This window comes from Urocampus carinirostris, chromosome 14, assembly GCF_059441175.1.
Source record: "Urocampus carinirostris isolate Australia breed hairy pipefish chromosome 14, RoL_Ucar_1.0, whole genome shotgun sequence".
Classification (NCBI taxonomy): Eukaryota; Metazoa; Chordata; class Actinopteri; order Syngnathiformes; family Syngnathidae; genus Urocampus; species Urocampus carinirostris.
Genome location: NC_142362.1, coordinates 15,952,969 through 16,006,574, shown reverse-complemented (window position 1 = coordinate 16,006,574; position 53,606 = coordinate 15,952,969). Strand labels below are relative to the sequence as shown.

Here is a 53,606-nt window from a genome sequence, read left to right as displayed (position 1 = left end):
CCATCTCGCCTCTTTAAATCGTAGTTTGTAGTCTTCCTTGTGCTTTTAGCACTCTTTTTCGGCTTCTCCATCGTGAGATAATTTCTGCTCATTTCAAGTCATATTTTTTGTCATCGTTCATAGTTTTTCTTTTCTTTCCCATTTTCTTTTTTCCCCCTTTGCTTTTTTTTCATAACCCCGTCCTCCTTTTCTTTTTCTTGTTTTAATTTTCCTTTCTATTGTTTTTTCTACTTTACTCTTTTTCTCATTTTCTTTTTCTTTCTTTGGAAAAAGAGTCTAGAATTAATGTGTTTCGGTCACTTGAAATCTCTGTAGTTTGTAACCTTCATCGTGCTTTTAGCACTCTTTTTCAGCTACACAATACACAGTGTTCAAATATTACACACTGTACTCCATTGGAATGTTGTGGAAAACAAATGTGGCCCAATCCCACTCAGACCCGACAACCCCCCGAGTAAATTAAGTTTGAGACCCTTGCTTTAAATGAAGTAATTTGTAAAATGATCTAAATTCTCATTGACTGAATTGACTTATCCGATATTGCCACCAGGGGACGCCAGACACGAACAAACGACTTTCAAACATGACGTCATGAAGACAAAAATGACATTTATTTCCAAACCATGTAAAAACGAAACGATTTGAACATTTCATAAAATTCAAAAAGAATGGGCGGGTAAAGAAACGTCAGGCACATGAAGCGTTTACAACTCACAATTGGCATTTTTAAAAAATGGGCAATTTCAAAATACTGAAGCCATTTACTTAATACTGACATACCACAATAAATACACAATATTTCATTCATGTTGAAATATAAAAAAGAGAATCCTTCACTGAACGCAACATCTCGAATCGCCCTTACACTGTACTATACTTTGGCAAATATTTCAGTATTCTAAGGGCTTTAGTGATTTCCCTCCCATGACACCCACAAGATCCAAACTTAACCACGAAAAATAGAAATAAAAAGATGCCGCATTAGCAGCTGAGTACTCACTCTGTGATTTTATTTGAAGTGCTCATTTAGCAATTTTGCTGCCGAGTCATTTTCAATGACGAAATGATCATCTAACATCAAGCTATGATTGTCATCCATTTTTAATGTTAGTCATGGCAATTAGAAGATGAAGAAAACAGAAACACAGTAGTTCATTATTGCACGCAACCTTATTTGAAAAAAGTAGATTATTTTGGTAAATATTAGAGATGCACCGAAATGAAAATGTTGGGCTGAAACTGTAAAACGCTTGGCTGAAATACCAAAATGTGATATTTTTTGTAGCGTAAAGCAGTGTCTGAAACTCATGACAAAAAGTTCCCTGACACTCTGAAAAGTTGCCTGCCTAGCCCATAAAGTTGCCTGCCTTATTTTTCACAACTTGAAACACAATAAGATGACTCATTGCAAAAAAAAAAACATTGTTGCAAAGTATTAAGGATATTTAATCAGTATTTTTAACAGAACAACACTTTAAAATCAAGTTTATTATAAATCTACTAAGTTTACGTTTTGTAGCGTCATACATTTTGTTAGCTTCTTTTGAATATTGCTTCTGGGGCTGAGGTTTTGGCTTGATTCCTAACCACTTTTCCATTTTTCTTGTGTTCTCTGTGCGTCTACTTTGGAAAATGATATGCAAATGCATGTTCTCCCCGTGCTTGCGCGGGTTTCCTCCCACATTGCAAAAACATGCATGTCAGGTGGATTGGCCGGTCCGATTTGTCCCTAGGTGTGAACGAGCGAGCGGATTGTCTGTCCCTGTGTGCCCTGCGACTGGCTGGCAACCAGTTCAAGGTGTCCCCTGCCTACTGCCTGAAGATAGCTGGGATAGGCTTCAGCAGCCCCGTGACCCTACTGAGGATAAGCGGTGCAAATAATGGATGGATGGATGAATGGATGGATGGGTCCGTGGGCTACTCAAGTGATCTTAAGGGGATACCCAGCCACCACGTTAGTGACCCCTGGACTACAATATTATTAGCACCAGATATAAAGTACCATTATACAATTCTCATAAAACAAACCAAAACAAATATTTAGGTACTTAAATTATACTGTCTGACAAAGTGCAACAGTCAAACTGCTCAGAGATCTGAAATTCACATAATACAAGATCATATTACTTTAGTACCTTGAGTAAAGTGACTGTTAATGTTGAAAACATTTGTAAGTCGTTGCTACCGTTTATCATAAATACATATTTTACGGGAATTGTATTTCTTTAACTGACAGTAGAGTGAATAGTGACGGGAGTAAGACGAAATCGATGCCGGTGCGCTCGTCAGCGCAGTCGAATGCTAAAATCAAGTCACAGTTCGCAGTCAACAGAAGGCCTTCTTGTCACTACATAGCAATCACTGGAATGACTGTTGCCAGAAGATTGATTCTGGCAGCGTGGAAGTCACCCATTTCTCCTTCATTTCAGAGGTGGGTGGCTGACAAGCTGTCGGTCATTCGGATGGAAAGACAGATTTCTGAGGACCGGCTCAGCCAGGCAATTTCAGACTATCTGGGAGCCATTTCTCACCTACATGGACAAAGCTAAGGTGGGCTATACAAATGAATGTATACCCCATCTTCCGCTCATAGAGGATCTGTTGTAGCCTATATGACATTTCATGTGAGTACTGTAGTATGGAGCAGCTGTTATTTCAGATTTTTATTTGCATGTCTGAGCCTGTTTGCTCTAAAATGCAAAATATAAATAAAAACATTAAAAAAAAGTCACATTTGCATATTTTCCAAAGGTAAATAATAATAGTGGATTAAACGGTCTTTGCACATAGCTTAGCAGAAGCTAATCAACTACTAATGTCACACTCAAAGTGTAGACAATTTGAAAATGCTCAACTGCAGTAAGTTTGCTTTGTAGTGTTAGCAAGTAAACATTAGCCAAGCAGAGAAAAACGTGAACCTTTGAGAAAATGTCTCGTTTGTCAGAGTTTGACAAAACTTTAATTTATTCCCCCATCTTCTTCCTTCTCATGTGCAAAATGAAAAATAAGCAGCTTCGTGCGCCGACTCGCCCCCTAGTGAAAGCCAGCTTCGAACGGTTCGCCTCACTTTAGTCGCGTTGACATCACAAACTCGTTCGGAAGCTTTTCACTCCATTTTAGTTTTTCAGTGCTGAGAATTCGGTGCATCCCTAGTAAATATTTAATGGCTACTTTGCTAAGTATGAATTTAAATCCCATTTCAAAGTGCTCTTGAATGAATCCCTGTATTAATTAAACACTTCCATATGCGACTTCCCTTTTTTCACCGTTCAAGTATCAGTTCAAAAGGTAATAACGGACCACTAACACGTTTTACGACCTCAACGGAGAACAGAGAAGTTCTTTCTCCAAGTTTTTAACCGTCGTTGAAAAAAAGCACTTTTTTTTTCCAGTAAAAATCTGACGTCCATATCCGTCAGCGGCAGCGAATGAGAAAACACCTTTCCAAACACTGCTGCGATTCCCAACAGAGCATGCGTATTATCAAAACTTTTACAATATATGCTGTACGTGTACATCCTAAACGATAAATAAACTTGACGGTAATCCGTTTTTTTTTTGCACACATTTCGACACGCACGATAGACATAGAAAAGGTCCATCTACAGGACAATATTTGCTCCAAACTAGAATTTTTACATCTGAAATGGCGAGGCAACGGAATTCGGTTTCGATGCCGCGATATCGTCACAGAGTGCGAGGGGTTTTTGGAAATATTCTTGTGATGAAAACGTGCCACGGCGCTGTGATCTTTTGGAATTGAAAATTCGGACACTGCCAAAAGGCCATGAATGCAACGCAAAAAAAATGTTTAATCGAGATTATGGTCATTCTCGAAGATTAAAATGAGGCAATTTTGGTTTTACTCTTCGACTAAAGGGCTTTAAATTCACATTTTAACCAGTAGAAAATATTGGTAAATCGTTTGGAATAGCAACAAATAGTCTATCAATTATTTTTTTGATTAATTGTTAATGAGAAAAGATTATCTACAATCGAAAAAACGAAATATTCATTAACATTTACATGGTTAAAAAAAAATCGAATTTAGCTACTGGTTTAGCTCATAAGTGTTTCAAAAGGCATTATTTTTGACTGCTATTTTATAAACAAATATATTTTATAAATAAATGAATTAAAAAAAACTTGGCAAAGACAACATTCTGATTTTGACTGATATATAGGAAGACAATTTATTTATCATTTTTCAGATTTGTCGAGGAAAATTTAATCCATGGTTATATTTATCATTATGATTTTATGGATAATGGAAATCAAAGTAGAAAATTAGACAATTTGTAAAAATAAATCTCAATTGATTCGTGATGCTTTACATTAATTATCGTTATTCTCGTATTTACTCTGGTTTCAGCCCCCCTTTCTAATACAGCAACATCTAGTGGTCAAATCATACAGTTCCTATGATTTAAGTTATCGATTGATTGCTGATGCTTTACATTTATTCTAACGGAGGAAAAATAAATGAGTGGGCACCTAGTGGCCTTTAGAACAGGTTGGACTTTATCTGAAGGGTTCTCTCCTCTCCTCCTTGCAAGTTCAAAATCTATTGATGTCTTCTCTCCTTTTTTAAATGTTCACTAAACTTTTGAAACTTAGAAGTTGTCTTTCTTGTACTATTGAGCACTCGTTTTGAGGCGCCCTTCCCAATACAGCAACATCTAGAGGTCAAATCATACAGTACGTATGATTTAAGTTATCGATTGATTGCTGACGCTTTACAATTATTCTAAACGGGGAAAAATAAATGAGTGTGCACCTAGTGGCCTTTAGAACAGGTTGGACTTTATCTGAAGGGTTCTCTCCTCTCCTCCTTGCAAGTTCAAAATCCATTGATGTCTTCGCTCCTTTTTTAAATGTTCACTAAACTTTAGAAACTTAGAAGTTGTCTTCCTTGTGCTTTTTAGCACTCGTTTTTAGCCAACCTTCCCAATACAGCAACATCTGATGGTCGAATCATACAGTTCGTGTGATTAAGGTGATAGATTGTTTTGCACCTGTAATGAGGACCACCCAGAAACGTCAAACCCTTTAGTATCGAAGCTAAAACGGTAATCGTTAACGTCCGATTGCCTCAATTCAATTTTCGCAAGAAAGTACGCTAGCTCAACACCTACACGGCTGGTAACGACAGATTCTTGGTACTGTTTGCAAGTAAATTCAAGTCGGCGTGTCCGTTAACGTTCGGTGGCGGCGGCGGAGGTTCTGCAAAGGCGTTGTTATTGTTCAGGTAGTTGTGGAACTGGTTCTCGGGCATATCTGCAAAGTCCGTTTTGCACGCCAGCTGCTTGTCAGCGTTGAAGTGGCCCAGAGCGGCTACCGGGGGACTCAAGTTGTAATTCGAGTATGGTCCCGTCGCCTGATCGGGGAAAGCGGCTTGGGTTTGGTTGGCGTTGATCGGCTCTTGGAATGTTAAAGCATCCCCGTAGGGCTCGCCCGATTGGCCGTCGGGCCCGGAACTCCCGAGTTGGTAGTACTCTGCCGAAGGGGGATTTATCAAATAAGCGTTCCCGTTCACATGGTTATCGTCATAACACAGCACAGATGTCAAGGGGACAACCTCGCCGTGATGCAAATTCTCCGACCCGTCTTCGTCTTCTTCTTCTTCTTCCTCATCATCCTCTTCCTCTGAGTCACTGTTAGCTAAACTCTGAGTGCTGGAGTCCGAAAGGCCGCTGAAGATGCTGCTGCTGTCCTCCTCATCTTCGTTGTCCTCGTCCTCTTCTTCGTCTTCCTCGTCCTCCAGTGGTTCGTCCGTCTCGCCGGCCGCCTGGGGGTGCGCGCCGGCTTGCGAAATGGCGTCGGGCAGAGCGTAATCCAAGCGGTGCTGAGGCTGAAGCAGGGGGTTGGGTCCGACGACGGCCTGGTTGCCGTGGTAACCGTTAGCGGAGGGAGCTTGCTCCTGCTCGCGACTCTTTTCTAGCTCCAGCTTCATGATGGTGTGCAGGAAATGCGTCCGCACGCGGATGGGGTTGAATTCGACTCGGCCGCTGGAATTGCTGCAGCCTTCTTTTGTGCAGCCGCATGGAAATGACATGCGGTCCACCTGGATGAAACAAAGAATTTTCTGTTATGAGCTGCACCACTCCATTTCTTTACTGTTGAAACAGTTAAAAAGCCCGTCAAAAATACATTAACGTGTTTCTATTTCACCCTCAATTTAAAATAATAAATAAATAAAACTTTTTTTACATCAATTGAATTATCATTGCTCTAGTTCCGCCATTGGCCACCTGAGGGCAGTATAAGACAGGCACCTACAATACAGCTTTACCGTTTAAGTCCATTCCTAATAGTGAAAATAGACGACATAAGATTAAGTGTTTTTTATTTAAAAAAAAACGTCTAAAAATTTTGTTAAACTGTTCAATTTCCATTGTAAGTTGCATTAAGTGTAAGTTTTAGTTTTTAGAACTGCTTTGAATTGTGTTAGCATTAGCTTTGGCTTAAGCCTAGTTGACAAATGTCAACGTTATTATAGTGGTTTTCAAATACACAATGAGTCATTTTTTAAGTTGCATACATATTTAAAGTAACCTGAAATCTCACTGAACGTGTTGTAGTTTATTTTTAGATATTAAGAATTATTATTGTTAAAGGTAGAGATAGGGATTTAAAGACTTAAGGCTGCATTCAAGACTTTAAGCCAGGAGACGGCGGCAGAGAGTAACACATGATTAAATGCCAATTGTTCATGAATGAATCATTTCTCAGACACGCTCGAATAGACCATTATTTTTTCACCTTTTTTGAATGGTTTGGATTGGCCTCTGGACTACTAAAAACGGGCTTTTCACCATTTTTGATCTCCCCTGAGGAATAAAAATTCAAAAAAGGAAACTTGCAGGGCAGGGGTGGATACAGATTCATTTTAGTACGGGGAACAAGGGGATACAACAGATGTTTTTTTGTTGTTGTTTTTTGTTGTTGTTGAAGATGAGGGGGTCACCTCAAAGTTATTCAAAAAAATGAAAGCTGAGGCCAACAGACTGGTCTGGTCCTATGCAGTCTCAATGATGAGTATGAAACGAATAAGGTCATCCGTGGTTGAAACGAATAAGGTCATCCGTGGTAGGCTCATCTGTGGTAAGTTAGCTCTGTAGTTTTAACATATAAACATTAGTCGAGTCAAGTCCCAATTACTTGTAAGCCCTTAATCATAAAATGTCTCAAAGAGCTGCACAGGTAACAATGACACCATCCCCTGATCTTAAACCAACATGCAGGCAAGGAAAAGCTCAAAACCTCAGCACGAGGAAAATAAGAAACCTTGAGAAGGGGCCTCACAAGTGGTAATCCCTCTTCTAGGATGACCATGGTGCAATACATTTAGCATTGGGTAACAGTACACCAAACATAGTTAACACTCGCTAAAGTCCAGGTAGTGGCTTACAAATACTTGGAGTAAAAGGGATACACAATGTTTTATGAGAATGTCTTCCAGGTAAAAGCTTGACAGGGCCGAATCCCACTATATTTTTGTTAATATTGCAATTGTTGTGGCAAGCGCCCTCTTCTATGCGGCAGCATGTTGGGGAGACAGCGCTAATAAGAAGGATGCCTCTCGTCTTAATAAACTGGTGAGGAAAGCGGGCTCTGTTGTGGGCACAGAGCTGGACAGCCTGACAACTGTAGCTGAGAGACGAACACTGAAAAAGCTGTGGTCAATCATGGACAATTCATCACATCCACTACACAGCATCATATCCAAACAGAAGAGCAGCTTCAGCGACAGACTGCTGTCACAGTCTTGTTCCACGGACAGACTGAGGAGATCATTTCTTCCTCATGCCATGAGGCTCTTAAACTCCACCAGGGGGAGTAAAGGCCCACATTAAACAACACCCCCTACATTGCATATTACCGTACTTTTATTGCAGTGTGTATTTTACGTAGCACTATTTAAATACTCTATATCAACACGTTATATTGGGTATTTCTGTATTCTATTTATTTTGTTTTATTATTTTATTTTTCAACACAAGGATACTGCTGGAAATGTGAATTTCCCTATGGGGATGAATAAAGTATCTATCTATCTATCCATCTATCTAATTGTTAATGGCAAATAATCTAGTCTTATTTCTAGTGTTGAATAGTCATTGTTGAATGCATTATGGTCAACTTTGGTTCAGTAAGTTGAACGGCCAAAATAAATAAATACATTCAAAATACAATCAAGTCTGCCGTCTGAGGTGTTCCTCATTTTGTTTTCAGAGATTTAGCAAACCAAATCAGTACCAGGAGTCAGAAAAAAACTTTAACAAACAAAATCTTAACTAGTGTGAATTATCATAACCATCATGTTTTAATGAAATATAAATATCGTCATGACTCACCTGGCACTTGATTCCGGCATTGCTGCAGGCGCAAGTCTCCGGCTCGCAGAAGACTCTGCAGTCGCAGCCGCAGTCTTCTCTGGACATGCGAATGGCTCGGAGCTCGTGCTTCTCATCCACGTCGATCTTCTTGACCCCGGAGGTTCGGAGTAGTGCCCGCCGCTTTTTGGTAGTAAGCGGCTGCAGAAAGAAGTACTCGTCCACCTCCGTGTTCTCCAGGTCGATGTCTTCGTCAGAAATGTCCTCCGCGGTGAGAGCGTTTGCTTGCTCTGACTCGACGGTTCCGTTCTTGGTAAGCTGTGAGGCAGGAGGGGATTGTGGTTATTACGTGACCTTCAACCTTACAGTGAAAGAGTCCAGAGCTGAATTAGAACGGAGGTGATTGAGTTCAGCTTTATGTCCTGTTAACACGGCTTAGTCAGCAGGTTTTTTTTTTAATGGATCATGGGTATTTGTATATTGTACTCCTTTTGCTTTATTGTTGTATTGTTCTCAGCGAAGGGATGCTGCTGGAAATGTAAATTTCCCTGCGGGGATGAATAAAGTATCTATCTATCTATCTATCTATCTCTATCTATCACTCACTCTTTGATTTTGTGAATAATGAAAAGCTTCTTGTGTAGTCTAAATTAAATAGAGGAGACCCCTGAGTTACAGTGTCCCTGGTTTACAATTTTTTCATGTTACGATGTGAAAAATACTTTTTTTCTGCCCCCCATTACAGCATTTGATCCCAAGAGCCAAGAAGAGCTCTGCAGGTTCGAGAGTGTTCTCCATTTGGGCCCCTCTGCTTATGGCTTATGAATGACCTATATTGCATGTTGACACTGTGAATCGTTTGTTAATGCTACATCCATTGCAACCTGGTCATCCTTTTTATTTTATTTTTTTATTTTATATTATACTTTAAATATTTTATATATTGCTTTTATTCTTCTGCAACATCAATTGAAGCCTGGTCATCGCAGAAGGGGGATTACCCCATGTGCGGCCACTTCTCGAGGTTTCTTCATTTACTCTGAAGTTTTTGAGTTTTTCCTTGCCCTCATGTAGGTTTTAGATCATGGGATGGTGTAATAATAGTCTTTAGTTTGCAATTGTCTGTGGTTTGTGCGGCCCTGAGACTCATTGTGATTAGGGCCATACAAATAAACACGAGTTGACTTGACAATATCCCTCCATAGTACAATTAAAAAAAAATGTGCCCCAAAAATTTAAAAATCAAACCTATTTTGTGTTATGCTTAGACTGTGCCTCATACATCTCTAAGATGCCTGCCTGCTATTGGTCGAAGGCATATAAGCTGCTCGTCTGCTATCAGTTTGCGTCACAGCTTCATAAAGGTGCCAACTTGGTATTAGATGAACTCCTTTCCACAATGCTCTCTTGCTCTCTTCGTTCAGCTCAAAATCTTTTGTAACAAATTCATTTGTTTAGCTACGGATCAGCTATCTGTCCCGAAACTTGCTGTGATGCTAAAGGGAGAAGCAAAAAACGTGCTAACTATGTAAACAAAATGTGAGATTGAAATAATAAGGCACATACATGGTTACCCTCTCTAAAGAGTAAACCTTTAACAAATAGACCATCACGACAACTATTAAGAATACGTTTTAATTTGAATCTACTGTCTCCAACCCCCTCTGCATCCACCCACTAACTCTACTGTACTTCCAAATATTTACATGTATATTCATTCATACTGTTATGTTACCAGATACACTTAGTACTTATCCAATTTTGTTTCTAATGCATAAAAACATTCCTGACTAAATACCCTCAGGGAATGTTTTTATAACAATTTGAAAATCTGATTTTAAAGATGTAGTTTCAGGGAATATATCTTGAAATTCATTTCAAAGTAAACCATGCAAGGCCAATAGAGGAATCCATTTATTTTACCTTGAGTTTAATGGAGTTGAGTTTCTCCTCCTTGAGATGGTCCCTCAGCATGTCCCGGTGGAGCCTTTCCTGCTCCGTAGCAAACTCCCCGAGTGAGTACTGCCTGACCCAACTGTGTCTGTTGGACATGCCCAGCGTGCTTCCTCCTTGGCTGGGCACGCTGGTGAAGCCCTGCCTCCTGCCGAAGTAGTACACCGTCACCTTCTCAAAGTGCACTCTCCTCGTGCACAAACGCTTCTCCCGTTTCAGGATGGGGCCGGCTGCTGGGAAGGAAACGCCAGGTTACAATCAGTGTATGTTGAAGTACATTTTGTCAAAGTCAGCTTTATCGTCAGTTCTGCAGCATAGACGGAGAAATTGCGTTTTTCACAATAACAAAACAAAAACACTATGCTAAGACACACATGTAAACAGTCATGAAGTCTATAGTGGTAGCTTGTAAACAAAAAGTTCTGAGTTGTGCAAAAAGTTCTGAGTCTTAAAGCAAATGTACATGATTGTGCAATGAGCAAGCTTAGCTTATTTTGGTCCTTAAGTGTTAAATTGTTAAAAGTTATGTAGTTTCCTGAAGGCAGTGGGTGCATGGACTCAGGATGCAGTGTTTTGTGAAGAATTGTTTTGTCTGTTATGTCGAAGAAATGCCGTTGCCGAGAATTGTTTCCCCGCAGAGGATTCCCCCCCCTAGCAGGAGCGTGCAAGGGGTTTATTCAAGAAGAATACAATTTTTTCATGTGTTTGATGATGCCAAGAAATCAGAAGCGTCCGTCTCCTGTTTTATCCGTTGATAATTTGACAGTTCATTTCAGTCTGATAAGCTTGATCGTAGAGCAGACAACATTTTCAATACCAGTGATATCGGGAAGAAAAGTCAAGTCAAGTCATGTTTATTTGTATAGCCCTTAATCACAAATCGTCTCAAAGGGCTACACAGTCTATTGCAAACTACAGACTATTATTACAACATCCCCTGATCTATATTTGCTGATATTATTCAATAAGAATTTGCAGTTATCGGAAAAGTATTTTTTACCATCAACCAGTTGTGCCCACTAAGTACAACTATGTAGCCTGCAGACTCATTCTGGAAAATTTCATTTATAACTTGCATGGTGGTTAAGTCATTGACCCTATTTCATCTTATTGCAACCCGCAAAAACATAATAACTCAGTGAAAAAATAGTCATGAATTCATATTTTAGAAACGCATATCAATCTTGGAAGCCCCTTGCGCTAATCAGTAACAAAAAAGTAGCTCTAACCTTCAAAAGGGTTGGTGACCCCTAACCTTACATGTCCATTGCTTCACTTCAGTCATAAGAAAGCCCAAACTACCAGAAACAATTTTGAATTTCCTCAAGTATTCAGTTTGGTAGAGGTTTACAATTTTTTTAGCTATTTGTGGGGGGGGGGACAAAATGAATAATTTTCATTTGTCCCCCAAATATACCCAACATAATAACACTCAAAGGGATTTGTAAATTGTTTAAAAAACATTCAGCGATTAAACATTAAGCTAATTAGCCTTGTTATTAGTTTCAATGCAGGGGGTTTGTAGGGCTCCGTCAAGGCAAAATAAACATGCTACTTGCTCAAATGTGCATGTGATCATACTTGATTTTTTTTAATTAACATATTCATTTACAAATAATAGTAAAACATGTGTAAAATTAGAACCTTTTTCTAATTTTTGTTTTATGTACTACAAAAAAGTAAACTACTTAAAATGAGCAAAATTATCAGGATTTTTAAGTACCGTACTGTAATTTTGACCCATAAAATTACAAAAATACTTAAACTTATAAAAATCAAAATGAATAATTCTGATGAGTATTGTCTTTTTACATGTTTTTTGTAAAATAATCATACTTGATTTTTTTAACACGTTCATTTATAAATAATAGTAAAAACATATGTAAAATTAGAACCTTTTTTTTATAATTTTTGTTTTATGTACTGCAAAAAAATGTAAACTACTTAAAATGAGGAAAATTTGCAGAATTTTTAGTTTAAATATTGACAAAAAAAATGTAACTGTAAAAAAACTAATCAACATTATCAAAAAAGTGGAAGCTCACAAAATTATTTAACAAAAATCACTTTATATATTTCAAATAAGTAGACTTTTGCAGTGTAAATGTGTTGTGTTTAAAAAAATAAAAAATAAAAATCTATTAGGCCAGTCAGTGCGACTATACAAAACTGGAGAAATAATCTTGTCCTAAAATGTTGAGTACTCTTTCACAACACTCATAAATATTCTCAGGGATAAAAACCATTGTTGGGAACGTTACCTTAAAAAAAGTATTAGTTATAGTCACTCACTACTTAATCTAAAAAGTAATTAAGTTAGTAACAAAATTACTCTATAGTAAAAGTAACTAGTTACCAGGAAAAGTAACTATTTCCATTACTACATTTCGAAGAATTTTCGGAACAGTATTTGAGTCAGTTGAATTGATGAGAACTTAGAACTTATCGCACCTCACAAGCAAACAAATACTGTATCAATCAGCAGTAAACAATATAAAGTGAGTTTAGAAATTAAATGGAACAAAAATGAAAAAAAAGAAACAAGAAAAAGATAAAATAACAAAAGGAAAAAAAGAAAAAAGAATAAACTTTAGATTTATATTATCAGTAAAAAACACAGGAAATATTATTAAAATATTTATAAATCTACCAAAATAAACATAAAATACGAAACAATATCGACCTTTTTTATGCTCAAAAAATTTAAAGACAACAACACAGAATCCCAAAATATGAATATTGACCAATCATAAGAAAAAATGTGTCTCGGAGGTAACCAGCTGTTGATTGGTCGGAAGCCGGCTACATTCGTTCACTTCCAAGACCCGGTCTCATAGAGCCGTTTGTGACTCAGCCCTCATTTGCCTTTTCTTGCACCACATTAGTAAATACTATATTTCTAATCGCTATTTAACTATATGTCAGTCGCTATTATGAATGGTGCAAAATCCGAAAAGACGTGACGTAAACAAGTCCGAGGAGAGCGTAAAACCGTGCCGCTGAAAACGGCCAAAGGGGACACGCAAGCTATTGGCATTTAGCTACCCGTCAGTAATAGTAACAGTGAAATAAATAATTAGTTCGATTACCCCTTTACTGAAAATATAACGCCGTTACGTAACCCCATTATTTATAACAGCGTCATTTCCAACACTGATAACAACACACTACTTTTCTCTACAAGACGCTTCACGTCACCAGGAAAACAAATGCTAGCAAGCTTATGAGCAGATGTTACAGAGTTGTAAGTGTGCATGAAGGTCTGCGTGTGACTCATCGGATCTCCCCTTCATCGTATGTCGCCGCACACGCGTGACAAGCAACAGAAGGTCAGTGTTGGCAAGCCCCCGTCTGCCGGCAGCTGCCCTTGACAGAAGCCACTCTCAGACCTCGGGGGCAAGCCATTTTTTTAACAGTATGTTAGCTCTCACCCTCACTTACCGCAACTTTAGCGACACGTGATCTTATATTTTATTGAATCTGCTCTAACACAATGAGACGTTTGCAAAGATTTCATGTAGTCATATGTTCTCCAGAGTTATTTGTTAACATTAAGAGAACCCTCGGGCTTTAGTGTAAGCTGCAATATAGCATCAGTTAGTCTCCACTGAGGATAAAGACTATATGACATTGCTTATCAGAGTTCTGTTGGGACTATGAAAACAGTCAACGATCACATTTTTATTCAGCGATTTGCAATTCATAGAAATGATTACAGTTTACAGTGGGACCTCGCTACTTCGCGGTTCGACGTTCGCGGCTTCAGAGCTTCGCGGTCTGTAATGGTTAAAAAAATAAATATATATATATATATATATATATATATATATATATATATATATATATATAATTTTATTTTATTCGCAGATTTTCACTTTTTGCGTTTTTTTTCGGCGGAACTTCAGCAGACGCAGAATAAGGCGGCTGGCTGGATGGGACGGGGGAGTGGGGGGTTGGAGTCGGCGGAGGTCACTCCCGGGCTGCGCGACGGAACGAGTTCGGCGGACGCGGCGTCACCCTAATAAGAATAAGCGGTGCAGATAATGAGATGAGAATTTTTTTATTTTTTTTTGAAGGGGCGTCGCTACTTCAAAGATTTTCACATTTAGCGGGTGGTGTTGGTCCCCATTAAACGGGTCTAAAAATTAATAATTAAAAAAATAATAATAATAATAATGTTTTGTTTATTTTATTTTATTTTTGAAAGGTCGTCGCTACTTCGCAGATTTTCACTTTTAGCGGGTGGTTTTGGTCCCCATTAACAGGTCTAAAAATTAATAATAAAAAAAAACATATACATATATATATATATATGTATTTTTTATTTTATTTTTATCTTTGAAGGGTCGTCGCTACTTTGCAGATTTTCACTTTTTGCGGGTGGTTTTGTTCCCCATTAACCGGGTCTAAAAAATAATAATAAAAAAAAAAAAAAATTGGGGGGAAGGTGCGCCGCTACTTCGCGGATTTTCACTTATCGCGGGTGGTTTTGGTCCCCATTAACCGCAATAACCGAGGTCTTACTGTATTATAAACCTTGCAACGAGCATTTTGTGAGATGATCTACTCAGGTACCTTTCCTCACATATGCCTTGCCATAATTGTATCGATTTTATCATTTCATTTGTATTATTGTGTATTTGTTTTTTATTTAATTTTAACCAATGTGTGTGTCTATGTATTTCTTGTTCCGGGTTGTTGAGTTGGGAAAAAGGGGATTTTATTTCTGATGGTACTCTGAACTTTAATTGGTTATTCATTGGCTGAAAAATGCTTTTCAAATTAATTTTGAGTGATTTATAAATAGTATTTCAGGAATCTGTCCTTAAGGTTGGAGCAGTTTTTTTTTTTTCAAACAGTCAGACCTTGTCGAGCGTCCCTTAGGAGATTGCCCATTTTTATCTCGGCAGAAAACCGTGCCATCAGTTTCTTTGCTTCCATCCAGCTGAGAAACTTACATTCATCCTTGTCAGTAGGTGGCAGCAGATCACAATTTATTTTTATTTTCATATAGTAATTACCCGCTTGTGAAAAAATATTGAATAACTAATATTCTCTTAAACTGTTTAAGAAAAAAACGTTATACCGTCAGTTCAGGCAAAAGCAGAATTGGAACTTTAAAGATAAATATGAAACTGGTGCCGGATAGTAATTTGGAACGTTTTTAACAAACTGTACGCCTATAGATTTATCTATTTTTTTATGAGAAAAAAAAAGTGTGCCTCGGTTTAAAATAGATTGAGAAAAACTAGGTTAGAGCAGTGTGAACTGGTGGGGCAGGACCCAAAACTGGGTCGCTGAATTGTTTTCATGGCTTATGGGCCTTTGCCCTGGCAAAATAATGCTAAGGAGACTAAAATAATGGAGGATAAATTACACAGTAGATGGCGATAATGCCCTGCTTGATGTATTCTTGCTGTGCCGTCCCACATCTCATTTTAATGTTATTTTGTTTGTTTTATTTCCTTTATCTGCTCATAATGATGGGTCTCAGGGAAGGTAGTGATAAGGGGAAGGAAAATGGGAAAACGGTGACAACAATGATCGAGTTGAAGAAGGAAATTATTGCGAGATACAAAATATTGTACCAGTGTCTGCCATTGAAGCACTGCTTGAAGATACTACTAAGTAAATGGTTTAAAAATGTTATATTTTAAGCTTTTTTACAAGTATATTGAGCTTTATTAGCTACATTATTATGTAATTATCTTTGTTTAGATTCACACGTTTTTAATATTTTGGGTTCACCAATCCCTTAATCGCATGGGTCGTGAGGGCGCAACTCTGGACAGACTTCTCCACTGTTGATGTTCGCAGGCTAGTTCTTGAGTAGTGGCAAAGTTGCCACCAGTCCATTCCTTAATGTTGTCAGTCCAGTTCGTTTTCGGTCTTCCTTTCGTCCTGCCTCCTTAGACTGTGCCCTTGAAAACTATCTTGGTCAGTCCTGACTATCTTGTGATGTGACATACCACTAAAGTTTTCGTCTGTGCACAGTTGACAACAGTTCTTCATAGGGTCCAATGTGCCCTCTGTTGGTGTTGCGCACTTTTTCGTTTGTCACATGGGCTAAGCAACTGATGACTGGAAGTTTCCTGTAGCATTGTATCTCCATTGCCTGGATTTTATTTTCCAGTTTTGCCGTGAGAGTCCATGTCTATCAAGCCAAGAGGAAGATGGAAGTAACCAGCGCTTGCATGAGTCTGATCTTTGATTTTACTGCTATGTTCTTGACTCTCCAGATGAGTTTAAGTCTGGCAAGTGCTGCTGTGGTTTGAGCTATCCTGACCATGACTTCTGGTTCTGACCCCACTTCTGATATGACAGCTCCAAGATATTTAAATCTTCTTTTTTTCTGTGCTGATTTCCATCCCATACTGGGTTAAGGCTTGGTCCAGGCCAATATTTTGGTACGAACTTCTTTGAGAATGTGGCTATTTTAAAGCATTTTTAGGGGGTGCGCTTATTTGCGGTGTAGGCTTAAATACAACCATATACGGAACTTGAAGTTGTTTTGCTTTTGCTAATCTTTTTTTAAAAGGTGAATATGTTCTCTCTTAGCTTTACATTGCACATTTGATGATTTTAAGAAGCCGATTTTTTTTTAAATTTGGGTTGTATCTTGGCGTTAGAGTGGAATGGTGGGTCCTCAAGTCAGACTACCGTAAAATCCGGACTATAGAGCGCACCTGATTATAAGCCGCACCCACCACATTTTTAAGAGGATAACTGCTTTTATACTTACACAAGCCGCACCTGCACATGTAAGTCGCATGTGCCTACATTAAAACATGTAACACAATCACAAAATAATCCCAAAACCCGACTTTCTTTTTGCAATTTGCATGATGAGAATATGTCTACGCTAATTTAATTTGTGCACAAGCTAAGAAGTTGCAGTCTTCCTCGGCGCATATATTCCACCGGTCTAAATCTTACCTTTTGTACTCGAGCGCCGCTGGCGGCTGTTAGAATAATTACATAAATCGGCCGCATCACTGAATAAGCCGCAGGGTTGAATGTTTCGGAAAAAAGTAGCGGCTTATAGTCTGGAATTTACGGTAGTTGAGAAGATCTGAGTTAGAGGGTACATGCACAGCACAGTTTGAGTTCTTATCTCGTTCATCTATTTGCCGATGCTATTCCTAATAAGGGCGGCTGCCTGAGCAAGCGGGCCATCTATTACGCCAGCCGTCTCTCAGCATCACTTAGCCAGTCCTCGGCTCGGCTATGACCGTGCATTCATATCACAAAGACCGGCGCCGGCACGCGGCATCCGAATGATAACATTAGTTCCGTCTCCATTGATATTACCTCCTTTGTTCCGCCCTCCCTAATTAAACCGCGCTGATTATTTTCTCGCGACCGGGTGAAAGACACTCACGGGCAAAAGGGCCAGAGGCGGACGGGTTGATGCTGTCGCTGCTATCCCCGCTCTCGCTGCAGGATACCTCATCATCAGACTCCCTCAAGGAAGAAGACGGGGAGGAGGAGGCTTCCACCTCCTCGAATTTCCTCTTCAGTATTCCGCTCATGGCCTGACACATCTGCACCTGGAACACAAAGACGGGCAAAGGTGCCACGCGTTATTTAATATCTAGTTTAGGAGACCTCTATAATCCTCAATACACTCAATTAGCACCTCACACAATCACACATTTACACACACCTCCTGCCTCAAGTTATTCTGCCTCTCTCTCGGCAATTGATCACCTTGGCACAAAGGAGTGGAGATGGCCAGCGAAAGCGGCTAATTACATTCTCGATTTGATGTAGAGGAAGTTCATTCGGAGGCTTGACTAATGTTTACGACGGCATTGGTGCTTGTTTATGCTAATCATGTTCTAGATGTTCTAGATCGGTATATGTACGAAAACATTGTATGCAAAATAGATTCCGAATTAATTACAGTGATGCAAGTGGGTAGGAGGAAGTCTCAACATCCATAGTAAAATGTCAGGTTTTTAAAACAACTAATTAGCGTTAGCTACTCTTCCAAAGAAGAAGCAATAGACAAAAAGAATTAAAGTTATTCTTCCATTACATTCAGTTTGAACAGGTTTCCTTTTTTTCAAATCAGGGGTGTCAGGGTTTCAATGTAAATCTCTTGAATTTCTGTCTCAAGGTAATTAGCTTGTTTTTATATTACTAAATATAAAAACAATGTTTCTCATGCACACACACACATAAAGTAACGTTTAAATAATGAGTGTAATTATATCTCTTGTACGTTTATCAATCTTGTATTCTTTTATTTTGAAGTCATGTTCTTGTGTGCACTGATCTCTCTGACGCAAAATAAACGTCTCTCTCTCTCTCTCTGTGGACTTCAACCAGGACGGACGTGAGTTCTTTTCCCTGCCGTTATCATGTAGAATTTAAACAATATACATGTATTTTATCTGTGCAAATATAGCCATCAAACAGTCTTATTAATGGTCATCTCTCACAGGGGTTAGAATCATCCTGCCCACAGGCCACTAGGGACATTGAGTAGCTCGCAGACCTGTTCTGAAATGGCTCACCAGTGACTCACCACTCATTGTTATTTTCTAGGATATTTGGTTTGTTACTTGCATGATTGACACGATGAGTGTCTTTGAATACCTTCTTAATTTAAATAACAATGAGCATATGATAAGTAAATAACTCACTTATTCAAGGCAGATGTTTTAGTGGTTGATTGACTCAAAGACACACCACAGGAAATGGTGCCCCACCAACCCTAGTGGATAACCTTATATATGTATATTGTTATATGATCTTATTCGAGGTAGTACAGTATTTGTTTACCACCAGAGCTGTGTAGTAATGATATACATTTTTGGTAATTAAACCAGAAAATACAAAACATTTTGCAGACGCTTAATAATGAACCTGATTAGAGGTGGTAACCTTTGGGTACCTCACAAGGTTACAAATCGAAGGTTACAAATCAGGTTGTAAGGCGATTATGAAAGCTATCCCTTAAGCCTTTTTCCCCCCTCACTAAGATTTTAACAATTGTAGTTTTGGAAAAACGCGCATTTGGATGTCTATGAATCAATTCAAATTTGTTCTTGTCAGAATTGAGATGCAACTAAAAATCAGGAATCTCCCTCACCTCGAGTTCAGATCATATAGGTGAGGTGTGTTGGAGGAGAACACCATCTCAAACATGAAAGAGTGGCCCATAGGGACGGACTGGAATTGCCTGTCCCTATTCTATAGTAATGAGCGCTCTGCAGAGTGATGAAATTGCAAAGCAACAAGAAGGTGGATGGAGAAGAAAAAGGAAAAGAAAAATCACGCTGGAGTCTTCCCTCATGTTTACAAAGCAGAAGACACCAAAGAGGACAACTATCGAGCCCAGTGATATTTTGTTACAGATCACAAACTAATGGCAAAGGTTTCCTTCAAATAATTACAATTTTCTTTATTCTATATTTTATATAAACCCACCCTTCCTCTTATAAAAAAGTGTCTGCCATTTTGACTGCACATTTGTGAATCAAACAGCTCTGTTCTGTATCTCATTTGCGCCTGGAATATTCTGGAATAGGAACATCCACCGAACTGCTCAGCTCAAGCTTTTGTTTTACCCGTGTCACAACTGTGATGTTAAACCAACATGAGGAGGAAGAAAAGTTATTCCTCTACATGTGCTTGTTTAGGGTGGTGATGGCCCAGGGGAAGGAACTGTTGCTCAACCTGTTTGTTAGTCATTGTTTTAAGGGATCTGTAGGGTCTACCGGATGGCAACAGTTGAAGGTGTGGACTAAGGTGAAATAATTATTTCACAAAGATGTTTGCTCTGCTGCTTGAGCGAGAGCCCGCAATTTTTCAAGGGATCAGGCAGCCATTGATTTTCTGGACTGTGTTGTTGGACCCACTTTAAGGTCCTCCAGTCTTCTGCCGTGTTCCTGTGTTGACGGTTTCTTTTTATGTATGTAACCGCGGTGTACTCGTCCCACCAAAGATCCACATTCACGCTGGACTGGATGATGAGGTTTTTATTATAGTTGCTGCAAATGAATGAGTCACAACACAACACGTGGTAAGCTTCTCTGCTGGCTTTGATCTCGTTGGCAGCTCGTTGTAGACTGCCAAAAACATCAAAGAGCTTTCTTTGCAGTTTGCATAAAAAACAATTTTAGAATATCAACCATCACAATACAGTTTTACATCCATTTTAACAAGATACTTTTAACAAGAGATCGTATAGTGTTTTTTTAACGTTTACAAATAATTCAACATATTTTTCTTTAGTCTGAATTTTAACCAGCATCATCCTTTTTATATATATGAGAAAATAGAAATAATAACAATAATGAGTATAAAAACGGGTACAATTTACCTGAAAATGAATGAGTCACAACACAACACGTGGTAAGCTTCTCTGCTGGCTTTGATCTCTATAAGGGGAATTAGCATCTTAGCACAACATGCAACGTCCGGCAAAACTAACATAAAAGGTGACAGAAATAAAACGAAAATAAATCCAAACAGCTTGACAACATCAATCACATTACTGTGCATGTTGAGAGATTTGTCAGCTGTGGTTTTAATGTCTAAAATTAACTTTTTGCGGAGCACCAAAAGATCGTGTCTTACCGTTGGCAGCTCATTGTAGACTGCCAAAAAACCCCACCTTCCTGTCGCAAAGTCTAAAGCCAAACCAAACCTTACCACATACCAGCAGGTGGCACTGTTGGACTCTTCATTGCAGGACACTTATACAGAAACTATACAACATATTTCAGCAGGAGTTTCAATAAAACAAAAGTTATTATTACACCCGTTACATGTATATGAAATTTCCTGCCGGTAGGGGAATGATGAAGATAAATAACTTTTTTAAAGTCTGGTGCCCTCTTTTAGGGTACTTATGGACCTGGGGAAAACTGTCTCCGAGCTTCTTTTTGCCTCTGTGCTCTTCCTTGTTGCAAGGGCTCTGTAGTAGTGGCCGGTGTGAGAGGAGTCCTTAATAATATTGTTGGCTCTGCTGTGGTAACGCAAGCTATCAATGTCTGCCAGGATGGACAAAGAGCATCCACTTATTTCCTGGGCTGTCTTGATGACCCTTTATTAGGTTCTTCTGTCGGCTGCAGTGCTTCCAGCGAAACACACAATATTGCAGCAGACTCTCCGAATTTCTCCGTGGTCCTCAGGTGAATGAATCAAAGATGTATCTACTGACATCTTGGAATCGGCAACAAGGGCCGGCATCTTCACCGGGCTTCATCTCGTCTGTCAGTCGAGCAGCTCGTGGGGGAGTTCCACTCACAGACAGCCGCCGCGTTTCATCTCCAGCTCCGCTATCGAATCATTACAGATGCAAATGCATCCTGGGAGAAGAGATTTAAAGAAAAGGTGCAGCCCAGATAGGAGAGCCATCGCTGCCAGTAAGGAGGTTCATTGTTCCCTGGGGGTTATGATTCCCCCCCCTCTAATAGCGGGGGTGGCACAACCACCTCCAGCTTTGCGGATTTACCATCACTTCCTAAAACTGAGATGTGCAATCCGATTTGCGGAACAGTGGGTCATCTTATTTTCTTTTTTTAATTGAATGAAAATTCACGGAATAGAAAGGTCTATACCCACCTCCAAATCATTCCCAAAACGTTTTGATCCATCCCAAATGATATGACAAAGAAGCGTTGAGGCCTAACTTCTGTTTGTGGAAATTTCCAGCAGAAATTGCGTGGGCAGGTTCCAAATTAGAAGCCATTGTTAGCAACCTATGTGTTCGCTTTAGCTCTCTGCCCGGGCTGCATTAGGCTTTGATATTAAAAAGTGGTTGCCATGGAGATTCCAGTGTATTCTCACTCGTTGTGCTTGCTTTCCCATGTGACCATGTGTCCAGAGCAACAAAACGAATGTGAAGTCTCTCTTTTTGTACATGTTTGTATGTAAATATATATATATTTTTGGTCAATATTCACCTCTCCTGCTCTTTGCATGAATTAATTTCATTTTAATAATGTCAGCTCTATTTTTGTCTAGGGAAAAAAAAAATAAACATTTCGAACCAGGAAGTTGTTTTAATGGGTTCTTTGAAATTAACAATTTTAATATATTTTAAAAATTTAACATTAATCTATTCTGAGGTGAGAATCAAGGGGACATTGATGCAGTGCCGTGAAAAAGCATTAACCCACTTCCGGATTTTTGTGATTTCAACATATTTATCACTCACAAAGGTTTTAGATCATCGAACCAGTTGGCCCAACTCGCCATTAGGTTGAGGGGGCTATTATTATTTTACATAAGGCCAAATAGGTTTTCATTTTTTGGTGCCTTAATAAATGGAATAAACACTGTATTTTGTATTTCCTTGAGTTGTCTCAGTTTGATATTTAAATTGATTTTATGACCTTTTGTGTAAATATATAAAAAAAAAAAAACACGGGAAACACAGAAAAATCAGGAAGGTGGAAAATATTTTTTCACAGCACTGTATAAAGTAAGAACTTGTGCACAATACATTATTACAATTAAATAACGTGATAAATAAATTAGAATTAAATTTTAGTTACTTTGGGTGTGACAATTTTTTGATCTGGTACAGTGGAGTTATTGGGTGAATGCAAAAGGGGTCGAATCGGCAGAATAAAATTAAAACTAATTTTGATACCACCACTTGATGGAAATGTTGTTGCTTTATCTGCCTCCTTATTCTTAATAATTGTCCTGATCGTCAATTGGTTATGGCAATATTTCTTTGCAAGGGTAATGTTGCATGTACCTTCGTATTTCTTTATTATTTTGAGCTTCCATTTCATGGTTTTGCTTCTCTTTAGTATAACTGCAGCTTTATCAACCCGTTGCTAATAAATGCCTTTCAAAGAAAGCACTAATTTGCAAAGTCTTTACAAAGCACTCGAGATTCTGAACTGAACAAATAGAAAGGCATTGTGGGAGGTAATTCAGCCAAAACCATGTCTGCTTTTTCATTAAACTGTGACGCTAACCAATAGCAGTTCAGCTTCACATATGATGTTGACCAATAACAAACAGGCATCTTAACAATGTATGAAGCAAGTAGCTCACTAAGTCAGACACACAAACACTGAAAAGTTTGAATTTTATACGTTTTGGGCTACACTAAAAAAAGGTTGTTGACGCCTTAAAAGGGCCTAAAACATATCTCTGCATTGTAACATGAAAACATTGTAAAGCAAGGTCGCCGTAACCTGGGGTTTTATGATAACTCATTTAAAATGCGGATCCGAATACACTGCCTTTAGTGGGCTTCTCCAGATATTTGGAGAAACATCCGCTTACATAAAATTATAATAACAATATACAAGACAGTCACCTTAACTAAAGAAAAAAGAGAAATTAGTAATCAAGAGGTCTACACATTGCATTAGTTACTAGGCCATCAAATATGTTAGCCCATTTATCCTAAAATTCTGTTTATCTTATTTTTTAAGTCTTTATTACATGTTTACAGAGTTTGTACACCTTTTTCATGGCCAAGTTCAAGCACTTTTAAGGACTTTAAAAGCCTTTTTTCCCAGTACCATTAAAATAAAAAATCTGTTGGGAATTATGTATTTTGCAGATTCACCAATTCATCTATAATTTAAATTTGCGATTTTTGAAGGTAATATGTAGCTTACATTTTCAGTTCCAGGAAGTTTTTCCCCGTTACAATTTACCACTGGGAAACGCTACTTTAATTTTTTTTCATGGCTCATAAAAATTGTCCATAATTGATACATAGTCCTTACATATTCCATAGTGCTCTGTTTACGTTTAGCATGCATCTGTCCGCTGGGTGTGACCCATAGGGGACGACGATGCTTCATAGGACAATGACATACATACTAATGCCAGCTGCCGTCATTAATAGGGGAAGTAATGTAATAGTAAATGGTAAATGGTCTGCATTTATATAGCGCTTCTCAAGTCAATGAAGACTTCTCAAAGCACTTTACAATGTGCATCACACTTACCCATTCACACAAACTCACACACCAATAGCGGCCATGCAGCCATGCAAGGCGCCAACCTGCTTATTTGGGATCCAGTGGCTTGCCCAAGGACACTTCGACATATAACACGGAGAAGCCGGGAATCGAACCTACAGATCTCTTGATCCCAAGACGAGCGCTCTACCTCCTGAGCTAATCCCAGTTTATATGATTTATTCAAGCATGTATTAAGAAATTTGGTCAACAAAAAATTACATGAATGAAGGATTTTTTTAAATGCCATACGCCCTTAAATAGTTCCAGAGAGCAGTGTCAGCGTCATTTTTAAGCAGACTTTTACGAGCACTTTACCAAAAATTCAAGCACAATCTTTGAAAACACAATGTTAAAATTCTAACATTTTCGAGGATTTCAAGCCCCCGTACGAACCTTGCGTTTATCCTGGAGTGCCACAAATGATTTTGTTGTAGACAATAGTCACCACTTGTTGTCCATGACAATTGCAATTGTATTACCAAGCCAACCCCTTCCAAACCGATCGGGATAGAATGTAAAAAAAAAATCTCAAAGCCTCGATAGGCTCTTCTATCCTCAAATCAACAGCCACTCGTTGATATTACACACACATTACTACACTCCTGGTGATGCACAATGACAAGCACACAGCAGCAAGAAAGCGAGCAAACATGCATGGGGCACCACGGCAACTCCCTCAGGCGCCGGCCGGCCGGCCCTAAGGAGAAACCACTGACCTGCATCCACTGGCTGAGCCTCGACTCCTTTCACCTCTTCTCACAGCAGCGGCGCTATGCTACACTATCATTAATGCAGCAATTCACACATGATAGATGAAGAACTTCCCATTTTGTCTCAGTCCACTGACTTGCAGCGGCCCTGGAGGTCCATCAGCAGAAGGTTAGAGAAAAAAAAAAACAGACAAAGAAAGAAGGGGGAGGCGCAGCCTGAGAGATGAGACTGTCGATACTGTATGCTTTATTACGAGATGCACTAGGACGATCTTTCACACTTTAGCTCCCCTCTTTGTCACAGTGTGGCTCCCCCCCGGACACACAAAGGCTCATTAGCGGCAGCCGGCTGGTAGGCAAGCAGGCTGAATGGTGCTGAGGCACCGTCAGCCGGAGAAGTCACATGGGTGGCTTGTCGGAGAGCGAGCGAGCGGTAGAGAGAAAATGAGAGAGAAAGAGAGAGAAAGTGCCTCCTCTCCTGCTGTCTGCAGATATTTTTACCGACATGGTAGATGGGAAAGGGCGGGCATGTGGGGCGGGGGGGATGCAGGAGGCTGAGGTATGAGGGGCGTCGGGGGAATGTCAGCGAAACGCGTGAGGAGGTGGATTTGGCTGAGATAGGAGATGGAATGGGGGGGTTAAACAAAAAAAAAAAACACTGATACGACTATAGAACCCGAGTTATAGTGTAGAGTAGATCCCTAGGAAACGTCTGTTCTAAGGTGGCAATCGCAAGGGAAATCGTCGTATGCAAACCAATGATAATTGTCCAATGCAGGAGTCTCCAAACTTTTTAAAACTGAGAGATACTTTTTCTTACTAATTAGCGCAAAGGGCACCCAGTTCTACATGCATTTCTAAAATAACCTATCATGTTATTACTATGTTGTTACCAGGTTAACTATTGGAAGCCTTTAATAGACTCAGTCAGCCACTGAAAACACAATTTTTACTAGAAAATGACAATGACCCAACACTGGACACCTCAGTTGTCCTTAAAAGGCACAATGGTGCCGGCAAGCACCATGTTGAAGACCTCTGATCTAATGCATTTCGAATCTCAGGTACCCCATGTAAAATCATTAAAATAACCAAATATTATAAAGGGAGTACAACTTATGTGTAATATACGTGTAAACTGTTAAATAACATAAATATACAAGCAAAGATCGCATCTCGTTTACCTTTGGTGTGATGTGACTTAATCTGGTACATTGGAGTTAGTGGGCGGATACAGGGAGGAGAGGAGACAGCAGATTAAAATAAAAACTGATTATAAAACTCCCATTTGCGATGATTGCCATGCCCTTAGAACACTTTGTTGCTCTTATTGCCTTGTTTTTAATAATAGTCTAGATCATTTAATTAATAAAGGCCATACTCCTAAGCGAAGGAATGTATGCATGTGCCCTCTTTGTATTAATAATTGCAAGCTTTGTTTCCATGGTGAGCATGTTTTTGCTTCTCTGTTTAGCATCACTACAAGTCTTGGAACCCATAATGAATAAATGAAGTTCTTAACGATACACTATTGTATCAATACTAAAGTCTTTACAGAGAACATGAAATTCTGAACTGAACCAAGAGAGAAAAGCATTGTGGGAGGTAGTTCAGCAAATAGCATATTTGCATCTTATTTGATGTTAACCAATAGCAGATAGTCATCTTAGTTATTTATAAGACACTGTTGTATGCATGAACATCACAAAGCTTGAATTTTGAACATTTACAGGCACCCAGAAGTATTTCTTATAAATGATGTTTTGCAGGGGATCTATTGTACAAGAAGTTGTAGATCCAAAACGTAACGCAAAAGGTTATGTTCCTCACCTAATAATACAATCTGATGCATTTTTCGATATGAGGGTGCAAAACGATTTGCGGAACGTGAAAAGTTCGTTTTTTATCATTTTACAGATCCAAATAAACTTGCAAATACAGTATATCTCTCTAATGAAAGACAATTTGACAAACAGCTTGTAATATTTAAAATGACAGAAGAATGTGTCCAATTTAATTGGGTGAAAAACAAATGTTTTCAGTTAAGTAGGTAAAAACAGCTCAAAAATTAACTCAAAATCATAAAATATCATGGAACCTCTGTTTAGCAATATTGTATAGACACACATTTTGTTTATTATTATTATTTGTCTATTATACAAGACATAATTAGTGACAAAGCACTTTTCCTAATAGATAGTTATATCTACGACTTGGATTTCTGAAAAGAGAAAACAAGGGAAACTAGCTTAAGATTGCAATTACTTTATAGATTTTTAATACAAGAGACTCCATTTCAATTCACTGCTTCAACAAGTGGCTAAAAATAAAACTGCACATTACCGTTTCCATCCTCCTGAATAATAAAAGATCTTCGAGTTAACATAGTTAAATAATAAAGACAGTTTTGAAAAATGGTTAGAAAGCAATGCTGTGTATTGCAAGCCATGCTAACATGAGAGCTAAGATCCTGCTGGATAATGTACAGTATGTTTAACTTTTCATTCAATCACTGTTTAATGTGACACGCCCGAGTTTCTTTCCTTGCCTTTGTCTTTCTTAGTCATTTCTTACAGTTTAATCAAGTAGCCAACCTGTTTAGCATTAGCTCACCTTAGCCTAGCCTACATTTCACGTGACGATGCTGCTTTAATCGGAAAACTGGCTTGCCTCAACTTCACAAGTTCAGAAAAATGTATTAACATTATCAGATAACAACAAAACCTTGTTTGGAGAATCCAGTCATCCATTTACAGTTAAAAGAAAATACAAAAATCCATAAATATTCAGAATAAATAGAGATAAAAACCCAATACCCATAGATAACCCAACATAAGCTTTAAAAGTAAAAGTGCAGACATGGTATCATAAAAACTCAATACCTGTCACGGTTGCCCATTGCCCTCACTTGGACCCGCACGTTTGGCGCCAGCTGCTGCTCGTTACCTGATTGGCTTCCCGCCTATTTAAACTTCAGTCTCTAGTATCCGGTATCAACCCTGTCTGTCTCGTCATGTCCGGTATCTTGCTCCAGTATCCGGTATCGATCCCGTCTGTCTCGTCCTGTCCGGTATCTTGCTCCAGTATCCGGTATCGATCCCGTCTGTCTCGTCCTGTCCGGTATCTTGCTCTAGTATCTGGTATTGATCTAGTCTGTCCTGTCCGGTATTTTGCTCCAGTCTCTAGTATCCGGTATCTTGCTCATGCATTCAGTATTGATCTAGTCTGTCCAGTATTTTGCTCCAGTATCGATCCCGTCTGGCCCTTCCTGCCCGGTACCTTGCTCATGTATCGATCCTGTCTGTCTCGTCCTGCCCGGCATCTTGCTTGTGTAACCAGTATCGATCCCGTCAGTCCCATCCTGTCCGGTATTTTGCTGCTGTATCCAGTATCAATCCTGTCTGTCCTGTCCGGTTTCGATCTCGTCTGCGTCTGGCTTCCAGTTTGCCTGCGCCTGATTTTTCACTTCTTCCGCCGAGCGATCGCCGTATCACTGGCGTTTGTGTTCCCGCGCATGACTGCGCCATTTCCGTAAAATAAAGCTTGTGTGAAAACGTTACGCGTCTGGGTCCACCGTCTGATCGGGTTCTGACAATAGCAGCATAATTAAATGTTCAAGAGCAAGCCTGTACAGTCATCGAAACAATTATTTTATAGCATAATCTATAATAATATTCCAAACAAGATGGCGCTTCATTAACTCCAAACATAAATCCATTTTAATACGTTACTTTTTTTTCGGTTTAATCTAAAACAGCAAATGCTGCCGAACCCCAGAGGTTACTACAGGTGCTTAATGCTGCGTCTGCTAATGTCAATAATGGCATTGTGATTAAAAACCAATATTGGTTCTCATTATCTCAGCTTTTGGTTTCTCTCTTACTCCCCGGGGAAGCGGCGAGCTCTTTAATGGCCAAATCCTGCTCAGTGCTCGCCAGGCAGCAACTAACCATGGCATTATGATGCGGTGCAGGTCGTGAGCTTTAAGTGCTTTTTTGTCGCAAAACAGATGCTCGCCGAGGCCTGAGAGCGCGTTGGGGCCGGGCAAACAGGAAAATCACATCTGTAAGGATCAAATTTGAATTTCAAAGTGTTCATTGTCATATGCAGTGTTCATTTTACCTCTGAAAAGTGATGGGTCCCGGGGACTCGCATGCTCAAAAATCTATGGGTCCCAACAGAGATCTATGGGTCCCCAAAATTTAGTGTTATCGAGGTTGAAATTGTAAATCGGTGACAAATATATAATAAAAATCTATATATTCATTCAATTTTTTTCATCAAATTATTAATTCATTTTCTGCATCAAATTATTGTTGGTAATATACCGATTAAAGGGATAACCACAAACCTGTCTTTTTTTCATTTTCTCCTTTTATACTTCCTTTTTTTCTTAACTTCTTTGTACAATATAATAATTTGTTATCTAATGCATCAAAGCAAGTGAGCCTTTGAGAGCCGGCTCTCTTGAATGAGTTGAGCCGAAAAAGCCGGTTCTCTAAAAGGAGACGGACTTTTCACCACACAACTCGAGATCGGCGTGCAGACGAAAACTCGAACCGCGAGACCAAAACAACATCTGCTGGATCTGCCAGACAAAAAGTTTGGAGTGCGGTATATCTTTGTTAAAAAAAGTAATCGGGTAATAATGACAATTTTGTGTCAAAAAAGTTGCGTCCCGGGGACGCACGTTGATTTGAGACTATGCGTCCCCAGCAAAAATGATGCGTCTAGGACGCAGGGACGCGGGAAAACGAGAACACTGCATATGCAGTTTTTAATGTTTATTTTTTTCATTGATATAAATTGATTAAACATAACAGGCAGTCGTACATGGTTTTGTTTTTCTCCCTATTGCAAAGAATATAACATAAAAGGAAAAATTATATTCAATATTTGTAATTACACAATACAGACGCTCCCCTACTTACGAACATTCGAGGTACGAAAAACGGTAGATACGAACATTTTTTTTCGGGACGTTGTAAAATATCCGGACATCACTGCAAGTTAGCTTTTGTATTGTGTGCACCTTTTTCTGAGTACAGGACTTTACTGTAGTGCTTCTTTCCGCCGCTACCGCCGTGTGGTGGCGCTGTGAGAGCTCACCCAGTATCCCCCCCGAAGAAGAAATCCGGCTTCCTCTTCCTAGTTTGTGTGTATCTCCAGCGCACTAAAACGTTGACGTTTTTATTGTTTAATATCTCGTCCATCCATTCGGTATGGTTGGTGTGAAGTGTAAAAAAGAGGCGACCTGTTTCATTCGAATGAAAATGAAAGCTTGATGCGGTTGAGAAAATGGTTCGATCGCTTTTTTTCGGCCACTTTTTACCACAGAGTCGCCTTACTCTCGAAGCTCAACTTCCAAAAGTAAATTAAACTCAACTTTATAGATATATATGAAATGTTTAATTTTTGGTACAAAACAATGCAGATTAGTTATACAAGCCTTAAACATACTTGTATAGACTATAACAAACAAGTTATAACAATGAAGCAACTTACGAACAAATTCAACTTACTAACGATCGTCCAGAATCTCAATCGTAAGTAGGAGAGTGTCTGTATACTCAATATTCATAAAGCAGCTGATTGGAAAGAGGAACAATTAAATTCTATTTGATTGAGTTGAAATATGATTTACAAAAGGACGGTTCAATTTGTGGCGGGATGTTGTTAGACGTTTTTGTTGTTATATTTTATATATAATAGACCCCGCCTTACAACGTTTTCACTTTACTGTGTGGAATCATGTTTTTTAACCCCTTTTTACAGCATTTTCCCCATTATACAACAAATTATTTTGCAAACCCCTGCCTGCTATTGATTAAGATCATACAAAATGCTGGTCCGTTACTGGTTTGCATCACAGCATCATGAATCTGCCAAAATTCAGCTGGCTGAACTCACTCCCACAATGCCTTAGTCTTCATTCAGGTCAGACTCTCGTGTGCTTCATAAAGATTGAGTAAGTCGGAAATACGATGCTGTATTCTTTATACTGAATTATCTATGAGTCCCAAGACTTGCAGTGATGCTAAAGGGAGAAGAAAAAACATAAAAAACATGTAAACCAAGCTTGCAATCATCTGAAATGTATGAAGAAAACAGACGAATTGCTACTTTATCCAGGTTACATGGCAGTAACATATTAACAATCTGGAATATTATCAAAAATAAGGAAAATCTTCTAAAGGAATGAAAATCCTTACAAGTGGAAGTTTTATTATCAGTTATAATATGAATCTGACTTCTCCCTTCTGCATCCACCCACTAACTACACTTTACCAGCTCAAAACACACACACCAAAGTTTTTCCCTAACATATATATTTATTTATAATGTTATCTGAGGGCAGCACGGTGGCGCAGTGGTTAGCACATGTGCGGCACAGTTCATGTCATGGGAACCTCCTGCGTGGGTTCAAATCCAGCTCCAGACTTCCTGTGCGGAGTTTGTATGTTCTCCCCGTGCTTGCGTGGGTTTCCTCCGGGCACTCCGGTTTCCTCCCACTTTCCAAAAACATGCATTTTCAGGTGAATTGGCCGGTCCAAATTGTCCCTAGGTGTGACTGAGCGAGTGAGTTGTCTGTCCCTGTGTGCCCTGCGATTGGCTGGCAACCAGTTCAGGGTGTCCCATGCCCACTGCCCGATGATTGCTGGGACTCCCGCGACCCTACTGAGGATAAGCGGTGTAGCTAATGAGATGAGATGAGATGAGATGTTATCTGATCATATGTACCTCTAATTTGCATAAGTAGCATTTAGTACATAATAGTTTGTACTTTTAATGCTTTAATCTGGAGTAGCAGAGGTTCAGAAAGCATTGGCTAATTACCGTAAATTCCGGACTATAAACCGCTACTTTTTTCCCAAACGTTCAACCCTGCATCTTATTCAGTGATGTGGCCAATTTATGTAATTTTTCTAACAGCCGCCAGCGGCGCTCGAGTACAAAAGGTAAGATTTAAACCGGTGGAATATATGCGCCGAGGAAGACTGCAACTTTTTAGCTTCTGCAAAAATTAAATTAGCGTAGACATATCCTCACCATGCAAATTGCAAAAAGAAAGGCACATAACGCAGCTTTCAAGCTAAATGCAATCGAGCAGTCCGATAAAGAAAGAAACAGAGCTACTGCACGTAAACTTTACTTTGCGAGGGTGTTGCTAGCGGGGTTTTGAATAAGGGAGCGTGGGACGACGTCTATATGACATAGTCTCTTTCCCATACTGGGGAAGACGACTTTGATGACGTCAGTTATAAGGAGGAAGATGAGGACGGTTTACCGTGATTTTTTTGGTTTGAACAAATTTATTGACACTAAAAACAGAAAACAATCATGACAATCTCAACAGCAATTAAGCACATTCACAATATTATATTCCAATATTACGTTTTTAACAGCAAACACAAAGTGAGGTTTGAACAAACCTTCTCGAAAATCAAACATATTCACAATTTCATTATATAACATCTTTGTTAGTGTCAATAGATCCGTCCAGGCCAAAGTCGATTGATTACTACAAGTACGGTATGTTTTTTTAACAGACCCGTTTACTGTGTTGCGAGCGTGTTGCTAGTTGCCTTTTGCTACCCTTCACAGGCACGGTTTGGGATGAAAGTTATAATATTATTTTTAAAGCTTTGAAAACTCTCTCGGTGTACCGTCTTTCTTTGTAAATATGTGTAACCATGTATAATATGTATCTGCAACTGTATATTTTTGTAACGTATTTATTTTAGAGACTTATTCTGATATGTTTTCCACGGGCGAATCAAAAAGAACGGGCGAAAACAACGGGGGCTGACGGGAAGTGGAGTAAAGGTGAAACGTGTTTGTGGACGCAGCGGACAATAGTGGATGTATATTTTTCCCACCCTTACCTTTGGAAATATACATTTTTTTCCCTTGGATTATTTTCAATGGGACCCGGACTCTGCAGGTCTGCATCAAACCTTAAGTACCGGTATCATTTTCCGTTCATTTTGCCGGCTGTGGTTTTTGGACTGTGTACTTTATACACAGTTACAATCGTGGGACTCAAAGTCGGGTTTAGGTTACATTTGTGATTGTGTTACATGTTTTAATGTGGGCGCATGCGGCTCATATACAGGTGCGCCTTGTGTAAGTACAAAAGCGGTTACCCTCTTAGGATGTGGTAGGTGCGGCTTATAATCAGGTGCGCTCCATAGTCCGGAATTTACGGTACCATAGGTTTCGACCTCCCGTTATACCTCAATTTCACTTTGCAATCAGAAGATTTGGGGTCTAAGACAATTTGATAAGAATGATGTGTAGTGTCCCATTTTTTTAGTATCTTGCTGTAGGATTAGTAGTACATATTTGTTTTGTTAGAAATGGCGTCCCCCAGCCCGGCCTTTAAATCTGCGGATTGGAAGGGGGCCAGAGGAAGTGCACCGCTGTGCTCTCCAAAATTACACGTCGGCATCGCAAAGAGCAAGTCAGGCTAATGAGAAAAGTGCAGTCGGCGGAATAAGAAGACGCTCGCTCACTGTTGTTTTTCTATTGATGTATATCAACGCTGCCTTTCATATAACCGTATCACTGGCCTGTGTGCGATAAAACCCTTCTTTCGTTTGTTTAGCCTTCTAAAGGGAATTCTGTGTAGGAAATTGTATTCAGATCAGTTCAGGAAATCCCATTGAGTGCATGCCTAGTATAACAATCATCACGCCACTTGCCTTTATTGTAGTCTAGGGCAACAGGGAGTTTTGCCCTAAAAGGATCTACGGGATTCTATTTTTGTTTGATGATCCTCAGGGTTTTTACACCTTTTCCAAGGCCTAAATCAAGTACTTTTCAAGCACTTTCAAAGCCAATTTCTGTCACGGTTGCCCATTGCCCTCACTTGGGGCCGCTCGTTTGGTGCCAGCTGATGCTCGTTGCCTGATTGGCTTCCCTCCTATTTAAACTCAGTGCTCTCATTCACTCCTTGTCAGTCCGTCAATGAAACTCTACACGTGCAAGACTTGCATTTTGACCCTGTTCAGTATCCTGCTCGTGTATCCAGTATCCGGTATCGATCCCGGCTGTCCCGTCCTGTCCAGGATCTTGCTCGTGTAACTATTATCCGGTATCGATCCCGTCTGTCCCGTCCTGCCCGGTATCTTTCTTGTGTAACTAGTATCCGGTATCGATCCCGTCTGTCCCGTCCTGTCCGGTATCTTGCTGTTGTATGCAGTATCAATCCCGTCTGTCCTGTCCGGTATCTGATCGTATATCCTGTATCTGGTATCGACCCCGTCTGTCCTGTCCGGTTTCGACCTCGTCTGCCCCTGGCTTCCTATTTTCCCGTGCGGACTTCTCTGAGTCACTTCTTCTGCCGAGCGATCACCGAATCGCTGGCGATTGTGTTCCCGCGCATGATTGCCCCGTTACCGTAAATTAAAGCTTGTGTGAAAACTTTACGCGTCTGGGTCCACCGTCTGTTCGGGTTCTGACAAATTTCTACAATACGTGGCATCTTGGTCTCTTCACCTGTCCATTTGGACGTGACGTTTCACATGACAATGCCATACAAACTAATACCAGCTGCCTTTAGGACACGAGGGAAGAAGAAATGCAATGTTAAAGCGAAGCCACCAGAGCAGGCGTGCCTGCGTCATTTTTAAGCGCTTGATTTCTTTTTCAACATTTTATGAATGGTCTACCGAGCCAGACTGCCAGTAAACATGGTAACAATTTCCAGCATTTGCAAGCACTTCACCTTGAAAACACAACATTACAATTAAAGCATTTTCAAGGATTTCAAGCACCCATACAAACCCTGGATCCAGGGACAAGCAATCAGAGAGGGCAAGTGAGGCTGTGCTTCACCTGTCGTTATGGAAATATTAAAATATAAAACATGGTTATATTTAATTGGTTCTTTCACGTTTGGCTTAAAAATTTTGGGATTTTCTATTTCAAAAGCATTGAATTTTAGCACAATATAGATGTTATCACAGTTAGCATGTAACGTATTACCGGGCTGAGCGAACGCAGAGTGAGGCACGCACTTCTCTTGCCTCTTGGCAAAAGGCGACAGTAAAAATAAGGATTTTGATTAGGGACGAACCTTAGCCCCAAAATATAGAATTAGCGATTGTTAACAGCACGTCAAGCAATCCTGTCATATATTTACCGTTGCTTGCACTCTTTCTTTTTAATAATGGAGGATTACCTATCTGTTTTTCAAAAGAAGCACTATATATCGTATTAAAGTGTTGAGCTTTAGCCTTAAACAATAGAATTACTGAGTATAAGCAAGCTAATAGCAAGTCGTACCACACATTATTTTCTTGTTGCATCGACTTGATTCTTTCATTCAAAATGAGCACTGCATGGACGTTAACCCTTGTGTTGTCCTCAGTTTGAGGACCATTTTTTAAATGTTCTTATATGGAAATGTGAATAAAACAATTCATTATTTTCCTGGTGGGACAAATCTAGGAAAAGTCAGAACATTAAACAGATAAATAAAATGAATTTAGATTTTTGTAAATGTTTTTTTAACAACACAGTGTGGTTTAATTTTGACCTAAGGACAACAGGAGGGTTAAAGTAAGAAGTCATGTCAAGTCATGTTCTTTGTATAGCCCTTAATCACAAGAAGTCTCAGAGGGCTGTAAAGACTATTACAATAAAAATGAGAATAATTAAATATTTTGAAGGTCAAACCTAAAAAGAAACAAAGTCTGACAAAATAAATGCGCTCTAGCAGAGACGGACACGTAATTCCGCGGAGGGGATTTAAGTAACGGCTTCAATATAGCCTAATGAAGCTTCAGTTTTCTGCTTCACAAATTACTTGAGTAAAAAATATAGTGATTTAAAAATATGCCTAGAAGAACAAAATATCCCAAAACTTACTCAAGTAAATGTAACGAAGTAAATGTAACTCGTTACAATCTGGTGCAGCTTATAAATTCGCCCTATTCTGTCTCAGTCGGATGCGGAGATTATAATTCATACCTTTGTTACCTCCCGTCTCGATTACTGTAATGCACTACTCTCCGGTCTCCCGAAGTCCAAAACAAGAGCCTTCAGCAAGTACAAAATGCTGCAGCAAGGTTTTTAACTAAGACAAGAAAGTTTGACCACATTACCCCGATTTTAGCTAACCTGCATTGGCTTCCTGTTAGCTTAAGATGTGATTTCAAGGTTCTGTTGGTAGCATACAAAATCATACATGGACTTGCTCCATCATATCTTTCAGATTTAATTTCCCCCTATGTTCCAGTCAGGAGCCTTCGCTCTGAAAATGCTGGTCTACTAGTGATCCCAAGAGCCAAGAAGAGATTCGCAAGTTCGAGAGCATTCTCCATTCCGGCCCAGGTGCAGTGGCATGCTCTTCCCCCTGAGATTTGATCTGCAACCTCAGTGGAAATGTTTAAATCTAAGCTTAAAACACACTTATATTCTATAGCATATGAATAACCTATATTTTATGTTGACAATATAAAGGGATGGTGTCATAATAGTCTGTAGTTTGCAATAGTCTTTGATCTGTGCAGCCCTTTGAGACTGTGATTAAGGAAGGGCTATACAAATAAACATGACTTGACTTGACTATAGTGCGTAAAATATGATAAATTGCATGGCTATAATTTCAAAATTTCTAAATCCAAGCGCGATTATGAAAAAAAACACATGACATGTGATACGTAAGGCACAATTTTCTCTATTCTACTGTACAGGGAGTGCAGAATTATTAGGCAAATGAGTATTTTGACCACATCATCCTCTTTATGCATGTTGTCTTACTCCAAGCTGTATAGGCTCGAAAGCCTACTACCAATTAAGCATATCAGGTGATGTGCATCTCTGTAATGAGAAGGGGTGTGGTCTAATGACATCAACACCCTATATCAGGTGTGCATAATTATTAGGGAACTTCCTTTCCTTTGGCAAAATGGGTCAGAAGAGGGACTTGACAGGCTCTGAAAAGTCAAAAATAGTGAGATATCTTGCAGAGGGATGCAGCACTCTTAAAATTGCCAAGCTTCTGAAGCGTGATCATCGAACAATCAAGAATTACATTCAAAATAGTCAACAGGGTCGCAAGAAGCGTGTAGAAAAACCAAGGCGCAAAATAACTGCCCGTGAACTGAGAAAAGTCAAGCGTACAACTGCCAAGATGCCACTTGCCACCAGTTTTGCCATATTTCAGAGCTGCAACATCACTGGAGTGCCCAAAAGCACAAGGTGTGCAATACTCAGAGACATGGCCAAGGTAAGAAAGGCTGAAAAATGACCACCACTGAACAAGACACACAAGCTGAAACGTCAAGACTGGGCCAAGAAAAATCTCAAGACGGATTTTTCTAAGGTTTTATGGACTGATGAAATGAGAGTGAGTCTTGATGGGCCAGATGGATGGGCCCGTGGCTGGATCGGTAAAGGGCAGAGAGCTCCAGTCCGCCTCAGACGCCAGCAAGGTGGAGGTCGGGTACTGGTATGGGCTGGTATCATCAAAGATGAGCTTGTGGGGCCTTTTCGGGTTGAGGATGGACTCAAGCTCAACTCCCAGTCCTACTGCCAGTTTCTGGAAGACACCTTCTTCAAGCAGTGGTACAGGAAGAAGTCCGCATCCTTCAAGAAAAACATGATTTTCATGCAGGACAACGCTCCATCACACGCATCCAAGTACTCCACAGCGTGGCTGGCAAGAAAGGGTCTAAAAGAAGAAAAACTAATGACATGGCCTCCTTGTTCACCTGATCTGAACCCCATAGAGAACCTGTGGTCCCTCATCAAATGTGAGATTTACAAGGAGGGAAAACAGTACACCTCTCTGAACAGTGTCTGGGAGGCTGTGGTTGCTGCTGCACGCAATGTTGATCGTGAACAGATCAAAGCACTGACAGAATCCATGGATGGCAGGCTTTTGAGTGTCCTTGCAAAGAAAGGTGGCTATATTGGTCACTGATTTGCTTTTGTTTTGTTTTTGAATGTCAGAAATGTATATTTGTGAATGTTGAGCTGTTATATTGGTTTCCCTGATGAAAATAAATAATTGAAATGGGTATACATTTGTTTTTTGTTAAGTTGCCTAATAATTATGCACAGTAGTAGTCACCTGCACACACAGATATCCTCCTAAAATAGCTAAAACTAAAAAAGCCCCACTCCAACTTCCCAAATATTCAGCTTTGATATTAATGAGACTTTTGGGTTCATTAAGAACATGGTTGTTGTTCAATAATAAAATTAATCCTCAAAAATACAACTTGCCTAATAATTCTGCACTCCCTGTATATATATTGCTTTCTTGCTCTGCCAATGGAATGATAAATAATAACTTCATTTAATTGTACAAAACTCAATTCCAATGAAGTTGGGAAAGTGTGTTAATTGCAAATAAAAATTGATCCAAGTAAATTGCAAATTCTTTTCAACCCATATTTAAATGAATGCACAGCAAAGACAACATATTTATTGTCTTCACTCATAAACTTTATTGTTTTGGGAGAAAATCATCAACTCTGTAATTTGATGACAGCAACACGTGCCAAAATAGTTGGGACAGGTGTCAATAACTACTCAGAAAGTGGATGAATGGAAATCAACCAACTATTTGCAGGTGAACAGATGAATTAGCAACAGGTGAGAGTTGTTACTGGGTATAAAAAAGGGAGACCCGAACAAGCTAAGTCATTCACATGCAAGGATGGGGCGAGGTTCACCTCTTTGTGAACAACTGCGTGAGCAAATTGTTGTACAGTTTAAAAACAACATTCCTCAAAGTACAATTGCAAGGAATTTAGGGATATCATCATCTACAGTCCATAATATTGTGAAAAGGTTCAGGGAATCTGGAGAAATCACTGTGCGTAAACGGCATGGCCGTAAACCATTATTGAATGCCCGTGACCTCCGAGCCCTCAAGCGGTACTGCATTAAGAACCGACATCAATGTGTCAAGGACATCACCACATGGGCTCAGGAACACTTTGGAAAACCACTGTCAGTCAATACAGTTCGACGCTATATCCGTAAGTGTGGGTTAAAACTTTATGTTGCAAAGCGTAAGCCATTCATCAACAACATCCAGAAACGCCGCAGGGTTCTCTGGGCCCGAGCCCATCTAAAATGGACTGATACAAAGTGGAAAAGTGTTCTGTGGTCTGATGAGTCAGTTTTCCAAATTGTGTTTGGAAATTGTGGACGTCGTGTCCTCCGGTCCAAAGAAGAACAGAACCACCCAGACTGTTATGCACGCAAAGTGCAAAAGCCAGCATCTGTGATGGTATGGGGGTGCATGAGTGGCCAAGGAATGGGTAACCTGCACATCTGTGAAGGCACCATTAATGCAGAAAAGTACATTCAGGTTTTGGAACAAAGTATGTTGCCATCCAAACAGAATCTTTACCATGGGCGCCCTTGCTTCTTCCAGCAGGATAATGCCAAGCCACACACTGCACGTCTCACGACAGCGTGGCTTCGTAGTAAGAGGGTGCGGGTGCTTGACTGGCCTGCCTGCAGTCCTGACCTGTCTCCCATTGAAAATGTGTGGCGCATTATAAAGCGCAGAATAAGACAAAGGAGACCCCGGACTGTTGAACAGCTGAAGCTGTACATAAAGCAAGAATGGGAAAGGATTCCACTATCAACGATTCAACAACTAGTCTCCTCACTTCCTAAACGTTTATTGAGTGTTATTAAAAGGAAAGGTGATGTAACACAATGGTGAAGAAGCCCCTTTCCCAACTACTTTGGCACTTGTTGCAATTATAAAATTCTAAGTTTATCATTATTTGCTTATGGAAATAAAGTTTATGAGTTTGAACATGGATAATCTTGTCTTTGTGGTGTATTCATTTAAATATGGGTTAGAAAAGGTTTGCAAGTCATTCTATTCTAATTTTACTGACATTTTAAACTTTTTCCCAACTTCAATGGAATTGACTTTTGTAAATCTGACTGTGCCTTACTAAACCTCACAGCATGTCACTGGAATGATCACACTGCATTTGCAAATGCAATGCACAATTACATCCTTAATTTCAAGTGTCTATATTTGAGGTTTTCCTACCCGAACACTACACACAAAGCCTAGCCTTCCATTCCCCCATTTTCCGGTCAATTTCTCTTCAATCTGCCCCTAGAAGGTACCTTATGCATGTCTGTCTGAGTAGCACATTTATATTCTGTCCTGTTACATAAGATGCTAACACTGGAGGGATACCATGCCATTGCTTCACCATGCGATGACCTATATTCCCTTTTCTTAAAACGATGAACAGAAACGTCGATCTAATGCAAACGAGCTTTACGAATGGATGTGCTCGTGCTGTCACAATAATAAAGGGATAGTGTGTGCTATTCGACCATTGAGGGATGTTTTAGCTAATGAACAAACAATAATGAATTTCACAGATGTTTTTCACATCATAGCCACAATTTGTGAATAAAAAAAGATTTGCTTAGGGGCGGCCGGAGCTTGGGTCAGGGATATAATGGTCCAAATCAGGTTTTCTAGAACAAAAACCTCTGTTAAAAAAAAATTCACTTTTCTCAAATTGATATATATATATATATATATATATATATATATATATATTTAAACTTGATATACATAATATCTAAAAAAAAAAAAAAAAAACAAGTAGATTCAATATGAAAATGAAACAATCGGTAATAAATGAATCCGTATTTTGCGTGGGTGCGGTCCCTTCTCAAGGTTTCTTCATTTTACTTATGTTGAAGTTTTTGAGGTTTTCCTTGCCCTCATGTAGGTTTTAGATCAGGGGATGGTGTCATAATACTCTGTAGATTGCTATAGTCTATGCACCCCTTTGAGACTCCTTGTGATTAAGGGCTATACATAATGAACATGACTTGACTTGGGCTGCACTTATATTAAATGGACAGTGTGTCTTATTTGACCACTAGATGGTGCTGTATATTTTAGTGCAACAAGTGCAAGAAAGCACAAAGAAGAATACAACCTACAGAGACTCAAAGTGACCAACACGCAACATTTGTCCTCCCGTTTCTTTCGCCCGGTCTTTTGTGAAGAAGATAAAACGGGAAAATATATATAAAAAAGAAAATAAAAAGAAAGAAGGATAAAAAGGAAAAATAACAGAGAGAAGGAATAAGTAAACAAGTATGCGCAATAACTGTTTTTTTTCTCCCTACCGATACAGATAACCATTAAAATCTTGCTTCTGGAGACCGATACCTATAACGGATATTTTTCAACTGCATGCTATATCTAGGAGAAAATAAACACTCACAAAAACATCAAATTATTTTTATGTGTGTCTTTTTTTTGTTTACAATTATAATAATATTATTAATTGTTTTTTTCCCGTCACTCATTGTGTATCCCAAAAAATGAAGTAAGGTAAAAGACTTAGCAATGGCGCTTTAGGTCACTTAAAATAATACACAACTTACATTAACATAATACGACAAAATAATTGAAGAAGTTAGAAATATCTAAATAAGACAACAATATCAAAATACATGTGTTTAGCTCAGGGGTGTCAAACTCATTTGAACTCGGGGGCCACACGATAGAACAAACATTCTGTCGGGGGCCGAACTACTAGATTAAAGAGAAAAAAAAGAGAGATAAAGAAATAAGAGAAACAGGGAGGGAAAAGGAGAGAGGGCGGGACAAAAAAAGAGGGAGAGGGAGAGAGCGTGAGAAACAAAAGAGAAAAAGTCGTGAGAGGGGTAAAGAAAGGGAGAAGAAAAAAATCAAAAGAGAAATAGAAAGACAGAAGGAGAGAAAAGAGAAAAGAAAGCGCTAAGGGTATGAAAAGAGAGAAAAGGAAAAAAGGAAGTTAGAGCAAAAGAGGTTAAAAGACACAGAGAGAAAGAGACAAAGCAACAACGGAAGAGAAAAAGAGAGACACATAGAGTGAAAGAGGCAGAGTGGAAGAAAAGGGGTGGAGAGAGAGAGAGAGAGAGCAATAAATACAAGTACAGTGTCTTTGTTTGAGGCCCCTGGCTTTGGCAACATCAAGTTGACATATTTCAACCTGCAGCTTGTTTTTCTCTTGCGCTTCTCTGAGTGTTGTCTCGCGGGCTGGATTCAATCCCTTCGCGGGCCTGATCTGGCCCGCGGGCCGCCTGTGGTTTAGCTAATCACAAGGTCTGCAATAAAATAAGTTATTGTGATGGATGATTTTTTTTTTTTAATTGTATCTGTCAACAACATGAACTAGTACTTGCCGCACGGTTAAATGAAATCTAATCGATACTAAGATGTGATGCAGTTGGATTGTGTGGTCGCAATACACTGCGGTATTTTTCAAGGATTTACAGTTTCATGTTTGTTTGTTCTTCCCCCCTCGTTATCTGAGTGATGGAGTGTTTGGCCAACCAAAATTGTCACAGTCCGGGTTTTAACTGTGCCGGCCAATCAGAGGCAAGTTAGCGCGCCAACGGCTAATAAAAGCGAGGTTAAGGTTGCATTGCAGCATGCTATGCCACCTCCCCCACCGTGTGAGCTTTGTTAAATGAAAAAGTTAATAATTGGAACCCTGATAAAGCTCCCCATAAGAGGGCGCTGTGACATGGCTTTCTTGTGTCCCGTTTCATCTGGAGGGACGAAAGCATGACCAACTCGGGTGCCGAGGTGCTTAACTTGTTTGGGTGTTTGGGTTGGCCATGGTCCAATTTTGTTTTTGTTTTTTGCTACTTTTTCCTTTTTTCTTATCTTTGTTTTTGTGTGTGTGTGTTTGTCTTGCTGTCTGCCACCCCTCTCGAGGGATATGACCAGGTTGGATGGTTGGATGGTTGGGTAGGTAGGTAGGTAGGTCGGTCGGTAGGTTGGTAGATAGATAGAAAGCATGTCACTATGATTAAGTTCTCGCAAAACTACACCAGAAAATGCCCTTTTCTTTCAAAATCGAAAATCACATCAAAATTGCAACAATGGTCAGAAAAATCGCAATTAGGTTTTATTGCAAAATTGTGCACAGCATTAGCAAATTGATGATCAAACCTCACCCTCTTTGAGGATTTCATTTTTTGCCTTCAGGGTTGCGAGGAGACTCTCGCTAAAGAGAACATCTTTAAAGCTACTATTTTCATGAGTCATTAGAACGAGCCTTCTCTGCATTGTGGCTCCTTGTCATGGAACATTTTACGGAGCGTGCCTGAGGTGGCCCAAGTAGAGTACATCATAACAGCTCAGCTTCAACACGCACTTGATTCTGAACCCGAGCACGACAGTCACAATTAAAACACCTTAACACGCTTCTGAATCTATTAAGATCGACTTTAAATGTCAAAAAATCCGGGAAAGCAATTTGTGGACCCGCTGGCATCTATGTATTTATAATACTATTATTTGGATTTTTTTATTGTCAGCTTTTTCAGATTTTTCATGTTTTTTGGACTCCAAGGCACACCTATGGGTTAGCGCGTCCGCGGCAGTCCTGAGGTCATGGGATCAAACCTTCCTGTGTGGAGTTTGCATGTTCTCCCCATGCGTGGGTTTCCAAAAACATGCATGTTAATTGGCCGGTTCAAATTCTCCCTAAGCATAAATGAGCTAGTGAGTGTCTTTCCCTTTGTGCCCTCCGATTGGCTGGCAACCAGTTTGGGGTGTCCCTTGCCCACTGCCAGAAGATACCTGCGATGAGCTCCAGCACTCCCATTACCCTACAAAAAATTAGCTTTTATCTTAAAAAAAGATTTTCATTAGGAAAGTTTTGGTCTCCCTGGGCTCCCATTGTTAAATACATTTTAATAACAATGTTGTAATAACAAAAAAAAGAAAATAGTAACAACATAGTAACATAGGTTGTTATTTTAGAAATGCATATCACGCTCGTATCTCTTTAAGCTAATGGGGAGCAAAAAAGTAGTTTTATCTTAAAATAATATTTTTCATTAGGAAAGTTTTGGTCTCCCTTGGCTCCCATTGTTAAATATATGTTTACCCATTGGTCAAAATTAGTCCATATGGCATGTACATTGTTTACAATGAGACTAAACATAGCACTCCAGGATAAATATGTAATTAAAGATTTAAAAGCTACAAATAAAGTAATAATGTATAAGGTAGGGGCGGGAACTAGCAATGTCTTTCAGACTGGGCAGAAATCAGCAGATGATTTTCTGGGCAGCGTTGAGGACTTAATCAACCAATTTATTTGCACAAGGCAACTATTTGTTATTTTATTTTCTCTGTGACTTTTCCTTTTTTTTTTTACACTGATGCTGCAATTTGTCAATGGTTTATTGCATTCCACTGTGATACTGGCAAAATACTGAGTAATACGAAGACTGGTTTGGGAGTTACTGTGCAATTTACACCTTTAACATCAAGCTATGTCATACTACCACATCACGAACATCTTGTTTTTACGCAGCAGTACAATACAGTACATCTTTTTTTTTTTTTTTCATTCCTGTGCAACGAGAGAGGGTCCGCCCCAGTGGAATTGGGTGACAGAATTGCAGAGCTTCCAAGACAAAACCCTGAAACCGCAAAAGAGCGAGCGGGGGAGTTCCGTCCGAAGCCATCCATCACCTGCCGTAAAAAGACGCCTTGGAATAGAGGAGAGGGGATACAGGAGAGAGCTTCGGTCTCAGCTGGACTCCATTGAGGCCGAGATGATTGTATAAGCGGCAACGGATGATGTCAGCGGAGGACCCCCGCTCGCCTAAAAAACACGCACGCTGCTAAGATATTCATCAATGCCGTTTTGTCGAAGCACGTTCTAAAAATAAACAGCTCGGGTGCTAGCGAGAGGTCAGTCTTCATAGGTATCCATTCACAACACATGGGGTAGACCATCTTGTTTACACCGTTTGAATTAGTTCGCAGCTGTGACTTCAGATGAGAAGGATTTTAATTACACATTTTTATATGTAAATGTATGATACGAAAAAAACAACACCTGTTTATTTTTGCCTCGGAAATGGTTAGTTTTCTTAATGCCGACGATAAGTAGTAGAGTGGAACCTCGGTTTTCGAACGCCTCTCAGTTCGGACAAATCGGTGTTTCGAGAAATTCTTGCTTCGCTGTTCGGTCAAAAAATCAGAGTTCGAACGCCGGTATGCTAGGGTGCGATGCTGAGCGGCGTACGGGTGTTTTAGCCCCTGGTTATGCCTCCGAAGAAGGTCGGTGCACGCAGGACAGGTGAAAAAAAAAAAAGTTGTTTGTCCAAACTTTAAGAAAAGACATAATAGCTAAATATGAAAGAGGTGTACGAATTTCCGATCTTGCTAGTGAACACAGCATGGCTAAATCTAGTATCAGTACGATAGTAAAGAATAAGGAGGCTGTGAAATCAAGTGATGCGGCTAAGGAAGTTAGCGCTATAAGCAAGCAACTGCCGCAAGTTTTGGCAGAGGTTGAAAAACTTTTGATGATTTTTCTCTCCCCACCGTCCACCACAAAGGTAAGAAATCCTATTCATAATTCTTTTTTTTAAATTTTTTTTTTATACGTTCATGTTAGCGTAATCTTTCGTACGGAAGATTACGCTAACGCGAACGTACGATTAGCCTGGGTTAGCTTCATGTTTACGTTCTTGCTAAACATTCAGGCTGTTGGAACGGACTAAAACGATTTTACAGTACTTTTAATGGAAAAAACGATATTCCGTGATCGACCAAATCGGTTTTCGAACAGGGTTCTGGAACGGATTATGGTCGAGAACCGAGGTTCCACTGTATTTATAGGCCTTATAAGAGTACGGTGCCAACGCAAGCAATTGGCGTGGAAGAGGACAATGCAAATTATCAACTCTAGAAACAACAAACAATGTTTCCATGTTCAAAAAGACAACACCACTTTTCAACAGAATTTTGGTACTTTAAGTGAGAGTGGGTATTATTTAACACCTCTGGATTCAAATTAAAACTGATTTTAAAACTTCCACTTGCACTGATTGCTAAGACTTCATTTGCTTAAACACCTCCTTATTCTGAATAATTCTCCCAATCGTGGATTGGTTACGGCCATATTCCTTAGCCTGATTTGTGTGCCTTTCTCGTATTTAATGTGGTCCATGCGTTGTTTCCACTGTTATGTTTTTGCCCCTACCTTTAGCATCACTGCAAGTCTCTGGACACATAGGCAATAAACACAGTACGAATAATACAGTAAAGTCTAGCAACGACTTGACTTGAAAATGTCTATCCAAAATGAAAAGTCTTCATGAAGCATACGTAGTTCTGAACAAAGAGTGAGAAAGGCATTGAGGGAGGGAGTTCAGCCAAAAGCAATTTGTTATTGTTTTCGCTTTGATGATGATGGCGGCGCGCATGGACGCACCAGCTCACAGCTCTTCAGCTAATTTTCTATTTACACTGGTTTTGCATAGTGGGGAAAATGTTGTAACAAAGGGCCAAAAAAACATCTCATTCCTCATCATACCATGTAAAAATCATAATGTATGGATGCATTATTATTAGGGTTCTACTATATTCTCATCATCATAAATTATTTTTGACAGTTTTTGTAACTAATATCCCCTATGCCAGGGGTCAGGAACTTTTTTGACCCAAAGAGCCATATGAGCAAAAATATTTTTGATTTTTGAAAGAGCCAAAATTCAACAAAACCCCCAAACTTGCTTTGTAGACAAAGGCTAATTCTTCTGGCAGATTTTATTTCACTGTGTGACGTTTTTTTTAAATCTAAAAAATAAGAATAATGTCTGTGTCCCATACTAAAATAAATATACCATTAAAAATTTGTCTACCTTCCGCAGTTCCTTAAGAGTGTTAAGGCTCATCTTGACAATCATTTGAATTCAAAAGAAGATGCGTGCAAAGTTCTTTTGAAAAAATGTCACAAAATACTGCAAACGAAGATATCTTTGGTGCAGACAGCCCTGGGAAAGAACAAGAAGGAAGGCGCCACTGTGTGTATCTGTGCCCATTTCTAGCGTTTACCCAATAAATTCCTTTGGGTGCTTTGATGGAGTTTTGGGCTGTTTACACTTTGTTCTTTGGGTTTTCATCATAAAGTGTCTCAACAGTGAACATTGTTTGATGAGCTTCCATATTAAGAATTCTTAGCAATGGGCAGCCAAAGCGGGGTATGTTAGTGTGACACCTCGACAGTAAACTGTAGCACCGAACCACATGCACGCTTAGTTTTTGCACTGGCTTGGCACCTGCTAAAAATGAATGTTTTCATGGAAAGAACCCTGCCCCCGATGTTATTCATCCAAGTAATTCTCACAACTCGATTGATTCTAAACAAACGTAGCGGACAGTTTTACCCCTGAATTGCGATGAAAATAGAAAAATATGATAAGCGAGCGAATATTTAGCCAAAGTTGTCACACGTCGTCGTCAGTCTCACTCGAGCTCCGCAAACGACACTTAGCCATAGTCCCAATTACACACAAAGGAACCCGGTTATGGAAATGCGGGCGCCATCTACGGATTTATGCAAATGAGACTTCACATGCTCGCTGTACATTTGTTAACTTGCACTAGCCTCAGGCTGCAGACGGATCTGCTCGGCACACATGAAAAAGGATGGGAGAGGGTTGGGGGGGTGGTAGATGGGGGATGCTGCTCAGCACTCACGGACAGAGGAGCCGCAGCCTCCCTCCAGCATCCGTGCTGGGAACCATTGATCTGTTCTTACCTCCACTCACAACGATAAAGGAGAGGAAGCAACTGTGTGTGTTATGTGACCAATTAAACCACATGGATTTAGATTACAGCCATTGCAAAGGAGCACAATTTTGCACCCCAAAAAAATAATCACACAGCGCGGGAACCGGTCCCACGGCCCGGCGCCCATGTTTTTGATTTGCTCTAATTCCAGTGGCAACTGCATGCAGCCCTAATCAGCAACGCTCAGCCATCACGTCAATCACGACGCTCCGGTACATTATTCATGCGTCTATTTCTTATTTATGACTGTAGTTTTCCTGCGTTATCGCAAAGTTCACAAAAAGCAAGCTGGCGGAGCTGCCAAAGCGTTTCGCCGAGACGGGGGGTGCAGGGGGGCTGCTTTCATCTCCAGCGCAGGCTTGGAGGGTTGTTGGATCCAGGGGTGCGCTGTTCACATTCTGCAGACAAGCTTTATTATTTATATATAACCTACAGTGTATCATGGTGAGAATGTTGATTTGAGTTCGGGCTGAGCGAGATGGAACAAAATTTAAATGAAGATTTTGTAAGTGATTGTGGGAGCTTTCAACGATCCAAAACGCCATTTTTTGCCAACCTCGGGGGACTGGCTGGAGTGTGCCCACCTGTGACTTATCATTGTCCAAACTTGTACCTCATTATTCCGGCTCCTCATATTGACTGGCTTCAGGTCATTGACTTGCCATTGCCATGACAAGTTTGGTTAGTTGTTTCGAGACTACTAGTTTGTTACTTTGTCCATCCATCCGTTATCCGCGCCGCTTATCCTCACTAGGGTCACGGGGTTGCTGGAGCCCATCCTATCCATCTTTGGGCAGTGGGCAAAGGACATCCTGAACTGGTTGCCTTCCAGTACTTTATCCATGGGTTATGTTTTTAAAACATCATACTTTTTTGAGCACGCCTGCCTTAGTACTTGCTTCCCAGCAAATTGTGTCCACACGCAGAACTTGATAGAAAAAGTCATAATGAACCCCCAAAAATATGAATAAATGGAGCTATTTGGTGACTATTTGTAGAAATGTTTAATGTAATTCACGATGTATGCAGGTTACCAAATCAATAGTTATCATTTGAATAGAAAATGTTAGTGTCGTCTGCAAATATTACTAATTGTATTAGTTTTGAAACATTACAAATTAAAAAAAAATCTGGGTCCCCACAGTTAAAAGAAAATCAAACTCAAGGATTTTTATGACTTCTGTAATACCTTTTGAAATCAAATTTAAGACTAAAAAACGTTTATCATAATTGTATTATTAAATCACATTTTGGTTCATTTGAAAACAATCCCTTTGAAAAACAGCACTCGAAGTTTTAGACATGGGAGAAAAAAACTCGAAAAGGAAGTTTACGTCCTTCATGGATCCTTAGTCAAAACTGGCAACAACTACTCATTCTGCTACATTGATGAGCATTTTTATCATGAATCATGAAAAAAATGACTCACTAAATACTTTTGGTTCGAACAAATATAAAACTTATGTGTTCACATTTTTTAGACTTTTGAAAATTGAATTCAAGACATTTTAATGCAAATCAGACCTTTTTTTTAGAATAATGAATTTAATGCTTTTTAAGACAAGGATCTGCAAGAACCCTGCAAACCTTGATGCGGAAGCTCATTTAATAATCCGTGTTCACTGTTAAGACACCTTATGATGAAAGCCACACAACGAACTATAAATGCGCCGAAATGCCAGAAGAGAACCCAAGGGAATTTGATTGGGTGAGCGGTAGGGTTCGGAGGAGCTATGCAAAAGAGCGCAAGCGCTCCCTCCTGGCTCTCGCCCTGCACTGAGAGTAAATACGACTGAATCGTCGTTTGCAGAATTTTGTGACATTTTTTAGAAAATAACTGCTTGCACCTTGTTTTGAAACCATTATTTATGAAAAAATGACACTTCTATGAAGTAATTGCAGGAGGCAGACAAAGTGAATATTTGTTGATTTTTTAGACACAGGCTCTGGCATTGTTCTTATTTTATAAATTTGAGTTTAACACCCCTGGTCTAGGCATTTCCAAAATCGGGCAGCCCTGCGACTGACATTTTGGTGTGATTTACCTTTCCTAATGCACCTGTAGCGGGCGATGACGCTTCACATGACAACGCCATACAAAGCACTGCAATCGTAGGTTCTGTGTCAGCGTCATTTTTAAACCGACTTTATTATTTCTTTGTTTGATGTGTGGTCTGTTGAGTCAGACAGCAGAGAAACATTGCAAGAATTTCAAGCATTTTCAACCACTTCACCCCCAAACTCAAGCATTTTCCTGACTTTGAAAAACACAACCTAAAAACTCAAGCGTGTTCCCGGATTTCAAGCACCCGTACGAACCCTGAACCGTGAGGTAAAAGTAACAGTCTGCTCTGAATCCACAGCCAATATACAAACATCTTCAACGAGAGCCCCCCGCTGAGAAACATTCTTTTACATCAATGGCGTTTGATCCATAACAAGACCCGCACATCAAACCCACAATCAAATATTCTGTTTTTTTAATGAGCATATTAGAGGCATCTCTGGTGCAGGCAGCCAAGAAACTGTTAAATGTGTCATTGAAGTACAGTAGACCTCGGGATACAACATTAATCGGTTCTGAAGCGGAGATCTTAAAGTGAAATTGCCGTATGGCGGGGGATAGAAACATATGGCAATTAGCTAATGGGTTACACAGTACACACCCCTGATATCAAAGATTAAACAATTACATACACAAAATAGTTTATAGAACTACTTATGTGTGTTATAAGTAAATGATTAAACAACAAATATAAAGTAATATGAAAGCAAATAAAAATTAGATTGTATTTAACATGGTGTGGCTTTAGCTGGTACAATGGAGTTTGTGGGTGGATGCAGACGGGGGAGGACACATCGGATTAAAATGAAAATTGATTTTACAACTTTCACTTGCCAGGATTTTCATACACTTTTTTGTGGCTTTAAACGTCTCCTTTTTTTTAATAATAGTCCCAATCGTTGATTGGTCTCACGGCCATGCAACTTAGAAGACTAGCCTTCATATTCTTGATAATCACAAGCATTGTGTTCTTGGTCAACATGTTTTTGCTTCCCCCTTTAGCACAACTACAAATCTTTGGACACATAAAGAATAAATCCAGAACAAAAAAAAGTACATTATCATATCGCCGAATCGTAAAGTCTTTACGGAGCACACAGCGTTCTGGTGACAAAGGGTACACCTTTGTATTTCCTGATAATTGCAAGTCTGTTTCCATGGTTATCATGATTTTGCATTACTGCAGGTCTTATAGCTATTAAATCAAGTAAGACCAAAATCTAATATTGTATTGCCAGCTCGAAAAGTATTTGCTGTACATAACACAAAACATTCTGATAACACAGAGTACATCTTTGTATTTCCTGATAATTGCGAGCCTGTTTCCATGGTCATCATGATTTTGCTTCCTTCTTTAGCATCACTGCTGGTTTTAGGACTCATAACAATTTAATCCAGGAATTAAAAAAATGTAATATTGAATCACCAACTCGCAAAGTCTTAACGAAGCACAAAAGATTCAGGTAATAATCTGTGGGCCTTTTTTATAATTCTTGATCATCACAAGTTTTATTTACATGGTTATTAAGTTTTTGCTTCTTCTTTTAGCGTCACAATGATGTGTTTGCCTTTTTTGTATTTTTTGTTAATCTCAATTTTTGTTTCCATGGTTATCATGATTTTGCTTCTCCTTCACTGCAAGTCTAAGTAGCTAATAAATCCAGTACAAAAAAAATACAATATTGTCTCACCGACTCGCAAAGTATTTACGAAGCAGACAAGCTTCTGGTCACAATGCATGCGCTTCCATGGTATTCAATTCCATAGTTATCATGTTTTTGCTTCTTCCTTTAGCACCTCTGCTAGTCTTGGGACTCATAAGTAAATATTAAAGTGCAAAAAATAATACAATATCAAATCACTGACTTGCAAATTCTGGGCTGGATTAAGTAGGAAAAAGACATTGTGGGAAGTAGTTCAGACAATAGCATATCTTCACAATGCTGTGATGCAAACTAATAGCCGACTAGCATATTGGATGAGGTCAACCAATAGTAGATGCCTATTTTAGAGACATGCGGCACAAAAACAATGCAAAACTTGAGTTTCGTATGTTTTTGAGCATTTGTTGCTGATGTCATATGGAGGGGAAAATGCCTTAATGAGGGGACAAAGAAACATTTTATTATACCATGTTAGGTGAAAACATCATAAGGTGGGGACACCATATCCTGGGGGTCTACTGCACATGTGATCGCCAATTAAACCCGATCTTACCTTAGGAAAACGGTATTACACTGCAGACTCCTGCTTCTGTCCTGTGGAGGATAAAGAAGGGGGGGGCATAGGTGGGGGGAATACCATTAGATTCTGCAGCAGGTTGCATAACATAGGCAGAAAAAGCAACCTGAAGTAGATCGCAGAAACAAAGAGGAAATCATGCTCGGAAACTTTGACACTAATAAGGGAGATGGATAGTGTGGGAGGGAGGAGAGGGAGACTTCCTGTACCGCAGTGGACTCTGCAGGGATCCAGACTCACTTCAGGAAGCTGGCCTGGCACCAACCTGTCTTATGTCAAGCTAGGGTTGCACACATGTGTGCGCCCCCCTTTATAATGACTGAGGGAGGGGGTGCTATTTCACACTGACACATCTTTTGTGCAGAGGAAGCAAAATGATGCACAGTTCGGGCAAGACAAAGAAAAGCTGGCTGCACTTTTGGGGACAAGCTGAGAGAAGTCACATCGTGCAACATGCAGGGGGGGGGGGGGGGTCCCATTGATTTTTTAAGAAACCTGATGCTAAATCATAAAACGTTGCAGTTTGTTTCTGACTAACTTCATTTAGTACTCACCGTTCATGTCGCCGTCAATGAAATCAACGCCCCTCCCTCAATATTGTGTCGCGTCGCGGCGTGTCTCCCATGCATGCAACTCCCCCGGTGGGATTTGAGATGATTCGGAAGTGGTTCAGGAGAGGAACCGGTCGGGTAGACGCCGACTCGGGTTTCTGGAAGCGGCGAGTGCAGCCTTCCTTCCGGCTGCTGAGGAACAATGGTGCGGCATCAGACTGGAGTGATGTGTAATTCGCGGACCGAACGGCTTGATGAGCCGGCTCTTTGTGAAGAACGGAGGGTGAGGACTCCTTAGCAATATGGAGCCGGCTCCTGTCGAGACGCTCTTTTGTCTTCTTGGAGGTGAACGCGATTGGGGAAGATGGATTTTATTTTTGGGGAATCTATCCGTTTTTTTTTTCTATTTTATTCTCCCCCCTAGTGTAATCTTTTTTGTTTGTTTCATTTTTCCTTTATGTTCTCATAGCTTTTTATTATTGTTCCTTCTTTCTTTTACTTTCTTTTTCTCATTTTTTTGCTTTCTTTTAAAACGTTTTTCGTTTACCTTTATATTCAATTTTCGTTTTTTTTTCATTTTCTGTGTTTTTCTGTCCCTTTTCTTCTTTTTGTGTTTTTCTATTTTTTATTTTTTATTTATTTTTATCATTTTTTCCCAGATATTTTTTTTACCCTTTTTCTCCTTTATCATTTATTTTTCTTTGTTTCCTTTTTGTGTTTCTTCTTATTTTGTTCCTTTTAATTTAGCTTTTTCTTTTTGTCTTTTTCATTCCATTTCTCCCTTTTTTCCTCATTTGATTGGCTCTTCTCTTTTTGTAATTCTTTTTTTCTCCTTTTTGTCTTTAACATTTACTTCTTTACTTTTTTTCTTTCTTTGTCTTTGCAAAAGGTTGAGCAAATATATGAAAATTTGTGCAGTTTTGGTCACTTGAAGTGTCCGTAGGTTGTAATCTTCCCTGTGATTTTTAGCAGACGTTTTTGGTTGCACGACACGATACCGCAACATGCAGTGCTCAAGTAGTACACACTGTCACTAAACCAACAAAAAAAAACCTAAAGAGAGAAAGAGCCGGTTTTTTTGAGTGAACCGAGCGGAAAAAAACGATTCGCTTAAAAAAGAGTCAGTATTCCCATCACTTCAACAGACTGACAGGCTTCCCGGCTCACGTGACTCGAT

General features: G+C 39.6%; 1 protein-coding gene across 3 annotated transcripts; it reads right to left on the bottom strand.

The window, feature by feature from the left end:
- Positions 1–589: 589 nt before the first annotated feature.
- On the bottom strand, positions 590–52,635 carry csrnp3 (cysteine-serine-rich nuclear protein 3). Of its 3 annotated transcripts, XM_088352160.1 has the most exons (6): positions 52,433–52,635; positions 51,855–51,895; positions 17,671–17,839; positions 10,260–10,522; positions 8,358–8,654; positions 590–6,064 (listed from the first exon to the last, which is right to left on the bottom strand). In XM_088352160.1, the coding sequence occupies exons 3-6, from the start codon at positions 17,831–17,833 to the stop codon at positions 5,132–5,134; spliced, it is 1,656 nt and encodes a 551-aa protein (XP_088208286.1). In that variant the 5' UTR covers positions 17,834–17,839; positions 51,855–51,895; positions 52,433–52,635; the 3' UTR covers positions 590–5,131. The 3 variants fall into 3 exon arrangements, with proteins under 3 accessions (XP_088208286.1, XP_088208284.1, XP_088208285.1); XM_088352158.1 differs by lacking the exons at positions 51,855–51,895; positions 52,433–52,635 and adding an exon at positions 24,961–25,326; XM_088352159.1 differs by lacking the exons at positions 51,855–51,895; positions 52,433–52,635 and adding an exon at positions 24,961–25,326 and having other exon boundaries at positions 10,260–10,519.
- Positions 52,636–53,606: the final 971 nt, after the last annotated feature.

Bases quoted from the DNA above. Each gene is read 5' to 3' on its own strand.
- csrnp3 (XM_088352158.1), bottom strand. The intron at 10,523-17,670 runs GTGAGTGTCTTT...TTTCCTTCCCAG, and splicing joins CGCCTCTGGCCCTTTTGCCC to CAGCCGGCCCCATCCTGAAA. The intron at 8,655-10,259 runs GTAAAATAAATG...CCTGCCTCACAG, and splicing joins TCAACTCCATTAAACTCAAG to CTTACCAAGAACGGAACCGT.